We start from the raw sequence: 72,089 nt of genomic DNA, 5'->3' as shown, positions 1-72,089 counted from the left end.
CCTTTGTTCCCCCTGTGAAAGGTTTTTTTCGATTTTTTGGGAGTTTTTCCTGATCCGATGTGAGGTCAAAGGTCAGGGATGTCATATGTGTAGAGATTGTAAAAGCCCTCTGAGGAGAATTTTGTAATTTGTGATATTGGGCTGTACAAAATTAACAGAATTTAATTTCATTTAATAAAACCCTGATGAGTCATCAACCCGGCAGATACATCTATACGTAAGATTTCTTGGAAAGTATTGACTAAACTATTTCACTCGCACCTCTCCAAAAGTATCGCGTGTCTTCTTCATGTCGTCATAATCGATATCGGCATCGTTGATTGACACTTTTTTTGGCTTCCTCTTTTAATCTTTTTTTTCTTCTTCTTTCGTCGCACCTTTATTCCTCAGGAAGTTAGAGAAGAGGCGTCTTAGACAGACCACGAAGACGGTCGCTTTGTTTGACTTGTGACCCGTAACCCCCCCCCCCCTCCCCCCACACCTCTCTTTGCTTGTGATCTTTTTTTCTGCTTCTCCTTCTCTTTCTTTTCTTTCTTCCCTTTCCCCCCGCTTGTTATATTTCCCCTCCGCGTAAATATGTCACCTGGTTCCGCTGCAGCAGGATGTCAACTTAATGCAACTCCGGGGTTAAGAAAACACCATCTCCGCCCCGGCTGACTGATAGCCTGCCTCCAGCTCCACACACACACACACACACACACAAAAAAGTTTAGAAATTTGATCCACCTGTCATCTCGCCGGTGATTATGAATCTCTTCCTCCGGCCTGCCCATTCAGACGCAGTCTAGCTTGGCCTCGCCTCGGCGTGAGTTAAATGGATGAGAGAGCAGAGCCTTCAGATCACTTTGAGTGGGAGGAGAGAAAGAATCCAGCTCATCTTAATGTAAACACGCGGTGAGCCCACACAAATACACACCGCAGAGGGGAGGACTCAGGCTTTTATTTTTTTTTACTCTCGTAATCCCATCTAATTTTAGAGGAGTCATAACACGCTCAATTAAAAGCTTACGGATGATTAAAAAAATATATGATATCATTGCGGAAAAAAATCTCTTCATTTTCTGGAAAAATAAAAACACATTTTACCACTAAAGCTAAGATCTCGTCATCTTTCTTGGCCTTCTTCTTCTTCTTCTTCTTCCTCACCTTCTTCTTCTTTCTGCTTCTTCTTTTTCTTCTTCTTCTTTCTTTTCTTCTTTTCTTCTTCCTTTCTCCTTCTTCTTTTCTTCTTCTCCTTCTTCTTTCTTTTCTTCTTCTTTTCTCCTTCTCCTTCACCTTCTCCTTCTTCTCATTCACCTTCTTCTTCTTCTTCTCCTTCTTTTCTTCTTCTCCTTCTTCTTTCTTTTCTTCTTCTTTTCTCCTTCTCCTTCTTCTCCTTCACCTTCTTCTTCTTCTCATCCCCGGAAGACGTGAGCCACCGACACAAAAAGAGAGAATATACGTGTTTCTTTATCTCCAACCTCACGCTGAACTGCAGATGACCTTCTGAGTCAACTGCATTAGCTTTGGGGTGGTCAGACTAAGAGAGTGTGTGTGTGTGTGTGTGTGTGTAGAGGGGGAGAGAGAGAGGGGGATTTTTCATGCTCTCCATTACAGTTGTTTAGGCTAGAGGGGTTAACGCAATGAGGCTAAGTAAGTTTGAACTGTGAATCACATCAGCGGAGTTGTGCATTCACTTATGCACAGTTGCAAATGCCCAGTGCAGAGGTAATCCCATTACTACGCTGCTGAACAGCAGATACTAAGAGGGACGTTTCTTTTAAACAACCGCGATTATTAAGGGTCGTTTAGAGTGAGAGGAGGCAGCACAGTGGGCTTCGCTCATTCCTCCACCGACTCTCTCTCTCTGGGCTACTTTGGGGATTCACACTCGCAACCTTGCAGACATCAAAGACGAAGCTGCTTATAGGAAAATTCATCGTTTTTTTCTCTATATTTTAGAACAGCAATTTTCTCAACCGAGCCCCCACCTCCTGTTTTTTCTTCCTTTTTTTGTTTTTGTTCTCTTTTCCCAGATAGAGCCTGAGACTGATTTATTATAGATCTTCTGTGTTTTGATTGTTTTTGCGGAGAAGCAGGATGGAGAAGATGGGACTTCCAGCTGCTCTGGATGCTCGGGGAGTCCTGGGAGCCTTGGCCCGTCTGCCCCTTCCCCGACTGGCCCCAGCCAAGTGGGCATGCGCGGTGGTGGGCTCGCAGCGGGGGGTTGATGTGGGGCTGCAGGGGCTAAGCCAGAGAGGCCACAGATGCCTTAAATGCACTTGGCGTGATGGGATGAAGACGGGTTAGGAGCACGACTCGCGAGTATACATCAAAACAGTGTTTCGGTGACATGTGAGCAGGTGTCAAAACAATGAAAAAATACACTTGTGAGTTCCTGTGGCTCTAGAAATAGACATTTTCTCATTTAAATTCACTTCATTGTATTGCCTTTTTTAGCATGCCCAATTAATCTGGTGTTAAAAGGCACGCCTCTGAACCAGGATGATTAAAGTTAGCCTCGGCCAACAAACAAAGACGGCTTCCAACCCTACCCCTGTGATACCAGACCAGCAGAAGGCCCCCCCATTAGATAGTAATTTATGTGGAAGCTGTGGGACCCCCATATCATTATCAAGCAACAGCCCTGCCAGCTTTTTTCCTCCGTCGTGCCGCAGTCTGTTTGACTTTGAGGGAAATAAATCTTTATTTTTTTTCACGTTGGGAACGGGAAGTGCTTTGGTAATTTCAGGAGTAATTTATCTCCCCGATGCTTTACATCCTCATCATGGCTCTTTTTTGTTCTTCTTTTTTTTATATGTGCAACACTGATCCATCAAGTTTTGTGGTCATCGTTTTTAAACCGCAAACCTCAATCCCGCTCGCTCCCGTTCACTGGAGCTTACACACATGTGGTAATAATACATTTTCACGTGGCTTTGTATCAATCCGCACAAGTGAATGGACTTTACAAAGACATGCTGTACACTTAAATAGATCATACTAACACCCAGGGGCATCGTTAGGCCTATTTTATCGTTGAAAAAAAATAGCTGTAAGTTATTTTGTTAGAAAGTGTCTCCAGTGAGCGAGAGTGGGAACGAACGATTTCAAAATACAAGAAATAACTATCGACATCTCTCTATTTTTTGCATTAATATATATTATTATAATATTTTTTTCTACTGGATGGAATATTTATCTCAGTGATAGTGTCATAAAATATCACTCCGAAAAAATATTGCTACGGCACTCCCCTTAAGGCTTAGCCCCCCCTTTCTTTGAATCCGACAAACGCCCCTGCTAACACCTGTGCATTTATATACATTCACACAAACAAAAAATTCCTCAGCACGGAAGCTCAGAATAACTGTGATGGCGCCGACGCACAGCAGCTCCCACTGTGAGAGGCAGGAAAAATGTCGTCGATCAGGTGGGACGAGAGAGAGAGAGAGAGAGAGAGAAAGAAAAAAAATTCAAACTAGTCCCTTTAACTTTTTAAAGACTTTTCAGCATTTGTTCTGCACACTTACCTACGCAAACTCCAAGGGGCCACAGTGACTAGGGTCCCATTCCAGGCCCAGCGTGGAGCCGGAGAGCTCCTCAGCTGTAAAATGAGAGCGCCGGAGCGCAGTGTGAAAATGGATTAGCCTCGCTGAGATAAGGGGAGCCCTCAGCGAGCCATGCACGCCTTCAATGGGGGGAAAGAACTGCTGTACAAATTGTTTTTGGTACATTAAGTACCTGTTACTTTATTTCACAGATGGAAAACAATAACACAGGCTCCGGGGTTGGAACCACCGCTGCACTGAGGAATGTGAGAGGTTGGGCCCCACCTAGCGCCCTCTGAGTTTGCCCTCTTTTTTCCTTTTTTTTTTACCCCTTAATATGCAAAGTGATTTTTTCGTAAAGGACTTCTGCCTGAAAGAATTCAACAGATTGACACACACAACATATGATGATAAATGACAAAGTGCCCGGCCGGCAGCCAGGTTACTGAGGGAAATCATACAGAATATCCATGTTAATAAAAAAATAAAATATAAAAGGCGCAAGGTTCCCACTCAGCAAACAGGACAGGGATTTTTCATTAATGGGCCCGCTGCTGCACCAGGGCTCCCCAAATTAAATGAGTGTGTCAGATCCCGGATGATTTATACATTTGGACTGATCTAACAGCTCCGTGGAACAGCTATGACACCCTGACAAGCCAACAATGGATATGAAAAATGAGCCAATACCGCGGCACTAAATCTGAGACTTTCAAAGCTAAACGCACGCGTAGAAACGAAAACCTCTGACGTACTCGCGAGTGTAATGAAAATAAAGTGGGGGGAAAGCAAGAAGAAGAAGAAGAAAAAAATCCCCATAAGATTCTCCGCACAATTTTAGCCAAATCATTCAGTGTTTATATGACTGGAGTGATGGAGACAAATTGGTCGGGGCGGAGAGTGGCAGTACTTTGCCTTTCTGAGGTGTAGCCCATCGCTTCACAGCTAAATGAGATATCAGGCCTTTTGCTGAGCTTTGACTCAATAGGAAAATGTCAAATCCAGTTTGCGCTAAGCTGCTTTTCAAAAACACCTCAATTCTCCCTCCGTGTCTATCAAAATTGATAAAAGCACGCGTGCAATCGGCCGCGTGTTTCTTTTTTTCCGGCGGCTTCGTTCAAAATAATTTTAAAAAGCTGACAGCTCTGCAGCGAGCATACAGCGGTGGGCAAGAAGCTGTGTTTATAATTAGGTTGTGTGGAAGGCTAGTGGCCTTACTCACTTGTTAGATGAAGTGATAAAAACCAACATGATGGACTAAAGCATTTTTGCTTTTCTTCGCATTGTCCTTTTACCCTCTCATTCTCCGTCTGATGAAAAACTGCACTCGCTGTTCCTCAGAGCTCAGCAGATTTAGAGGAAACAATTACCAGTCTGGTGATCTCTGCTTCTCTCCAGTCCCGCCGATAAACACCCAGCGCCCTGAGGTATGGTCCGAAAATGATACAGTTTTAAAACGGGTTAAATTTCATTGTTTCCTTCCACCCCCCCCCACCCCCCCCCCTTCTCTCCCTCTGAGGTTCTTTTATTTTCGCAAAAAGTGTGAAAGCATTTTTTTTTTGTCGATGGGGGCAAAAAATAAAAGAGATGGAAACAATAAAGAATATGAAAGGCCCATCTTCACAGAACATTAGACATGGCAAAACAACCCCAAAGCTATGATCGGATATATCAAAAGTGACAAGTAAAAGTTGATTGCTGAGTGTGTATTGATTGAGCGATATTTCACCGGGAGAGCAAAGCCTCATCGTTGTCTTCACAGAGCGCCGAACGCCGCCGCACAGCCACATTTAATGGAGATGGCCGGCGTAAATACACAGACGTAATCAGTGTGCTACAGCTCGTAACTTTTATGACTATATACTCAAATAACAAGTAACATCAGGGAGATGTTTTATCGCTCAAAAGGACATCATATAAAATGATACAATACTTTTTTTTGGGGGGGGGGGGGGTCATAATGTAAAGTTTGCTTGAAGCGTTTACGCAGAACAATGCGTTTAAAGGACTTCCAGCTGTGTGTGCATCTTCACCCTTTACCCTGTTATCTGTGCTACAACAGCTTTGCTTGTGTGAGAATACGTATTAAGATGTTTTTTTATTTTTTTATTTGTTTCTTTTTACAATGCCATGGATGACATGACTGTAGCTGATAGCATGAAGCCCGATACCACCAGAACCAGTACTAAAATAAAGGCTCACCTCGGTAAATATCACTGTGTCTTTACAGTTCCTAGTAAAGCAAGAGGCTTATCAATCTGTTGTGTGTGTCAAGGACTCCTAAATTAAGACACATTAGGTCATGTCACAGACTCCCATTTAATCAGAACTCACCCCAGAGACCTCCATCTGAAAACATGTGGGCTGTTAGATATGATTAAGACTTTAGGAATTATATAGTTGAGTAGATAACCGAGGAGGAGGAGACACCCCACGACATTGAGATGAGGGGATTGATTCAACTCTCCTGCCCGTCCAGTGAATAGGAAGCCACGGCACGGCTAGCGGCAGGTTAGCTTAGCTTAGTGCTAACACTGGAGAACGCTAGCCCGCCGCCTCTTCATATCTTGTTTGTTAATCTGCAGAAACGCAAAGACAAATGTGCACCTGTGACGTGGGCTTCATGTCTGCAAACTTCCCAACATGTCAAACTATTTTGCATCATTCATATAGCATGTCTACGAATGAAAGAAATTCGAAAATAATGAATTGTAGAGTAAAGAATAAGAAGCTAATAGTGTTGACGCTCAGTTAAAATGGAGGACGAAGATAAAGGAGAATAGATTGAAGCTAGGTGAAGGGTTAAAAGGTCAAGCGGGGATCCATGGGTGATCAAAGTCAGAGACGGTGGAGGTGAGACACTGGGATGGCGGGAGATGGCGGAGACGGGCCCCGCGTACGCGGTTTTTTTTCAGATTCAGTTTTTTTCCGGGTGACATATGTCAGTTATGACGAGCGCGGCGTTTTCTATGATCATCTTCAATTTGTGTCTTCGCCCCCCCCCTCCACAAGTGAAAGGGAGAGAGACGGGGGCTGAAGAATGGGAGAGAGACGCTGACAGGGAGCGAAACACTCGAGCCGTGGAGAGAAGGCCAAGTGTACCGAAACACGGCGGCGGAGCCCGGGAGTGATTGAATGATCCCATTCTGGGCTCTTTGTTAGACACAAGGCAGCGATGTATGAAGATTGATACACAAGTGCTCGACTCGGTTTGCTGGATCATCAAACGGATTGATATTATACTCCAGCCAAGGATGAAGACAAAGTAAGTGTTATCATACTCAATACTGGGGCTTGTCAGAGGCGGGAAATCATCCAGTGTCACTGGTTATGGGAGCGTTTCGCAGACTGTCATGAGAATTTATCTGGGGGGGGGGGGGGGGGAAGGATGCAGAGATCTTCAAGTTTAAGATTGAATTACGGCGTCGCGCTTCGGACTTCATTTATTTGGCTACTATCATGTTTCGGTCCCCGCAGACGCTGTAAATCCCCCCGGTGCTCTTATCAAGCGGCCATTTGTTGTCCTTCAAATCACATTATTCGCCGGCGATATGGTTATTTAGATAGCGCGCTGCGCATTACAGCGGGTGATTTGTTTATCTGCCGTACGACATCGCCCCCGAGGTTTCCTTCACGCTCCTCGTCATTCCTCGGGACTCGGTGGAGGTGGATGCCTCTGTTTGGTGGTTGAGGGGCGCCCCGTGAAACATGTGCACACAACATGAAACGATGACGCAATGATGCGGGGTCAGAGCAGTTTTAATCATTGCAAATGCAAACACAAAGATTCACAAATGCGCTCAGAATCCATTGAAAGCGGAGTTTCAATGACTTACAATGACAACATGTCTCAAATATATTCGATTTACAAGATAACTGTTTCCAGGGATAAGCCACGCCCCTCTAAGTCGCGAATGAAGCGTATGTCGCTCATGTGATTGGTTGAAAATGAAGGCGACATCTGATTGGCTACAGATAGCCACGTCAGTGGAGTCTCAAAAACCCGAAAACAAATGCAGTGCGATCCACAAATAAACAAATTGTAATTTATTCACGTGTGCATTGGAATGTATTTGTGAATCGTTCTGCGTGCATTTGTAAGTGTAATTTATTTGTAAATCCTTCTGTGTGCATTTGTAAATCGAATGTATTTGTGAATTGTTCTCTGCACATTTGTGAATCTTTGTGTTTGCATTTGTGAGTCTCTCAACTCGTGAATGTGTTTTTTTTAATCACAGACCTATCTGTAGCCAATCAGATGTCGTCCTCATTCTCAACCAATCACATGAGCGTCACAAATGTGTCGCGATCCACAAGCAAATGCAGTGCGAGCCACAAATGAATACATATAAACACACAAACAAATAGACAAATCCACATGGAAATGCATAAATATATCTGTGATTTTTCTTTTAAATTCATATAAATAATAATTTAATCACATGTGCATTGGAATGTATTTGTGAATCGTTCTGCGTGCATTTGTTAATCGAATATATTTGTGAATTGTTCTCTGCACATTTATGAGTCTTTGTGTTTGCGTGTGTGAGTCTCTCTGTGTGCAATTGCAATTATTGAGACTGTTCTGACCCTATCCGATGACCTTACTGCACTGACTTCCAAACAAGGCTATTTGGATTAGACTGGATTTAATTTAAGAGCAGAAAGCTATAGCTTTTGTGATAATTACAGGTTTTGGCTGTTGTGACATGTTGAGACATGTAGCGAAAGTGAAAAATGACTTCAAACATGTTCCAACAAACAAAAGAATCAATTGAGCAGAAACAATCGAGCGAATGCGGTTTCAATTTGAGAGACCAAGGTCTTGTTTCTTTCATTCCACGACGGGTCCTTTTGTTTAGCATCCTTCGAAGTATGACATGAGTTCTGTAACTTTTTTAGATCCGGCACTTAAATCACCTGTCACATGACGCCACATCATTGCTCTACGTTTCTACAGGAGCCCGGAATGGACAAACAAACAGAGGCTCTTGGCCTTTAAGCAGTGTTGCCAGGTCCGCGGTTTTCCCGCGGAATCGGGCTACTTTTGAAGTGTTGCCGCGGGTTGAATTTTTTGTCCGCTGGTTCGGGTAGACCTATTTTGCATGCAAATTACATGAATATCTTTAAATAAAAATCCATATTTTAAATGAAATAATTTATTTATGCCCAAATCCTACCAAACTGACTCCAGATCAGCACGTACACACATGGACATGGGACACGCCCACATACACACACGCACCTAACGCTCTAAGGCACCTTCTACAAGTCAAACAGGTAAGCTGAAATTATTTTAATTCAGTAAATGCATAGCCTATTTACACATGTATGAACTATAAGTATATGATTACAATATAGTGAAGCAACATGATAAGGGGTTTCAGTTGAAATAAGGTATTGCATTAACTACAGTAAATGCATATGAAGTAAAAACAGTACATTCATGTTGTCCAGGCAGGGGGTTTTATTGGCCATTGGGCTGGTTTTGTCACACAGACCTGGCAACCCTGCCTTTAAGGTCATTCAGTTGACTGCAATCTGCAACCTCACCACTAGATGTCACTAAATGATACACACTTCTCCTTTAATTTACAATTAATTTACATGTGCCAAAGAACCAACTTACTGCTCATTAAATAATTAACTTGTCGTAGTTAAGTCAAGAAACGTTCCTATTACCTCATAAACTGGAGTTTAAAGGAGTGACAGCTGTGTTGAAATCCTTCATATTTCCATATCAACATGTTTAGTAACCTAAACTATACATGGATATGCAGTATGAATTATTATTATTACGGTGAATTATTGTTTGTTTTGTTTTGTGTAACTTCAAGTCATTTGTCCACGCTTTATATATAACATGAAAAAGAAATAACAACTTTAAATACATAAATACTTAATCAAGTAATACATTGAACATGTTATATCATATATAATGTACTTTAAGTATGAAATGTAAAGCGCATGCTAATTGTGCGGCTAACGAATGGCTGTTACATTAATGGCTGTTACATTAAATGTGTGTTATTACTGTTGCGTTAATGTGGAAGCAGCGGAGACGCCTCATTTGAACAACTGTTGGGTGGTTTAATCTGAAACTAAATATAAAAGCGTGACGACAGGGGGTTGCGTGTGAATTTGTCTCTCAGGTAAACGGGTTAGCAGCTAATGCTAAAACCACCGGAAGCTTCCTGATGCTGTTTTCTTAAGAGTTGGAGTCACGGGGCGATATGAGCGTTCTCCTCTCTCTCTCTCTCTCTCTCTCTCTCGGTTTTATGCCCACTGTAAAGCTGTCAGTTAGGCCTCTGCACACAGCGCCCTCGCCATGTCGCCATGGCTCTGTAAAACGCCATGTATGGGAAACACGGCGGGCCGCGAGCACTTATGGATATTTCTCTTTACATTCATCATTTTTTACATGTGCTCGCTGGAAGCCGCCGGGCTGTCAAAGAGAATTACTGCTTTTCATCTTCATATTGAAACCCCACGGGAGGCCGTCGTCCCGCTGCTCGCATTATATCACCTTCTTTTTTGTTATGGTATGAAGTAACAATAGCAGACACACACACACACACACACACACACACACACACCTATTCCAATGCTTGGGCCACGATATGCTTGCTATGATTTGGCCTTGTTAAGCTGTTGACCCTGAAGAGAGAGAATTACTTCTGTTGTGTGTGTGTGTGTGTGTGTGTGTGCCATATACGAATGTCTGGTGGTGATGGGAGCAGGAGGGTGGGGTGGGGTGGGGTAGGGTGGGGTGGAGGGGGTCACCAGCTTTGAGTTAAGGGCTCTATCAAGGGACAAACTTTCTCCGGCACCACAGAGCCACATGATCCATCTCCCTTTTTAGCTGGTGTCAGGACCATTTTATGTGATGATGATTTGATGGCCGGGCACCGGGCCTCCTCCTCCTCCTCCTCCTCCTCCTGCCTCTATCCCCCCCCCCCCCCCTCTCAGGATTGAGCTATGATAGTCAGAGCCGGGATGGCCCGGATCACTGAGCGGCTGCTGCTGGGCTCCGGCCATCAGAAAACAGTAATGTGTCCGTCAGCTGCGGGAGCACGCTGACAAATCCCCTTCCTGTTGAATTCACACACACACACACACACACACACACACACACACACACAGTGACATAACTGGAAGTTATTAATCTGCGGCTGAAATGAACACCAACACCCAAACAGGAGTTTTCAGTTACGTTGATGAGACCTCTGGTCAGCTGCAAATTGGGTGGAGCTATGACATCATTCAATTATCAAATATATAGATTAAGTTTATTAAGACAGACTCATACACTCAGTGGATTAGTGGAGTGTCCACCTTACTCAGGATAATCCAAATGAACTGTTTTTATTATTTTTTTATTACGTGGATATCGTCTTTTTTTATTTCTTTTATGTATTTCTTTTTATGCTGCAGTAAAAAAACAAAATGATGAGCAGGGTACAACATTTTGTAAATAATTTACATTAATGCTAATAATAATAATAATAATAATGTACCCTTTGATAAGCACTTCTTTAAGCACGCATGTATATACGTGCCCGAGAGGTCCCACCTATGTTCTAAGTGCCGGCAATAAACAAAATAATTTAACACATTGCCATTATGATCATAAATGTTGTAAATCTACAGTATTGTCCAATTACACGCGGCCCTTAAACAGTGGCGGTGTGTTAGCGGTGGGCCGCGTAATGGCGTCATAACTTACTGTTCCCCGTGCGACGGCCAGGGAGGCTGTGTTTAAATGAGACGGTTCGGCTACATTAGCTTCATAACACCATAATCCTTTCTCCATAAACCATTACATGCGCCGCAACATTTCTGATTTATGGGCGCGGGAGAATCAATGGGAAAAAATTAATGCTCGCAAAACGTCCCAGGGACAATATTGAGCAGATTTTAATTGTGATTCCGTTCAAGTGGCTGTTAGCCAGATGATGAATGGGAGATTACCTTCCAGTCGGCGGAGCGCCGCAGAGACTCTTTAATATGACAATTAAGTGTCTGTCCTTTGGATGTTATTGTATCTTTCTCTCTCTATCTCGTGGGCTTCACTGTCCTCCCTCCCTCCCTCCCTCCTCCCAACCACCCTTCTCCTCTTTCTATCTCTCTCTCTCTCTCTGTTCACATCACTTCATCTGTACAGTGCGGCTTTTTGCGCAGATTAAATTGAGACTCCAGTTTTCTCCATCTCAGAGCACTTACTTATGTTTTATGACACGCACTAAGTCAATTTTATGTTGTTATTGATCCCCCCCCCCCCCCGCGCCCCAACCCCCATCCTCTTATTACCCTCTTGCTTAAATCAACACAAACCATTTTTTTTGTTGCCTTTTGCTTACTGACTCTTCCCCACTTGTCTTGTGGTGACCCTAAATGTATGACCAGGTGTGTGTGTGTGTGTGTGTCAGTCACTGTAGAGGCTGATATAAAATGGAAAAAAGGCCTGTCCAGAAGTTGGCGGGTTCAACTCGGGAAGTGCCGCTCAAAAACCTGCATTTAAGCATTCAAATGCACATATATTTAAACACCTGATTAACATACGTTGAGTTAACTCCGCCTGACAGGGTGGAGCTTTTCATATTTTTAACTGAACGTGAATGACATCATTTGTTACGCCTTGTTTTGCGGTCGCCAGACGGTGAAAAATAAACCTCGGGAGGCACAGCAACGAATACTTTCATAGGAAATAACTGTTTTCATTTAGATGGGAGAGTGATTTTTTTGATCATTTCACCTCCATCTTTAAAAAGTGACGGAGCCTGTGGCACGAGGCGAGCAGTCGGGTTCATTTATTAAGTGTTTCTGCAAACGGAGCCACAACGACACCGAAGGCCGACATGTCCACTGACCGTGATAAAAAAACAGAGAGAAACAATCAGAATGAGAAACAAACATCAATAATGACACACACAAATTATGAAAAAGTACATATTTTTACTGGGGGAACTTTTTTTTTTACAGTAACTTTATTTACACATCCATTCCAGTTCACTCAGAACTAACCGGTAAGTGCAGGAGGGTGGGGGGGGGGTAGGTAAATGCAATAAGAGCTGGCTTGATCTCAATCAATGTGTGGCTGTCTGCTGGCGGGGGCCCAGGCGGCTCTGCAGCGCCCCCCCCCCCCCCCCCCAGTGTTGGCTCCATCAGGACTCCCTTAGCACAGAGCTAGGCGGCAGCATCAATGTGACCATTTAGAGGGAGATCTGTGCAGATGCAGGAGGAAGGTCAGGCCATTGTGCGCCCCCCCCCTCCCCCCTCCCCTCTCTCCCCCCGCCGTCCTCTCTCTCCTTTCACTTCCCCCTCTAGGACGCCGCCCACATCAAAGTTGGTATTGAGGCCCCCCCCCTCGATCGGAAATCCCGTTTTTTTTGGCAGGGGAGCGATGTGTGTGAGAGAAGAATGGAGGCCCTGACCCAACATGGCCGACGACATCGGCCCAGAGGGAGATTAATACCCAGAAGGCCTCTTGACACAAGCGTCTTATATCTGGAGGCTAAACTGTGTCTACACCTGACCGGAAAATGCATTTCCACACACAGAAACATGGAGGTGCCATCTGGAACCGAAAATGGTTCTTCAGAGTGATGCCATAGAAGAACCATTTCTGGTTCCACACAGAACCTTTCAAACCAGGGATCTTTAAGGAGCCATTCCCTTAAATACTTCTTTAAAGAACCTATAAAGGTGTCTCAAAGAACCTTAAAAATTGTTCTTTAAGGAACCATTTCTGGTTCCACAAAGAACCTTCCAAACCAGGGTTCTTTAAAGAACCATTTCCTGAAAGAGTTCTACAAAGAACCTATAAAGGTGTCTCAAACGGATATGATTCCTCAGTAGGTGATGGTTCTTCGTAGAACCACAAAGCCTTTTAAAGAACCATTTAAGAACCATTTTGTGTCTGTGTGCAGGATGAATTTTCCTCTTTTTTGTTCAATGTTAAATGAAAGTTTGCTGATGAACCGTTTCCCCTGAACGCCTCTTTGAGGTGCGCTCCGTGAGACTCGTGACGATTCACAACACGATCTTTTCAGGCAGTTGCATTCTATCTTTTTCTTTAACTTAAATTTTGTTTTTGGTCCCTTAGACTACGGGCCATCCTTAACAGTAGAAAAATAAAATAAAATAGCCTATTTCTTAATACTAATTTGGTGAGGATTGCTTTTCCGTGTGTTTGCCATATGAGAGGCCGCTCAGGCTCTCCAGTGTCTTTGGACGATGTGTGGAGAACCCTGTTCCAAATAAGCAGCAATTTATATTTATTCATGCATGAGCCATATTACAACACAACAAAACATGAATAGAATAAAACACAAAGACAAAAACCTAAATGCTTTCATTCAGTCACGTACAGCAGCGGGTCTGTTAGCTAGGCCAACGCACACTAAACACCAGAGTTAAAGATTTTATTTAGACTGTTGTTTCATTGTTGTGTGCGCTTTTGAAAAGGCATAAAAAAGAAAAAAAATGAATATCATGTGGCTTTACACCCTTAAAAAAGCATTTAAAGCAGAAGCACAAGCAACGTTCTTTTTTCATAGTTCTTAATTTAGAAGTTATATGTTGTCTAATTGTTCTTCATTGTTGTTGTTGTTAGCTGTTTTGCACTATATTAAATTATTACTTTATTACTACTACAATTACTTCATGTTGGAACGTACTTTTATATCTTCTGTGTGTTTTCACAAATGGAAGAAGTGACAATAAAGATGACTTTGAGGTTTGACTTTGACATATTGTGACGACATGTCCCTGACTCAGAACAATATAACTTATTAAACTTCAAAGTGACCACCTGCACTCTGCCAATAAGGACAAATATAATTCAAACATTTCCAATGTCTCTTGTGTACATTTACAGCCAGATTCAAGATGCTGAGTATATTCCCATCAAAGCAAACGACAGGTTCAAGGGAACCACGGTTTTCTAGCTTTCAACCCTCTGAAGAGGGAAGAGGAGACGACATCATCTGAAACCTGCAGCGGCGAGGAGGAAAGCGGGAGGAGGAGGAACAAGTGAGGAGAGGGGGAGGGAGGGAGGGAGGGAAGGAGGCAGATAGCGGCCCCGTACGACTTCTCCCCTCCGTCTCTCTCTCTCCCTCTGCCGTTTCAGCTCGTGTGGAAAAAAGCTTTTCCAAATTATGATGTGGATTGACGCGCAGCAGCTGTCCCCCTCTCCTGGGTCCTGTCCGTCACCTCGCCGGTCACCGCTGACAGCGCTATGATGGATTAGGAATTGTCATCCAGGACGCTTGTCACTTGTTTACAAGTCGGCCATCCCTCATCTCTCACCACGGGCCTTATAATCTGCAGGCCGACACTCCTCAAACCCAATCCCTCCCCCATCCCCCCTCCCCCCTCGACGCTGCCAGACACGCTATACAAGACAACACCATACATTACAACAGCTTTTTCTTTTTTTCTTCTTCTTTTTTTCTCTTTCTTCTTCCCCCCTAACCTTTCTTTCTCTCTCTCTCTCTCCATCTCTCTCTACATCCCTGGGCTGAACACAGTCAACACATTTAATGCATTAATATATGTGTTGTGTTCGCCAATCTCCCGGGGACCGGGGCGATGTCTTCTGCTGTCAACCTCTACCCCCCGAGAAGCGATACAAACATCCCGGTGGGAGAGGGGAGGGAGGCGCACATCCAACCTGCATTTGTGGTGTTTTTGAAGAATGGAGCTTTTAAGTAATATACAAGTGAAATATTTGGTTTTGGTACATGACAAAATTCAAATGGCACAGATGGTGCTCAAATTTCCTTTTTTAGAGACCTCGCCTAAATTCTCTTTCCCAAAAACTCTCTAAATATTGTTTTGCTTCACTTTTTCAAAGTCAAACTTTGCACAGAGACTGTTCACATGTTGTGCTATTATCTGGGTTAGGTTAAATCTTTTCTGTGCATCCTTCCAAAAGTTATTCATCCTCAAAGTGATTGTTTTTCATAGGCGAACCTGAAACTTCTATTTTTGCTGTGTTTCATCTTTATTTACTCTTAACCAGTAACATATATACTAATATGTACACGTCTAAACAAAAGCTCACATGTGTTGCCTTTATTATAACACCAACATTATTCAAATAGCTTGTGTGGTTGCAGAGATACACCTTTGTTTAGTTTGGGTATGTTATTTCGAGCAGAAACCTAAGAAATCAGGCAGTTTTCAAAAGGTTAAAACTCCGTTGCCCCACAACTATGGACGATAAATATTCTCCGTCAGTGGAACCTCGACTTTAGTGACGGTCAATAACAGTGTGTGTAAGCTGTGACCTTTGGTTGGTGAAAAGCAGAATCACATTAACTCTCGTTTGCCCCTCTTGAAATACTATTTTAAAGGTGGATTCACCTTTTTCAACTTCTACTTTTAGTGAGTGCAAAAAAAGATTATTATTTAATTGATTTATTGATTTGATGTAATTCAGTGAAAAGTCATATTCATCTTCAGCTTGATTTTTTCATATTGTTTCAATATAATATTATAGAAATTGTTTGTTGAACAAAAAAAGAATATATAGACATCACCTTGAGCCATTGGCACATTTAATAAAAATAAATAAAAATGTTAAAAACAGACACTGTACTTACATTACGTTTTGTTGTGACCTGACCAATAACTCTCATTTCCCCCTCTTGAAATACTATTTTAAGGTGTAATCACCTTTTTCGACGCCCATTTTTAGTGAGTTCAAAACAAAAAATTGAGTTAATTGATTTATTGATTGATTTCATCTAATGCATCAAGTGAAAGTGAAACGAAAAGGCTGTTTCCAACGTGTCATATTTAAATTCAGCTTGGTTTGTCTCATCATTTAAATGTAATGTTATGTATATTGTTTCGTTGAACACAACTTGAATACACAGACATCACCTTGACATTTAATTCAAATACATGAAAATGTGTGTGTTTTTGTGGACGAACAGACACACAGTGGAACCTCTACTCCAGTCATGTGATGGTCAGTAAAAGTCTGTGTAAGTTTGGTTGGTGAAAAGCAGAATCACATTAACTCTCATTTCCCCTCTAGAAATACTATTTTAAGGTGGATTAACCAACTACTACTTATTGAGTGCAAAAAAAAGACTATTAGTTAGTTGATTTATTGATTGATTTGATCAAACTTATCAATTGAAAGTGAAAAGAAACGTGTCATATTCAAATTCAGCTTGTTTTCTTTCATTTAAATGTAATATTATGGACATTGTTTTGTTGAAGAAAACATGAATATTTGGTCATCACCTGGAGCTATTGGCACATATAATTCAAATAAATAAAACACGTGTGTTTTGTGGACAGACGCTCGGCTTACTTTACGTTTTCTTGTGATCCGAACAGGTTTTCACAGCGTGAGACCATTTCCAGAAAGCTTTTCAGACCCAATGATGTCGAGTGCCTGCGTCTCAGAAACATGGAGGAAGGACTCCCCGCCGGGCGGACATTGATCTCTCTCTCTCTCTCTCTCTCTCTCTCTGCAGCATCTCTCAGTCTGGTGTGAGTTCATCCTCTTCAGGTGCCGTCCAAACTGGGAAGACGGGGAGCTAACCAGCCTGCCTCTCTGGCTCGGACTCGGCCCCGCCAGCTGTGATCCTGCGGAGAGGATGAGTGGATGCCATCCCCCCCGCACCGCCGAGGCCCTCCCCGTGCTCCCAGTGTGGCCCTTGAGAGAGGCCATAATCTTCTCCTATCTGCCTTAATGGTTCCCTCTGTGGATGCTGAGATGGCAGGCCTGGGAGCGTGCGGGGGGGGGACACACGGTGAAATCCTACACCGCGAGCATATTGTCATTAAATAAATAAAAAAAAATCTGAACGCTCCCTTTGCTCGTGGCATAACCGCCGCCGTGAGAGCGCTCATAATTGGCTCTGAAAACATGCGTAATTGCCTTCAGCTGGTCGTTCTTTTACAGTTGACATTGTCGAGGCGTCGGCGGGGCCGTTGGTGATTTGAATATGCGGCTTGTTTCCGCGACGGCGGTCGTAATTGAAAATATGGTACGTGTGAGTGGAAGATTACATTAAAGCTCCTCGATAATCACCTGACGGGGGAGTCGTTGAGGAGACAATCTGCCGCGGAGGGTTTTTTTTCCGGGGGAAGCGGGCCAGAGCGACCGGGCCGAGGGAAGGGGGAAGGGGGAGGGCGGGGAGATGGGCGGGGGACGGGGGGTAAAAGAAGAAGGCATCAGGCAGAATTAAAAGAAGAGAGACGAGAAGAAGAGAGAAGAAGAAGAAGAAGAAGAAGAAGAAGAAGAAGAGAGCCCCTCTTGGCTGGCTCTCTTACTCAGAGCAGTCCTGGATTGCCAGCCTGGCATTCCTGGGCCCTTTCTATCACCACATTCACCCCCCCCCCTTCCCTCCCTCCCCTCTCTCTCTTAGATGCTCAACCCCTCCGCTGCTTTAAGTAGACCACTTCCCCTTTAAGAGCTAACAGATGGCTGCCCATTGCTGTTACTTTTTATCCCTTTTTTTCTTTTTCATTCATATTTTTATTGCTTTTCCCCTCTTTTCGTGGTAACAGCGCAGCTCTCCAGCCCCACACGGCGCTCGGCGAGCTATTCGGAAAGAGTAGAGCGAGCTTTACGCTAACCGGTTACCCGAAAATGAAATAAAATGAAGCTACAGTGTAACTATGTCGCGAGCTAAGCTACAGCAACTTGGCAAAAGTAGTTCATGATATCCATTTTTTTTAGTTAGTCAATGCTCTTAATATAATTTTGTACAATATGATAAAATATAATATAATAAAACATACTATAATACAATATAATATAATATAATACAATATAATAAAACATACTATACTACAATGTAACACAATATAATACAATATAATATAATAAAAAATACTATACTATACTATAATACAATACAATACAATATAATAAAATATACTATAATAAAACACACTATAATAACATATAATAAAATATAATACAATAAAATATAATAAAATATACTATAATAAAACACACTATAATAAAATATAATACAATATAATACAATATAATATAATAAAAATACTATACTATAGTACAATACAATACAATATAATAAAATATAATACAATATAATAAAATATACTATAATACAATGTATTCCTATATAATATAAATGAGCTGCCTGAAGGGTGTTGGGAAGTTAAACAGGTTATACAATTCTATATTAGTTTCTTTACATGTGTGTTTTGGCCGAGCCGCCACGCTTACAGCTCAGAGAGCGAGGTGCTACATGTAGCTTGTGTGGACGCAGCCCTCACTAACTTAAAAACCTAAATAACCCCAAAAGTATTGGGTTCAGAAAGCGGCGCCGATAGCGCCGCAATACTGAGACATTTAATGAAACTGGTGACGTCGTTACTTTTAGGCCGAGAAGACTTCAAGGCTGAGAATCAGAGACTCTGTGCTGCTGGAGGTTTTCACTTCACCTGTCTGGTCCTGTCTGGCATCCTGGTCCTGACACCCCGTGATGCCGCCGGCATATCAGTGTTTTGATTTCTACTTTTGAACTTCCTCACACCATTTCTTTGAGACGGCCCTTTCACTTCCTCCCCCTAATAGACAGCAGGAAGGGAAGTGTTTATTTCACAACACACACACACACACACACACCATTAGGCACATTGCTGTACAACTGATAGAAAATGCACAAAAGAAAATAAATGATGCTCCCATTCATCCTCTCCTCCTCCTCCTCCTCCTCCTCCTCCGCCTCCTCCTCCTCTATGCACGCTGTGGTGTTGCTGAGGTAAAATACCGTGCAGGTGCCTCCTCTCTTTAATCTACTTCTCCCCTCACCATTATCTTATATTTGGGTATAAACACACAGACTGTGCAGCCCGATAATATGCAATTAAAAACAAAGATCATTAAAAAGTTATTGGTGTCTGCCTAATTACTATAACTTTACCCCCCTTATAATGAGCGTGCATGGGTATTGATTCGTAGCAAATCTCCCTTTCCTCCTGGAAAAAAAAGCAGGTAGTTACTTTGTGTTAAATCATTAATATAGTAATGATTTTTCCAGAACACTCTCAATTAAGACCGGAGCCGAAAATGACCCAGGGGAGTTGAAGCTCACGCTCTTAAAAGTGTGATGTTCCAAATATATCCCGACTTCACTCACCAGAGAATATGTGGAGGGCCGAGCCGTGTCTCTGAATCATTTAAAACGTAGCTGGTTGATTAGGATGTGTGTAAATGTGTTCCCGTGTTAAGGTCTGCACCTGTTAATGTAATACTGTATGTACCAATACACACTGCGTTGCATAAGCAAAAGTAATAAGCAGGCGATTTATAAATTGATGAATTGCTCTGGTTTGACCTCCAGTAGGTGAGAAAGAAAAAAGTCTGCCAGGATGAAGAATTGATTAAAAAAAAACAATAATCATGAAATAAAAGAAAGACAGTTAGATGTTTACTACGTCATCATCAAATGATTAAAAACGCATCACGGTACCCAAATCAAAATCCTATTACTTATATTAATTTACTGCATACAATAAAGTTATGTCATCACCACACAGTGAAATGTGTTCATAAAAAAATCGAAACAAATTCAATGACGGGACTTTTTATAATAAATCTTATAAACAGCCAATGGACTAATTATACGTTAGCCGTGAGCTAGCTAGCATCGGTTAGCGCCAATCCGTGTGAATTTCTCGTTTATATTTGATTTTGTGTAAATAATTTTTGATGCTCTGCAATAAATTAAACCTCATGGTGACATTGGAAGTCATCAGGATACAACGTCTAGGTGTAGATGTTTACTACGATTTCATCAAAAGGTTAAAAAAGCATCAAGGTACCCAAATAGAAACAATATTATTTTTCTTATATTAATTTACTGCATACAATAAAGTTATGTCAACCCCACACAGTCAAATGTCTTCATAAAAAAATCTAAACAAATTCAATGACGGGACTTTTTGTAATAAATCTCATAAACAGCCAACGGACCAATTCTACGTTAGCCGTGAGCTAGCTAGCATCGGTTAGCGCCAACCCGTGTGAATTTCTCGTCTATTCCTTGATGTTGTTTGAATAATTGTTGATGCTCTGCAATAAATGAAACCTCATGGTGACATGATAGTCTGTACAGGATGTGTTAGTTCTATGGTTATACGACATTTCATTGGATGCGTGAATTTGCCCTGCTAGAGGAAAAGACAGCGGGCAATTAAATGGAGATTGCTCCCGGGTCTCGGTGTAGACCTCCAGAACTAAATGGGCCCCTCTCTTCACGCAGTGGACGATAAGGTAAGACTGCAGATATGAGAGACTTCCTGTGTCTGTCATGGTTTTCAGGTTTTGCATCCATCAGCTTGCTGGCCTTTTGTCATTTAAATCCAGCTCCTCTGTGATCTCTGAACCCCCATCTCGCCCCCTCGCCCCTCACCCCCTCGCCCCTCGCCCCCTCGCCCACCTGACTCTCCTCAAAAATGCTCCGACAATTAAACCATTTGTCCGTCTATTATCCCAACACCTGCAAGAAAATCTGTCTCAATTTTCCCCTCTGCTTCTGATCCCGCCTCCTCTCCCGTCGTCTTCTTCTTCTTCTTCTTCTTCTGGCCCCACTGAGCCTCTGGTTTTGGCCCCCGAGCAGCTTCTGGCTCCTGGGCGCTGCCATCCCACCATCCATTGTGCCCATGCCAAGAGTCTGTGGCGGTTCACACCCATCCAGCACCGAATACTTGTCGTGACCCTAGCCTTTTCTTTTCTGTGCGCTCTTACGAGGCCCCTGTGCCAAACACACACACACACACACACACACACACACACACACACACACACACACACACACACACACACACACACACACACACACACACACACACACACACACACACACACACACACACACACACACACACACACACACAGGACTCAAGTAGGGATACACAAAAAACATCTCTCTCTCTCTCTCTCTCTCTCCATCCTTTCACTCGGAGCCATAATATTCACTTAGAAAGGACCAGGAGGGGTTGGAACAAAGAGGCCTTTGGGGTTGGGCAGTGATTCGTTATAGTCTCCCTAACCACCGTTTACAGCGGCTTTTCTTTTCAAATGCTTGACATTTTACTTCCTATTCCTTAGATTTTGGTCAGCGGGTACAGTGCGTCATCTTTGTTTGACTTCATCACACGTAAAGAGCTCATTTCCACTCGCCTTTAATGTCATCGCCTTGGAAACCAACAGGTTTTTGGCAACAACGCATTGAAAAGGGACCAATTTGTCAATGGAATGTGTGGAAGTGTCAATATAAATCTATCTTAACGCCTCCGGGGCCCCGTTTTAGGAGAGCATTTTTCATATACACATGAGATTTTTTGGGGTATTACTTTCTCACACTTTTGGGGGGGGGGGGGGCTTTTTCACGGCCAGCAACAGATAAGACAGACGAGTGAGGAGGGGGAGTGGGAAGAGAAGAAAGAGAGGGGATGGAGGGAGGGTAGTAGGATAAAGACTTTGCAGCTGTACGACGGTGTCACCGTGTCATCACAAAATATTTGAGTACCCCGCTGACCGGTGCAAAACATGTTGGGTTGAAAAGAAGATGTAATATACAGCATTTTGCATTTAATATACATTATATACAATTCAGTTTATAAACGTACACTTACATTTGATTTAATATTTATGAAATAACTATATTCAAAGGTTTTTTAATGGATGCTCATTATAGAAATATATTTAAAACTAATCTCACGTAGGCCTTCCCCCTAGATGACCTTCACGTACCCCCTAGATGGCCTTCACTTACCCCCAGGGGTAAATGTACTCCCAGGATGAGAACCACTGACTTAAACGTTACACATATAGCATATATATATATATATATATATATATATATATATATATATATATATATATATATATCACATCTATATATATATATGTATATATATATATATATATATATATATATCCACATCTATATATATATGTATATATATATGTATATATATATATATATCCACATATATATATATGTATATATATATATATATATATCCACATATATATATATATATATATATATATATATCCACATATATATATGTATATATGTGGATATATACAGTATATATATACATATATATATAGATGTGGATATATATATATGTATATATGTGGATATATACAATATATATATACATATATATATAGATGTGGATATATATATATATGTATATATATATACATATATATATCCACATCTATATATATATATATACATATATATATATATGTATATATATATATCCACATTTATATATATTTATATGTATATATATATATAAATATCAACGTTCATAGACAGCTCAGGATCTAGAGAGCCTCGCTTAAACCAACAGAGATCTTCACACTGGGGATGAGAGTCAAATGTTGGTTCGTGACCTCTAATGATTTTCTTTTTTCTCTCGAGTGTCCCGTGACATGAAATCGTGTTGAGCTCCCCTGCTGTACATACCGGCGATGAGTGTCAAAGCATGGCATTTATGTTCATGTGACATTATCAAATGACAGCACACCAATTATGAATCCTGACGAGCCGACGGCGGCAAAAAAAAAGAAGATTTTGCACTTTTGCTAACGCGGACATGACCTTTTACTCTCATCCATGCGTTCCTTTCCTGATGGACGTCAACCCCCGTGCCTCCCCTACTCCCCCCTCCTCTCTTTTTCATAGCTCCATCCTCTCTGCTTGCATCTCAAAGTAAATCCTGGACGCTCCGTCGTGAGAGAGAGAGAGCTTGTGAATGTTTGTTTTTCTTCTTCCCGCCGCCGTTATTTATCGGCCCCGCTGACAAGGCCATGAATTCCGGGGACAAAGTGAAACTCATATTGTTATCAAAAGCATAAAATTCCTATCACTTTAGGTGTCAGAGCCAGAGACAAGAAGATGAAACAGGTACTCATAAAGGCAGCAGGTGTCATAAATCAAGTGGGAGGGGCCCGGGCTCGGAGACGCTTGATTAAATAAAGGGGAATTAGGTATTTTTGCAAAAGCGGGAAATAACATTGATCTATGCCTCCCTGTCAGTTGCGAGGCTCGACACGATTGTGTATTGTTTATTTTTCTTGTGTGTTTATAGGATATCAATCTCCATCGGACTGAACGGTATGAGTGAGAGGAAAAGCCTCGGCCCCCTTTGGTTGCCGTGTGTACTGCAGCTGAGGAGCAACCGTCATCATATTATCTGGTATTGCCTCGTTGTCACAAACTACTGGAGAGGGACACACACACTACACACACACACACCGACCTACGACACAGGTTTGAGGATGAAATACATTTGAAAAGCAAGACCATGTATCTGGGATATTTACCTTAAACATTGTCAAAAAGGGACAAATATTTAATAAATGTACTTCTGATGGCAAAAAGACTGTCACCAGGAAATGGTTATCACAAGAAAGTTCTACTCTGCATACATGGATGGACATTTACAATTTGGAGAAGATGATCTGACTACAAACTATATCAGTTTTTGACATAACACCTCATAGACCTGATTTGATTGTCCTTTATTAATGAATCGAGACTAGATCACTAGTTATACATTTTTTTGTTTCATTCTGTCTCTTTTTTGTTGTTTATCCTAGGTTGTTTTACACTTCTCGCTAAAAATATGTATGTAACTAAAACGAGTATTGTCTAAAAATCTGCACAGGCAATGTCGATTGTCTGAAGGACATTTGTAAATGTCTAATTGATGCCTACTTTAAAAAAAATGTTTTCAAAAGAAAAAAGGAAGAACTAAGAGGAGACACATCGAGGAAAGGAGAGTTTGCCGTCTTCTTCTCGGCGATTGAAGCTCCGACCGTATCCCAGAGCTTTGTTTACCGGGACACATGTGAAATGAGCCAATAGGACGGCTGTGTTTAACCCTCAGCGCCATCGGCGTCAAGAGGCAATTTAAGGTCAGTCAGGGGTGAGACACTGCACTAGTTTACACCGGGGCGCAATCAGATTTCATTGCGTTTTACGGGAAATCACTTTCGGGAAATCATTTTCTATTTTTTCGACCGAGCGTCGGATATCTATATGGGAGAATAAGCTGTTCGGGGTGGGGGGGGGGGGGGGGGAATGCAATACATCTTCACACGTCACGCTACCGGAAAAAAAACTCTAAAGCAACAAACAGTGATTTGCTGTTGTAGCCGGTCCCGTTGTCAATGTGTGGACGCTCTGCTGAGTCGGGAGCAGGAGAATCTTCAGCATGGATCCAGGAAAACTTGATTTAGTATGAACTTCAAAAACCCAAATTTGTAATACTTTTGAAGGGGATCCAACTGCAACACTTTAAAACGTTGAAGGTCTTGGGGATTATCGCAGCATGTGCGAAATAAGTTGTGTAATGCCTTTTTATACCTGCAGAGGGAGTCGCGTGAAGTCCAATAAAGTGACGTCAAGTATAACCATATAATATAAGTTGCTTTCAGATGGTCTGGAAGACTTCTGGTTGGATAAAAGAGAAACCATCTGTGTGTGTGGAGTTGGAGAGGTGAGCTCGGGGCAATCGGCTCAAGGTCACAATTGAATCTCCGACTGAACGGTCGGCAGCCGTGTTGCATCGTGGGAAGTGTAGGCGGCCGTTGTTGGCGAGTTAAGAAGAATCCATGAGATGTCGTCTCTGGAGCTGCCGCATCACATTTTAAACCTCTTGTGTTTCGTCGTGCATATTCTGCGGAGCCTCCAAACAAGTGTCAGAATTAGAGTTTCCTTCTGAGATCTCCCTCCTTCACGGCTTCCCCGACCGCAGCATCCGGAACGCTCGACAGCTGCTGGAACGCAACAGACGACGTATCGTCCACGACACGTCGCTCTAAAAGAAACCTTGCATAGCACACACAGAAAAAGTATGGTTCTTAAACGGTTCCTTAAAAGGCTTGGTGGTTCTACGAAGAACCATCACCAACTGACACTTTTTCATTTGAGATACCTTTATAGGTTATATGAAGAACTCTTTAAGGAAATGGTTCCGCAAAGAACACTGGTTTGAAAGGTTCTTTGAGGAACCAGAAATGGTGCCTTAAAGAACCATTTTAAGGTTCTTTGAGATACCTTCATAGGGTCTTTGAAGAACTCTTTAAAGAAATGGTTCTTTGAAGAACCCTGGTTTGAAAGGTTCTTTGTGGAACCAGAAATGGTGCCTTAAAGAACCATTTTTAAGGTTCTTTGAGACACCTTTATAGGTTCTTTGAAGAACTCTTTAAGGAAATGTTTCTTTAAAGAAGCCTGGTTTGAAAGGTTCTTTGTGGAACCAGAAATGGTTATTCTATGACATCACTCTGAAGAACCATTTTCGCTTCCAGATGGCACCTTCATTTTTCGCATCCTCGTTTTTTTTGGGCTTGTTTTCTCCCTGAATGTATAATGCCAGTAACGTCCCCCCTCTATGATTCGGAGGTGTCTGCATGGCTGATAGGATCAGTGAACTCTTGAGAGTGGGGTGATGACCTCCCACCTCATCCATCACCCGCTGATGGACATGGGAAGCCGGTCCCTGACAGGTTTGGGGGGGGGGGGTTACAATCGGGTTTAAGGATAGGGCCGGAGAGGGATCTCGAGTACCTCAGCGTGGTGACTGGAAGAACAAGGATAGAAGACTGTGGCCAGGATTGAGGTCAGGGATATACGATGGGGGTATTAGATGGAGCACAGCGTGACTGGAGACATGTTTGTGTGGAGCACGAGGCTGGATTACCGGACTGTTTATGACCCAACGTGACAAATTAACCAAAACTAAAAATTAAAATCCCGGTGCAGCACACGTCCAAATGTATTTTTTGTACAGTTCCCTACGCAGATGATGAATCTGGTAATCAGGAGCGACGTCACTCCATTAGCCAAATCTCGCCGAGGTGTAATGAGTCTCGCAGGGCCACTTGTTTCTTACTCGAGGGCCGACGTCATCAATCTCCAGGAGCGGGCCGGAGTGAAGTCGACTCCTTCCGTCTGAAGGAGCACCCCCCCTCACCCCCCACCCCTCTCCCCCTCCCTCTGTTGATTTTCTAGCCCGGTGGAAGAACATTCGCAGAGAGAGAGAGAGAGAGAGCGTGTGCGGCCAGAGAGCGGGCGAGCGAGCGAGGGTGTGGTTGCACGCTGCGCAGACAATGAACACCAAAAAAACCTCCAGCTGACACAGCCGGTATCGAGTGAAACCACACTGTGAGGCAGGGGATGCAGCACACACACACACACACACACACACACGAGTGTGGTAAAGGGTTCAGTGACTTTTGACCCCGCGATCCGAACGCCTGTCAACACCGCACGCCGCCGTCGTTCCATGCGTGGCCGTGCGATCGTGTTTCCCTCCGTCTGACCTAAATGCAACAAAAAAAAGAAAGAAGTCTCGTCTAGACACTTCTGACTCTCTGCTGCTCGGATTCATGCACCTCGTGTCCAAAAGTTGGCTTTTTTTTCAGGAAGTTGAACGAGAGTCCTTCCCCTCCGCCGTCAGACGGAGGTTTCACTGTTTGTTCTCTCGTCGGTTTCCATTTCATTTCTATTTCGAAGCGTTGTCTTTTTTTTCCACCTGTGTCATTTTTGCCGTGACACAAATAAGGAGACTAATGCCTCGTCTCATTCAGTAAATAAGGATAAGCCTATAACCTGGAAAACAACCGATATTGACACAGATCCTGCACGTCATAATCCGATTCACTCTGATTCTGATTCTGTTGTTTCGGGACTTTTTTTTCTTCCTTTCATCCAAAACATCGACTGCATATGTCTTCATAATAATAACACGCGTGTGATCCGTTTGGTGTTGTGTTGTGCGACGGGGGTGTGTGTGTGTGTGTGTGTGTGTGTGTGGGGGGGTGGACGACACGCTGCCCTTGCTTGTCTTCTCTCGGTGGGATCGGGGCCCGTTATTTTGTGAGATGACGGGACGTTGCCAACCAATTGCATCACCGCTGCCTCCGCGGCCGAGGACAATGGGGCCACCATATGCCGAAGTAGGGGGGAGGGGGGGAAATGAATGGAGCTCATTTGTGTTGGCACCCTGAACACCCCCCCCCCCCCCCCCTCGACCAATGCCGGGGTCTCCGTGGCACCGAGGCCCCGACACAGAAGGACGAGCCCGCCCTCCGCCGCGCCGCCGTCCCGTGTGCGCCGACTCCGACCGCCGCCTCGTGTGCTGTATCATTTTGCGCACACACACATTTTTTTGAATGACAAATGGTGCATCACTCACGCTTTCATGTGAAAATTATGTGGTTTTTTTCGTAGATGATTTTAAACATTTCTGCTCTTAAAAGTAACCCCTGCAAGTTTGTGTTCATCAGTGTCTTTATTTTGTGTGTGTGTGTGTGTGTGTGTGTGTGTGTGTGTGTGTGTGCAGGCCTGGGATGATAGCAGATGATTAAGGAGTGGTTGCTCTGTTGACACGAGATACTAATGAGGATGAAATGAGAAGGTCAGGGCTCGTCTCCAGTAGGGGGGGGGGGGGGGGACACACACACCTCCCCCCTCCTCCTCCTCCCACCCACCGACACCTCCCTCTTCTCTCCCCGTAACCCCCTCCAAACCCTCTCTTTGGTCGCCTCCCCTCCTCAGGATGGACGGCTAATCCTCCTCTTAATCGGCACAGACCAGTACACTCACACACACACACACACACACACACACACACTGTGTTTAAATAGACACAAACACACACGTATACAGCGAGGCGCCTCTGATCGGCCACTCTGCATCTTCATAATGGAGGTAATTAGCATCTCAACGAAGCTACCTCAGCATTATGATTAGCGCCTCTTTTCTTTTGGAGCGCTCTCTGAAGCCGACACGCCGTCAGGCCGTGCTGCTCGACACCGCCAACGAACAATAAACATATGTGAGAGGATTTAACCGGTAGAGTTGTCTCATAATATTCATATGAAGAACATAATTTATTATACTTTTTTTTTTAAAGTTCCGTTTGCGGCCACTGGAGGCGTTGTTGCTTTTTTTAAAGCCCAAACCGGCTTGAGTGGCTTTACCCACGTGAACGCCACTGATGTCGATGGCCTGGGGAAAAAAAGCTCAAAAAATTCCATTTTAAAAGCCCAATACATATATAGAAAAAGAAGCATATGACACCAAGGAGTATTGTTCATATTAATTTTATTCAAAAGCCATGAGCATGTTCAAATTGTTGGGTTAATTGGATATTGTCCTCTCCAAAAGTTTTAATTGGTTTAATTTGTAAGATTGCTTGAGACATCCCGTCGGGGATTTAACAATATTGACCGTGGGCGCGGATTCAATACTCAACTTCTTTCTGAAAGACCTCCCAAAAAAAGAGGAAAATAGTCGATGACTAATGCAGCGATGGAGGAATGTAGAACCCAGACAAAGGAAGGACTGATGGGCGTCCAGCGATGCAGCAGAGCGACCTGTGTGAGCGCGGGGGGGGGGGGGGGGGTCTTATTAATGAAGGTGTGAGGGTCTCCATCAGCATTGTGAACCCTTGACCCCGACGAGGGGAAGGAAGTACTCGAGCCAGCTGCATGCCATTTTTCATCTCTCTGATAGACTTCAAAAAGGGTAGTGCGATGGAGGGGGGGGGGGGACAGCGGAAAGAGAGAGAGAGAGAGAGAAAGGAGGCGGGTCCAATATTAAAGAGAAGTTGGCCCCGTGAAGTGTGGCGAAGTGTCGGACCGAGGCCTCCTGAGCCGTGACCCCTGGGATTTTTAAAGAGTGTCCGGATCACCTCGTTAATCAAAGGGCTGATGCGTATCCCCCCCCCCCCCCCCCCCCCACACACACACACACACACACACGCACACACACACCTCAGCCAGGTACTTATTGCACTTTGTCATTTTTCACAGGAGGTTGACGGGAAGATAAAAGATAAAGATCCTCAGGTTGCCAACCAGTTCAAGAGCGGAAATGTTGGGGGGGGGGGTGAGGTGGGAGGGGCTTATGTTTGATGTGTGTGTGTGTGTTCACGTCGATGACAGGGGGAGACCGGGGTCAATATTGTTGTCCATATAAAGATTATGTTCTGCAACCCTTTCATGTTTATGATGCATTAGCCTAATGATGCATGATACCAGCGTCCATTAAAGAGGAACTCCATCGTCACGCTCCTAAACACGGAGACACGAGCGGGCGCACTTCATAAATAAAGGGATTTAAAACCCCGAAAAGTCAGAGGTGAATCTTGTAAAATGTGGATGTCGTGCTGTGCAAACTAGGAGAATAAATCAGAAGAACATTGAGAGGAGATGTGCCACCCGGAAGCCGCTGCTCCCACGGTGCGTGTCCCACGCCGCCGATAACAGCCAATCAGGAGAAGACAGCGGCGTACACGTGGTTTGAGGATGAAAAACTAAAAAAACAAATATGTGTGTGTGTGTGTGTGTGTGTGTGGAGAAAATGCTTATACGTTCTCAGCAGGTCCTTCTTTCAATCAGGGGGTTGTCGGTTCAATCCCCGCCCTAGTCGATGTGTCCTTGAGCAAGACACTTCACCCTGAGTTGCTCCCTGTGTCTACGGCAGGGGCATCAAACTCATGTTCACCGTGGGCCACATCAGCATCATGGCCGCCCTCTTAAAGGGCCGGACACACTTTATAAACTCCTCAGACATATTGTTAAATAACTCTCTTTGCGTTTGATTGTTGTTTATTTGAGTGTAGAAATATTGTACATAAGAAAATGTATCTTATATTACAACATAAATCCATTTAATTTGAAACCTTCAAAATAAAAGCACGGGAAATTTGTCTTAAATTTCTTGAAGAAAAGGGGATCACGTGTCTTTCAAGACGTCAGGGGCCGCATAAAATGATGCGGCGGGCCGGATTTGGCCCGCGGGCCTTGTGTTTGACACTTGTGGTCTACGGAGTATTAATGTAACATTTAAAGTGTCTTTATAAATTAAATGCATTATTAGTATTACAACTCACGTGCAAATTGGACTTGGTCGTGTTTTTCTTCGGCGTCCCGGGCATCTCCCATCCTCCTCTTCCTCCTGCAACGAGACAGCGGGTACCATTTATAGAGGAGCGTCAGGAGAGCATTTTTTGGGTTGTTGTTGCTGTTGTTGTTGTTGTTGTTGTATGCAATCAGCAATATTTGCTTCGCTTTAATCCAGGAAGTGACAAACTGTTACATCTATAGACCAATTATTTTACTTTTTTTTTTAAATAAATTAAATTAAAGATATTTTTGTGTACATCCACTTATCCAAAACTGAATAAATGTTCAAACGTGTCGTGCAAATTCAGTCCGGTGTGATCGCTCTAGCCCGCTCTGTTTGATCGAGAGCGAGAGAGAGAGAGAGAGAGAGAGAGGAAAAATGAGCCTGCCAGTGGTTAATTGAGCATACAGATTCCTAATGTGTCAGGCGGTGGCCTCGCAGATGAGGGATGGCACTTTTTTTCTCTTTTTTTCCCCGATGCATCTTCCTTTGTTTCCTCTTTGAGGCTAATGAAGTCGGCCTTCCAGTCGCCACCTGGGCCAGACACTCCGACACCAGAGACACTCCCCGCATCCCATTCACAAAGTCTAACGGCGACACACACACGCACACAGGCTGAAACACAATCGTACTGCGTACACACACACACACACACATATATCTGGACGCCTGACATCACACTCACACTCTGGGCTGATGTTTTACAGCGTATTCATTAACCGAAGCCGCCGCAGACCTTATTTGTTTTTACTGTCTCAAAAATAAACAGCAAGCATCCATTACCCAACCATTTTTTTTGGGGGGGGGGGGGATGGGGTTTGTTCCGTCTTTCTCTTTGCTCGTCTTTTTTCTTCTTTTTTCCCCCTCTTTCTTCCCCACATGCCTTCAGGTCACCCACTAATGAGCTTTGACGCGGCGGGAAAACGTGGAAGCGATTAGACGAAAGGCTCGGCTGTTTGAACAACGGGGCGATGATGATATTTTTCCTTATGATTACAACCATTTATATCGACGGAAATGAGGGAGGCGGCGGCGGCGGCCGAGACGTTGCGTATAGCTTCCCTCCGCTGTATCTCGATGGGGGCGGAGCTAGTGACTGACATCCACGGTTCGTCGGCGGCCTCGTAGCCCCTTCCTCATCCTTGTTCCTGCTTTAGCGAGGTGAGGCCCGAAACCTCCTCAGCTGGGAGGGAGGGACGGAGGGGGGGGGCAAGTAGTTCTGGTCACCCACCCAAACGTGTTCAAGGTGCTCCGCCACCATATGTTTGCTCATCGGGGAGCGGAGCGGGGGAAGGTTCTGGACCGGATGACCTTCACCCGGGGCGCGAGCAGCGAATACTCCAGGCTCCGCTCGCTTGGGTTGGTGCCAGGTGAGCGGCGGTGGAGCCGAGCCATCGCAGACATGCAACCCGGAGCCCGGAGAGCACGCCGAGGGTGGAGGAGTTAGAAGGTGGGGTCCAGTTCTGAGGAGAACTACGGGGTCAGATCAGTCTCAACAATTGCAAATGAACGTGAGAGACACTCACAAATGCAAACGCAAAGATTCACAAATGCACACGGAACAATGTACAAATAGATTCGACTCACAAATGCACGTAGAACCATTCGCAAAGACATTCCAACGCACACAGAAATAAATTAAAATGTATATAAATGTAAAAAAAGAAAAATCACAAGTATATTTCTGCAAAAATATATTTATAATAATAATAATGATAAACATAATAATATATTAATATTAATAATAATAATACATTTATATTAATAGTCAGAAAATATGTATATTATATAAATATATTATATATATTTTCTATAATATATATATATTTCAGGAAACTGTAGTGGGTCTCTGTGGTGGTCTAGACTGGTGTTTAGTGGGGCGGTAGATATTTCTAAAGCAGCAGAGTGTCACTAGAATTTCAATTGATGTTAAAATAAGACAAATAATGCACACATTTGTGTTGGATTTCTGTGAGTGAGCACGACTGCAGATCATTTGGTGCCATGCGTACGACATAGGTTCAACATGCCACCAGCATACACACTGACCAGATGTACACATGACATGAATGTATCTGTCCATCCTGGAGAGGGATCCTCCTCTGTTGCTCTCCTGAAGGGTTCTTCACTTTTTTTTTTCCCCCATGAAAGGTATTTTTCTATTTTTTAGGAGTTTTTCCTGATCCGATGTGAGGTCAAAGGTCAGGGATGTCGTATGTGTACAGATTGTAAAGCCCTGAGGAGAAATCCTAATTTGTGATACCCGGCTACATAAAATAAACTGAATTGAATTGAATTGTAACGGCCATGTCCGGTATTGAAAAGCTTTGAGGACATCGGTGCCACATCTCGGGGCTGTTGGGTAAAATGTGCCCGAAAACTTAAAAGATGCCCGGATTTGGTGTGTTGGTATTTTTAGCTGACTGAAAGAATGTTGGATTTTTTCCCCCCCTAAATGTTTTTTTTCTATTTCTTGGTAGTTTTTCCCTGATCCGATGTGAGGTCAAAGGTCAGGGGTGTCGTATGTGTACAGATTGTAAAGCCCTCTGAGGGCAAATTTGTAATTTGTGATATTGGGCTATATATAATGAACTGAATTTATTTGAATTGAATGATCTGACGGGCACGCTGTGCATTTACTGTAAATCTAAATTCACTCGTGTCAATTTTACGACAGCAGCGTGTCCAGCTGTAGCAACACTTCCCTGTTTTACTTCTCCTGGGTTGCAGGTCGTGGTTTTACAAGCACCCTGTGCCAGCCTTGTGATCGTTATCATCGACTTGTAGTTTCTTTTCATGCCCATTGAAGTATGCAGGAAGGGATATTTACACCTTGTCCTACATAACAGATCTGTGATACAAAATATACATCAGGACGATATGAGCGCCTGAAAACTGAGAGATGACAAAACCCATTTTAATGTCACACTTTTAGGTGTTTCCTTCGCTATAAATCCTTCTGTATGAAGTGTTTCTCTTTAAAAGCTGCGTTCAGCTCCATTTCATCGCGACCAAATGGAGTTCCCTCACATTATTTCAATTAATTGTTTAGTTTAGCAACAACCTTCCTGTTGAATTATTCCATCTGCATGGGTGCAAAATAAGCAACCGATTAAACCCAAAATGTCGGCACAGTGGAGGCAACAAGGGATCTTTATGGAGAGGACTGAAGGAGAACGCCATTACTCTCCAGATAATTTAAACATGTGTTGGCATTTATCTTGGTGGTCCATGTCCGAGCCCTAATGACAAACTCTTGTTATTAGTGGACTGAATCAATGCCAAAGGCATGCCCACCCAAAACATGTCCATCCCTTAATGTTCCCCCACTCTCTCATTTGGTATCGCAGAAAACACACACACACACACACACACACACTGGATGCTGAAGGTAGAGTAGAACTTCAAAGGAGGAACACAACACATATTGGACATGGTTTGTGTTTTGTGGATCCCTCCCTTTCTCTCTCTCTCTCTCTGTACCAGTCTGTCTCACCCTCGAACTTTATTTCCGTGGGAAGATTAAATATTTCTGCTTGAGAAAACCCTTTAAACTATGAAATGACTGTTGTCACTGACACACAGACACCCTCTGTACACACACACACACACACACCACGCTCCCCTGATTTTGGATGGATAGATGGTTGGGAAGAGGAGGAAGGGGGGGGGTGGAAATATATAATCTCCTGAAAAGAATGAGGCCCTCTGGGATTTTTCTCTCAAAGTGGCCCCTCTTTGCACCGGGGCTGGGGGGGGGGCAGTGCTGGTGGTGGTGGTGATGGTGGTGGGGGAACACGGGGCCACTCCACACTGTAACCTGAGCCAGAAGGGGGGGAGGGGGGGGGCAATCTGTCAAATAATTAGCTGTTGCCCGGCAGACAAAGGTTTTTATTTGTAGGAATTTTTTTTCGGCGCGGCGAGATTGAGTAATATGTCTGTGCATTGTGCGAGGGGGGGAGGGGGGAGGGAGGGGTGGGGGAGGGGTGGGGGGGGGGCATGGGAACATCATCTTCTTTACTGGTGGGCCATAAAAAGGACGGCTAAATGATAATGAGAAAAAAAAGGCTCCGGTAATTCAATTTCTCAAGTGTTGGTGTGTGTGTGTGTGTGTCCCCCCCCCCCCCCCTCCTCTCAGTTTGTTCCGTCCTCTTCTTTCTCTCCGCTCGGCTAATCGTGGAACTTCCACGTGGATGTTGAAGTGGAGGAACACGCGGAGCTACGCTTTCAACCTGCAAGTCGTTGAGAGGATTTAATAAAATAAACCCATTTAGAACAAAGTAACATACAAGCAGGCGCACAGAGAATCCTCACGGTTACTTTTTTATTATTAAACCTTTATTTAATCCCATTGAGATTAAAAATCTCTTTTTCGAGGGTGACCCGGACATAAAAAACACAGAACGAGTTCAAAGAAACTGAAAGTTAAGAGACGGCGACGCAACCGAGTTAATTCATATGTTTGACATGTTTGGGAAGAAGCCTCCATTTCTTTATATTTTATATTTAAAAGCAGTAAGAGGTAGAAGTTGTATTCAAATCCCTTTTGATGTTTGGCTGGTGTATTGATTGCGAAAAACATGCATGAATAGATAATCAGCCTCCAGAACACACCGGCTTCAGTTGTCTTTTTTGCACCGTGACCTCTGACCTCTGCGAGCAGCCAACCAGGAAGTGGATAGCGTAAAAAAAAAAAAGGGGGGGGGGGGGGAATTGATTGGTTTGTGAGTCTATAGATGATTGTTTATATCATTCCATACTGGAGGGTTTCGACCTCCGTTGACCCCGACGGCGGACCAATCCGCTGAGGGCGCCGCCGCCGAACCCCCACGTCCGTTTGCGAGCCGTGCTAATTAGCTCTGACGGGGGGGCCCGGCTCGGCATCGCGGCGTGTAAACCCAAGCCCCCCCCCCCCTCCCTCCCCCCGATTGAAGGAAGACCCCGGCTGCTCCGCTCCGTGCCCTCCACATCCTCCTCCTGCACCCAATGTCAAACACATTAAACTTAATGTACCAGCAAATCTTACTCAATTATTTGTATGCCGTTGAGGTGTGCGTGTGCGTGCGTGTGTGTATGTGTGTGTGTGTTTATATGCGCGCAGGCAGGTCTGCAGGCCCCTAAATGGTGTTCATATGTCAGTGTATGTTCAGCTGTCTGAGCATACTCAAGCATGCTGGTGTTTACATGTAAGAGGGTGTGTGTGTGCGTGTGTGTGTGTGTGTGTGTGTGTGTGGGGGGGGGGGGTCACTGGTATGTCCATGTGGGATGAGGGTTTTTACACATCCTGCGACGCATTGCAGAGGGATGAGGAAACTTTGCCTTTTTAAGTAAAATAATTGGATTATTGCATCCTGCGATGGCGCTAATTATAATGAAAGCAGGCTTACAATCTTCCAATTATTATTCCAAATGCCGACGATTCCGTTGCTGCTCTAATAAAGTGGAGCGCTGATGCAAAACAAAATGCCAGGACTCCATTTCCTGCCTGTGCCTTAGAGCTATTGCAGAGATGAGGGGCACATACACACACCCTCCAAATATCACCCCGCATAAAAGATAAGTCAATGAATAAAACACACGTGTGAGCCCGGAACGGAGACGGATCCCAAAATGAGACGAGCCGAGATGCAGGACGATATTATTTCTCTTTCCACAGTTCTCCACCGTGTCACCGTGGTTACCGTGGTTACCGGCCGTCAAAAACCGTCACGACTCACTCACTCTGGCCTCTGACCAATCATTGGATCACAACTCCTCCCACTCTCTCCATGCTCCCTGAGACAGAGACACACACACACACACACACACAATGATCTTGTGCACGCGCACATGCGCACACACACACACACACACACACAGAAACAGAGACACACACAGACACTTATAGACACACACAAGCATGCAAGCACGCAGAGACACACAGACACACTGGCACACACACAGAGACACACAGACACACACACACACACAGAGACAGAGACACACACACGCATCCACGCATGCACAAACGCACAGACACACACACACACTGACACACACACAGAAATAGAGACACACACAAACGCACAGACACACACAGAGACAGAGACACACACACACACACATACACACAGAGACACACACAGACACACACACACACAATGATCTTGTGCACGCAAGCGCACACAGAGACAGACACACACAGACACACAGAGACAGACACACACAGACACACAAAGAGAGACAGACACACACACACACACACACAGAAACACACACAGACACACACACACACAATGATCTTGTGCACGCAAGCGCACACAGAGTCAGACACACAGAGTCAAACACAGAGAGTCAGACACACACACACACAGAGACATAGACACACACACACACAATGATCTTGTGCACGCAAGCGCACACAGAGTCAGACACACAGAGTCAAACACAGAGAGTCAGACACAGAGTCACACACAGAGACATAGACACACACACACACAATGATCTTGTGCACGCAAGCGCACACAGAGACAGACACACACAGAGAGACAGACACACACAGACACACACAGAGAGACAGACACACACACACACACAGAGACAGAGACACACACAGACACACACACACAATGATCTTGTGCACGCAAGCGCATACAGAGAAACAGACACACACAGACACACACAGACACACACAGAGAGACAGACACACACAGACGCACGCATGCATGCACACCCAGAGACACACACAGACACAAACACATACACACACTCACACACACACACACATAAACACAGACACACACTCACACTCTCTGTCGCTCTGGATCGAGTGACAGAGTTTCATCGGTATAGGATCAGAGGATTTCATGTCTTAGCATGAGACGCTCGTGTGAAAAGCTGAAGGTTTTCACAACCTGGGATCCCCCAGCGCACCGACCTGTGTTCTTCTCCTCCTGTTCTTCCCTCTCTCTCTCTCTCTCTCTCTCTCTCTCTCTCTCTCTCTCTCTCTCTCCCTCTGTTGATTTAGCTGAGTGGCCGCCTGACACAACATTGGCGAACTCCTCAAGGAGCCAACCCGGTTGCAGAGTTATTCTATGGCCGGCCTCGGAGGGGAACACAAAAAGGATGTATTTTCATTAAGCATAAACCCAGTGGGGGGGGGGGGCTTCAGTATTACTATCACCACGTGGAGGCGGAGATAGTGACAGAAGGAGGGAGAAACAGTCGTAATGGCTTGAGGTAACACTGGTTTATGTCGTGGCGATTCATAATCTTATTTTGGCTTCTATGGAAACATATTAGACTTCAATTGCCACGGGGGGGGGGGGGGGGGGTATTTTTTTGCCTTGAGGTCAAAGGTCAGGGAGGTCGTATGCGTGCAGACTGTAAAGCCCTTTGAGGAGAATTCGTAGTTTGTGATATTGGGCTGTACAAAATAAACTGGATTGAAATTGAACACACGTACAGTTACCACTCGACCGCCATTCACACGTCTGGGGTATATGACTTGACTTGTGTGTGTGTGTGTGTGTGTGTGTGGCGCGTCCCGCTGCCATCAAACAGACTCTAATAACAGGTGAAGGGTTAGAGTGGACCCCCCCCCCCCCACCGATACACCAACACACACACACAGCAGAGGTTAACCCGTGCAACTAAAATGAGAGAAATAAAGAAATAAAGGCGTGACGTGGAGAACCTGAGGAGAATCCTGAACGCCACGTTGCCCGGGAGGAAGAGATGGATTGCTCGAATTCTCCACCAATCACCAAACAACACATCGGCTGCAGCATTGATTGATGAAGTATTTAAGTCGTCAATCTCACATTACCTGCCTCTCCCCCCGCCCCCCCCACCCCACCACCAACATGGCTGCGGAATGGCTGCAGGTCGGCTGAACCCTGACCGAGAGGACAACGTTGAGCTCTGGGGATCAGAATGCAGTTGGAGATGAATAAATCTGAATACAGAAAACACGAATGAAGCGTTTTGAGTCGGCGGCCTCTCCATCGCTTCAAACCCGGAGCGTCTTCTCCCATGGAAGCCTCCGTTTACCCAACCCGCTCACCGGGGCCTTCGCACCGCCGTGTCACACAGGCCCTATAGCGAAGATAACTCAGCCCAGTGTTATTGATTACAAATCATGATTAACAATAATCATATTGATAAAAATGGGAACGCTGGCCCTCACCTCTGACCTTATTTGAAAGACCTTTTTGTACTCTACGATGTATTCAATATCATAATCACGCTTGAGTACACTTGGTTCGAAGAAAAAAAACAAAAGCGGGGGCTGGGGAGATGTGTGTGTGTGTGTGGGGGGGGCAATCAATGTGGCCCTGCTCATAAGCCGGAGAGAGAGAGAAAAACATCACACCTGCAGATATTGTGTTGACAGCCGGGTCGCAGAGCAAACACAGAGCGGTGCTGAAGAGGCCCATCGATCGGCCGGTTAACCTCTCCTCCTGCACCAGTACAGCAGGAAATCCCTCGGAGGGAAGAGACCCCCACCCCCATCCCCCCCCACCACCACCACCCCACTTCTTGGCCATTGCTTCCACTAATATGATACCCCCCCCCCCCCGAAGGTTCTCCACAGACCTCGTTTCTAATCAAGAGTGGTTGGTGGGATCATCCTGTCTCTGCAAATTAATGACTTCACTTTTTTTCTCCTCCTTTTCTCTGTGGTTTCATTCCATCGATTTGTTTTATTAGCCCATTGATCTCCGAGCGCCCCTCCCCTAGGCCCCGACCCCCTCCCCCCCACCGCCCCCCTCCGACTTCCTCTCCGCTTATCAATATCAGAGCTTCTTCTTTTTGATGACGAGGAGAGAGAGAAAAAAACATGTCGGAGGAGAGGATGCGTCCCGATTGGTCGAGAGAGCGACTCTTGTTATCGAGCGTGATCGTAGATTTTGAGACTTTGTGAGCATAAAAATACAATTTAAACCACCTAGTTCCCTGTTTTTGTTATTGTATTTTAAATTGGTTGACACACATACAGTTGATAATAAAGATGTTGTACTAAGTAGGAAAACCTCTCTGTGGGTCCCAAATATGAATATTCAGGTTAAAGTAATCTGTTTTTATTACTTAAATGCAACGTTCATGGTCTAAGTCACTTAGACGTTCATCTGGTCAGGGCTCGGTGGTCTTATTAACAGCCATATCTAACTCTCTGCCCTATAATTCCCTTTGAGATGCGAACAAAAGGATAGGAAGTGCTTTACTCCGACGAGTCAGACTTCACTTCACAGGAGGAATTACAGCTTTTCATTTTCCGTCACTGGAGCGTTTTAGTGAGGTGCCCCACGAGCATAACGATGTTCTTTCTCTCTTGTTTTATGACCATGCACAAAGAGTTGATTCACAGTAATTACATGTGAAAAACACAAATGCCGATGTGTCTGTGTGTGTGTGTGTATGTGTGCTTGCTGAGAGACAGACGCACAAACACACACACACTGGATGTGAAAGAAATATACTGAAGAAATATACTGAAATACACTGAAAGAAATACACTGAAAGAAATATATTGAAAGAAATATACTGAAATATACTGAAAGAAATACACAGGAAGAAATACATTGAAAGAAATACACTGAAATATACTGAAAGAAATATACTGAAAGAAATACACTGAAAGAAATACTCTGAAAGAAATACTCTGAAAGAAATATATTGAAAGAAATACACTAAAAGAAATATACTGAAAGAAATATACTGAAAGAAATATACTAAAAGAAATACACTGAAAAAAATACACCGAAAGAAATACTCTGAAAGAAATATATTGAAAGAAATACACTCAAAGAAATATACTGAAAGAAATATACTGAACGAGATATACTGAAATATACTGAAAGAAATATACTGAAAGAACCATACTGAAATTAATACACTAAAAGAAATATACTCAGATAAATATACTGAAATAAATACACTTAAAGAAATATACTGAAAGAAGCACAGGGATTGGAGCCGCAGCAGACGCTTAAGGGGCTTGGAGCAGTGAAACGAAAACCCAATCCAGAGAAGAATGGACATCCCGATGTGTGGTCAGGACAGTGTCCATCAATGCTTCTGTCTGGATCCATTACAACACACACAGTTTGCATTCTCAGTTACACATTTGTTCTCTCGTAGCCACTGCGGTATTATTTCTGTCCTCCCTGAGCCATCACAGGGACACGTGGCGTCTAAGAAAACAAGCCGAAGTAAAACCGGAAGCCATAAAACACCGCTCACCTCCTCCCTCCTCCCTCCTCCAGTCCAGAGGACGTCACTCATTAGCCTGCATTTGGGAATACATGCAGAATGACATCAGGCTGTCAATCTAAAGGAAGCCTCATAAAGGTGTAGCACGGGGAAAAAAGTGAATCCCTCGAGGTGTTCAAGAGACTTTGACATTTCGAGATTTCAATTACGTGCGGGTGGAGGAGGCGATAGTCGTGTGAATGAGTATCCACCTACTGCCTCCGAAGGACTGTAGGTTTGAGATGAGACGAGAGACTACCAACACCCCCCCCCCCCCCCCCCACACCCACCAAACTGCATGTTTATCCAGCTTGTGGGAATTCCAGTTCCTCGGGATGTATCTGGAGTCGTCACCACTGGCGACGTTCCCGCCCCGCCCCCGCCGGGCTCTATCAACTCACATCCCACACACAGATCGCCCATGACTCACCTTCCCCTTCCCTACGCCAGTGTTTTATTATTCATAAACAACAAGGTGAATCTTCGCTAAACTATGCACGCGGAAAAAAAACGCAAATGCGTAAGCCGGAGTTTATGGCGTAGCCGCTCGGTCATCGGACGGTGTTTTAAAGGGGCCCTCCGCTGATTTGACTCAATAAGTCGAGTTGACTCGTGTGAAGTCGTTCCACTCGTCTTGTAAAAACAGTTCTCCGGACGGGGGCTGTGCAAAGCAAACGACGAGGTCTTTATCTCGCCGCGGGCGAAAGAATAGACGACTAAAATGTGAGGTTTGAAAGAAGCAGTGGGCATCTAGGGAAAGGCACCATCACGTTGCATTGTGGGAAATGTAGAAGCAGCTGTTTTTTGTACCTTTAGCAATACTATGTTAAAAAATTATTTGATTAAAATTCCAGTCTGCATCTCTGTCATAATCGTGGCAAAGATATCTATAACATATTGATTTATATAGATATATATGCACTTTTCCTGTACACATTGACCTGAACAGACCTTACCTTCCCTCATCTTGATCCCATTATCTGTTATTTACAAACCTGGCATTCAGCTCATAAAGATGTATCCCTGAGATTTAAAAAAGTGTTTAGCACATAAACAGGTAGGTACGTTAAGTTTTTCGGGTTCGTGTTTAGCCGGCGCTCCATCCCCACATCTCTGTCCTGTCTTTACATTAATCCTTTCAGGGCTTCTGGCAGCAGTTTCCTGCTCTTTCATCTGCTCCCTTGTGGTAGGACTATTAGCAGCAGCCTGGATACCTGCAAATGTTTGGGAGGCAGCAGCTGGCTCCGGACGCTCAGTGCCTGCACTGGCCCAGAGGGGCTGCTGGGACCTGGGAATGCTGGCACCAAATACCGATGGGTAATTAGAGCTTCATTCAAGAACAAATGTGGCAAGCATTAGACACGAGGCTCTTTCCGGTTCAATTCATATCTCCATTCTGGCTTCCTTCCCCTATAACAACCACCATCTTCACTTTCCCCCCGATTTTATGTTTGTCCAGTCCCTGTTTAGTGTTTGTTTGTTTGTTTGTTTGTTTGTTTGTTTTAGATGTGATAAAAGTGGAGTCTAACAGAGAGATTTTAAAAAAGCAGACAATCAGTAATGAGTAATTTTGGGAATGGAAAGCCCATTAGTCTGAATAGAAATGACATGTGGGAAAAAAGCGGATTATTCCAAACAGCAATTTGACGGCACTTACCTTTTTTATTTTTTTAAATTAAAATTAACACGAGTAAAAACATTGCCACATTTTAGATATGACAATGCTCTTTTAATGATTATCAGAAAATGGAAATTTAGATGTTCTGCATTGAAAAAAAGGAATAAATAAATCACGAGTGGAAGTATCCGAGCCGTGTTCATAAAAAAAAAGCTGAAGTACAGAATAACGGCCGCCCTGTATTAAACATTCATGAGAAGGTTTAATTTCTATAGTTCTGGCCACTGTGAGAAACATGACAGCGGCTGTTTCTCATGTAAGAGGAAAACTATAAGCGGCCGGTCGAGTTGTGCGGTGAAAGGTGACATAACCCATAATTCCACTCCAACCACAAAGTTCTTTCATCAGACGTTCCTCTCTGACACTGCGAGGCTGCTTCACAGAACACAAAGCAGAAGTATGGAAGCCCAGAGTGTCCAGCGCTGAATACACATATATACATACGACATCAAAGCTCAAATGGACGGAGTCTCTGTTTGCCGTGTGTGCACTGAATGCACCACGTGACCCACGAATCATTTATATTTTGTGATATTGACTGGAAATTACAAACATCATAGCCAACAGCAATAGGACCATATGCAGCCAGTTGCAGGCTTTAATGCACAAATAAATATACTAAATGGTTAAAACGTGTGTGTTTAAAGAAAAAGAAGATATTTGTTAAGTTGTTTGAATGAATACAAGAGATCAAGCAATAGGCTATTCCACATTTTGAATTGTACTACAATACTTATTCAATAACAAGATTTGCATTAATACATGTTCCACATATTAATGAACAACTAAATTGTGAAATAAGAGAAATTATTAACGCTGAGCTTATTATATTTGAACTGATTCTTTTTACAACTCATTGCTTACTATATATTTAACTTATGTGTTAATTTTTTTCATGATATCTTCTTTTTTTAAACTTAATATTAGACTATTTTGGGCATGGACGTGGATTAAAAAAAGAGCTACAATTCTACTAATGATATTGAAACATATTTAAATCCCTTATTAATTCACAGGTAAGTTGAATAGGCTGACAGGCGGCTCTCGGCTGGCCAGTGAATGGAATCAGGAGCTGCTTTTAGCGGGCGGGGGGGAAAAAACCACTGGGTCCAAATTAGCATAAACAGGAAGACAAAAGAAAAAAAACGGGAGAAGAGCGGAAACAGAAAATAGTGCTGTCAACAAGACCCCCCGGTGAGGAATTTCAATGTCATATATCTAATTATCCCTGTCAGATGGAGAGAAGTGACAAAAAAAAAGCAGTCTTTGTTCTCTCTCTTTATCTCCCGCATCTCTCTCAATTAATTTCAGCATACAAATATGACTAATTGTCTCTGTGCGGCTCCGCAAACACATAAATAATCATTTCGGGCCCCGTGATGGAGGGTGGGTGGGATGCTCACGCATCAATTTATGATATTTGAACACAATGGATTGTGCATAATTCAGGTGATCGCGTCAGCGGGCCGATGCAACCTCTCCGTCGGCGTCGCCCTCTGCCCACACTGCCTCTATACTTTCCCTCTTTTGTACACCGGAGCGTTTGCGGCCTCCCGTTCCTGTCATTGGGATTGTTTCTTTGTTTAAAATGATATTAGCATCATAATCAGACAGAGAGAAAGAGGCAGCAGTGATGACTGATTTATGCGTGGCTTGTGTGGAGAGACCGACAACACCAGTCACCATGTAACGCTTCATTCAAATCAGACATGCGTATTGTAAACAACCCCATGGAAGGCTTATTGTTTTGGGGTTGATTGCCTGTTTTGTGTTTGCCTTATTGGTTTTGATGTATGCTTTTTTATATTGTGTTGTACGAAGATTGTATAGAGGCTATACATGGGGTCAGATCAGTCTCACTAATTGCAAATGTACACCGAGAGACTCACAAATGCAAACACACAGATTCACAAATACACGCAGAACGATTCACAAATACATTCCAATGCACGCGTGAATAAATGACGATTTATATGAATTTAAAAGAAAAATCACAAATATATTCATGCATTTCTATGTGGATTTGTCTATTTGTTTGTGTGTTTGTATGTATTTATTTGTGGCTCGCACTGCATTTGTTTGTGGATCGCGACACATTTGATATGATATGATATACCTTTATTCTGTGGGACGAATAAAGGTATATCATATCATATCATTTGTGACGCTCATGTGATTGGTTGAAAATGAGGGCGACATCAGATTGGCTACAAATAGGTCTATGATTTAAAAAACGCATTAACGAGAAAATCCGTGCATAAATGTTTAATAAATAAATACATTTTAATTTATTTACATGTGCATTGGGATGTATTAGTGAATCGTTCTGTGTGCATCATTGAGACTGATCTGACCCCATAGCAACATGTACTTCCTCTCTAATCGATAAATCAGACTTTTATTTTGAAAAGGTACAACAAATCGTAGTTTTGTTTTAACGTTTGAATGCGAACTTGACGGTACGGCTACGGGTCTTTGTTGCGGACGGATGTTGATTTATACATTTAAGAAAGTTTAATAGTTTTAATGGACCCGTATGAGGAGAAAGCTCTGTACGGTGGTGATAGTTTACCAGTTTAATTAATGTATTGTTACCCAAAGGAAGGAAATAAAGGTGTAATTTCACCAGCAGTAACTTTCATGCCACTTCAGATATACGCGGATCCGTTACACGTATGTTTAAGTTAAATATTTATTGTCAATTCAAATAAAATATAGTCGAAGGAAACTCCTTTTCTTTCTCTAATGAAAGGTCTGTTGAGAGGACAACGTGGCGGGGTCCAGTTAGCAATGTCCCATTAGCAATGTCCCGTTAGCAACGTCCCATTAGCAACGTCCCGTTAGCAACATCCAATTAGCAACGTCCCGTTAGCACGCCTTGGGATCCCCAAGAATGAGCTGGAACATGTAGCAGGTGAGAGGAAAGTCTGGGCCAGCCTGCTGGGTCTGCTGCCCCCTCGGCCCGACCCCGGAATAACGGATGGAAATGGATGGATGTGCTAGCTAGCTTTAACAGACGATTAATAATTATCTCAATAACCTCATCTCGCCGACAATTGAACTTCAAAGGATTGGTTTATTTTTATATATGTTGGTAGTAAAAGGCGTTGACAACATAACGTTCTATTGGCTGAAGGGATTAAGCGTCATGTTAGCCGTCCAATAGAAAGCCAGAGAAAAAGAGCCGTGGTCAAGCTTATGTGGCGAGACCAACAACACTAGTCACCATCTAGTGCTGCATTTTTAATCAGACACGCGTATATAAGTTTATTTATTCTTTTCAATTAATTTGCTAACTAGCTCGAAAAAATTATCTAATAATTATCTCAATAACTTCATTTCGCCGACAATTGAACTACAAAGGATTGGTTTATTTTTTATATATGTTGATAGTAAAAGGCGTTGACAACATAACGTCCTATTGGCTCGAGGGTTTAAGCGTCATGTTAGCCGTCCAATCGAAAGCCAGAGAAAAGAGAGCCGTGGTCTGTGTCAATAATCAATTCTGCCCAAATAATAATTGACCTGCTGGCCCACAGATAGCTAACACAGGAACGCTACATGCTAACTCAACCATAAGCTCCAGATGGACCGCTCACACATCTTACTACAGCGGCGGATTAGTAAATAATATATTTTAGTGCTCTTTGGGACTTTGCATAAATGTTCGCGGAACTAAGTACCGTAACTGTTGCTGGGGCGACGGTTGATGTCGTGAGACAACGGTGTTGAGGCCATACATTACTCCCGTGGTTTTTTACGGGCTCCGGATTTTACATGGGAGTCTCTCTGAATTGTGTTAATTTACAATTTAAAAACATGCACCGTGTAGATGTGACTTCACGGTGTTAACCCTCTGGGGTCTGGGGTTATTTTCTCTTCAATTCACCTCTTAAAGAGGCACTTGCATATGACATATATCCATGGGTTTTGCTTAAAAAATTGTAGAACAATCTCAGCTCTCTATACACTAAGGCACAATTGTCCTAAGACTTGCAGCTCCAGACAGGAAGTTGGTGAGATCAGGGGCGGAGAAGCCAACGGACCGCTATGAAGGAACTAAATCCTCATTAAAAAAAAGTTGACTAAATATGAGGTTATAAAACTACTTTTTTATAATGTAACTTTACTTTGTGGTGCAAAAAAGAGTAAGATTAATTAATGACTAATACGTTACAAGTAGTTTCTTGCCACTCAGGAAGTACTCAATAAGAATGAGGTCAGTGTGTAGTTTAGATGATTTTATGAATGTGATTTAATGATTAATTAATATAGTACTTTCCCATCTGTAACTCAGCATTTCCTTCTCTAAAGTAACTCAACGGTGCGCTATGGAGGAACTAATAATCAATAAAAACCTTGACTAAATATGAGGTTATAAAACTATTTTTATATAATGTACCACTTTACTTTGTGGTGCACAAAAGAGTAACATTAATTAATGAGTAACACGTTACTAGTAGTTTCTTGCCACTCAGGAAGTACTCAATAAGAATGAGGTCAGTGTGTAGTTTAGATGATTTTATGAATGTGATTTAATGATTAATTAACATAGTACTTTCCCATCTGCAACTAAGCATTACCTTCTCATTAAAAACCTTGACTAAATATGAGGTTATAAAACTACTTTTATATAATGTACCACTTTACTTTGTAGTGTACACAAGAGTACAATCCAATAATGAGTAACACGTTACGAGTAGATTCTTGCCACTCATTAAGAATGAGGTCAGTGTGTAGTATAGATGATTTTATGAATGTGATTTAATGATTAATTAATATAGTGCTTTCCCGTCTGTAACTCAGCATTACCTTCTCGAAAGTCCTCCATTCTGAGATATTATTTGTATTACATAACTAACTTAGTTATTCATTTTCCGGTCGTTACCGATTGGTTCCTCATTTGTTTTCTTAGTCGTTATACTCAAAAGTTTGCGTGCAGTAATTCAAAGTGTTATCGCTCTTTTTTTTAAACTTAGAAACACTTAAAATCAAAGTGAATGTGTTTACCCTTCAATACAAATGTGAGTATTGCACTCTCGTCTGCATTTAACTCACATCAAAGGTTGGTGACAGCGATTGTATCATTAATTGGTGTCCCATTCACTGCGAGAGACCTTGTCTTGTCCCTGCGTCTCCAAAAAATAAAATAAAATAAATACAAAAAATCTAATGTGGAGCAAGGCCATACATATGCACTCATGCTGAAAAGATGTTTCTTTAATTAATTTTTTTATAAATTATTTGACACTGACTTAAAGAGCCCTTGAAAGGATAGTGCTAAAGTGATGACACTTTGTTATCCAATCAAATCCATTAAAAAAAAAAGATGAAGAAGATGAAGAAGAAGAAGAACAACAACAACAACAACAACAACATCCGAAACAAGATGAGCCCGACATCCAAAAGTCGTCTATACAAAGCTGCAGCACTCCCGGCCATAAAACATACTCATTCACTCGCTGCAGGGAGGAGGAGGAGGAGGAGGAGGAGGGTATTGTTACATTTCATTAGACACATTCCTTCTCTGTGGACTCTTGACCAGTGTTGCCATGTCATTATAAGTGACCACATTTCATATCAACCCCCTCTCTCTCTCTCTCTCTCTCTCTCTCTCTCTTCTCTCTCTCTCTCTCTCTCTCCATGTTCTCTTTGGTGGCATTACTGTGTTCCTGGGTATTGAATATATTGAATACAACTTAGAAAAGACTCGCTATCAACCACGGAACAGGCGACACGTCTGCCCGGCCGTCCGTCCTATCGGCTGTTTTCCAATTCATTGACTTCGGCCTAATAATGTTCAGACTCACGTCTTAAAGTCAAAACTTGAGAGCATCTGTTGTGTGAAGTGTTTACATTGTGTGAATACGGTTGTGTGATATCCTCCACTTGCAAATTCACGGTCTTTTTCAAAACAAATGTTGCTCTTCACAGTAAACTCAGTTAGGTTAGTTTAAATAACTCAAAGTTCAGTGTTTTGTGTCTGAGAATGAAACCAGACTGTTAGGGTATTACTTATGGTATTACTCATGGTATTACTTATGGTATTACTCATGGTATTACTCATGGTATTACTCATGGTATTACTCATGGTATTACTCATGGTATTACTTATGGAATTACTCATGGTATTACTCGTGGTATTACTCATCATGGTATTACCTTTGTTATTACTTATGGCATCACTCATGGTATTACTCATGGTATTACTTATGGTATTACTCGTGGTATTACTTTTGGTATTACTCGTGGTATTACTCATGGTATTATTCATCATGGTATTACTCATGGTATTACTTATGGTATTACTTATGTATGTAATGCTAATATAACTAGGCCAAGCTTCATTGATATTCACAGAATAAAGGATAACAGACATTAGTAGCAAGACAACTGTTATTCCGCTGTTAATCTGTATAAACTTCAATTATGAAGGTGAGACAAAAGATTTGAGAATATTTTCCATAAAAAATTTGCAAATACCATTTTGTAGTTGTGCTTTGCTTTATAATGGCTCCATGGTCACCCCGCCCTACTGAGGTTTAACTCATCTAACAAACGGCCTCCGGGGTCTCTCTTCCTGTGATACATATGTGTGGCACTAATCCCAGAGCATGCAAAAAACAAACTGTAATTGACACCTGTTGTCACCAGGAGATGGCATTCAGTTGGCGAGAGGCTGCATCGTTTTCATCAAAATGAAAACCCCGTCGGTCAAATTCCGGCCGGACAATGTGCCACAGAACTTTCCATACCTACAGTCATTTGCATTTTTCCATCAACAGTCAAGTGTTTGCAACAAAAAAAAGACGACAACAAAAGGAGGGAAAAAATGATTTGCATTTGGTGTATAAATAGTACCGGGGGCAAGGGCTGTTAAGTTTTGAAATTAACATGTAAACAGTTGGAAAAGTCTGCCCCCCCCCCCCCCACTCCCCATCTCCATCTCCTTAACCCCCCCCCCCATCCCCCCCTACCCCTGGTTCCCTTTTAGCGGCGTGATAAATATACATAAAGCCTCACACAAAGACCGCCTTGTTCCTTTAAATGGGCTCTATTATTTTTAATGGAGACATATATTTCCAGGATTATATCAGCATTCAGTTGCAAATTTTTGGAGTTTTAATACTCCAGTTGGGGCAGTCTATGAATACAAGTATCATTTGAATGCAGGGGAACACCTGGTGCTGAGGGGCTGGGCGGCGAGGGGGGCTCGGAGCTGACCCGGTGTCAGTGCCAAGGCTTCACTGGTTCCCAGCCCTCCCATTCAGACGCTCACCGCCTCCTCGGCCATCTCTCTGATACTGTAGCCTGCATATATATATATATATATATATATGCACACGGAACATAACGTTATGCTGAAGGGAAGTGGCGTGGAGGAGACGGCGTAGTTTGGAGTTTTAAAATCAGCAACCTGTATCATTAAAAGAGTACTAAAACATCTTAAAATGTAAAAATATATATATATAATAAAGATGTGCGAGTCTTGGAATACAAATACAATTCTACATGGCAGCTAAATAATACTTATTTTGACAGGATTTATGCAAATTTTCACTCTTTAACAATACAGTTTAGCTGAGGAAACACGTGTAAACAGGTGAATAGAGTTAAACATATTTCATCCGCTCTCTGGAATTATTCTTGGCCAGCTGCGATTGGTTAACACTGTCACTTCATTACAGTAAGCAAGAACAACAACACAACTATGGAGGCTTTCTTTTTTCTTTTCTTTTTTCCACATTGCTTACTTGGCTGCGTGACAACGGAGAGGGGTTGGGGAAGGTGGAGGGAATGAGTAGTACTATTTGGAGGAGGAGGAAAAGGAGGAGGAGAGAGGAAGGGGTACACAGGGTCTATTCGTATGCGCCCCACATCCACTTCACACACAATCAGGCCTGTATTGCATTTTGCAAATTTATACCCAGGATGTTGGTTCAGAGTGTTTCCCCTGAAGAGAAAAGAAAAAGAGAAGAGAAAAAATAGAGAAGGATTTTTTTTTTCAAGTAAGTGTCTGCTTTCATGAGCAAGAGTGATTGAGGCACACAAACAAACCTTTGTTTCCTTGCTCACAGATGTAAGGCCCCGGCTCTGATTTACGCCCCACCCCAGGACACATTTTTTTATACTTTGAGACTAACACTGTATGAAAAAAAGACATCGTAAAAACATTTGAAAAAAAGAACAAATATAATATATACACGTGAATTAATTAAAAGGAAAATGTATCTTGCTGTTACACCTGCACAAATGGAAAAATAAAAAATAAATTCAGAATAATATATACTGAGTGACATACAACCACTAGCCCCAATAGTTTCTGATTTAATACAAAATATATGCAATGCAGTTCAGGAATTTACACATATATTGTATTAAATATTGAATAAATAACTTATTTCAGGATTTAAATGCTCATTTTATAAGTATACCCCCTCGTACCCCTTGGAGTGCCTTAGCCATCGGGGGTACACGTACCCCCATTTGAGAACCACTGCACTAGTCAATCAAACCAGTCTCTCTTCATCCTCAACATATTTGCACGACACAATGTTTGCAGTTACTGGAGAGCTGCACTAAATCTGTAGCCAGGCACAAAGAGTCAAAGTCAAAGCAAGACACAATGAGGCTGAGGGACACTGACTCGCCCTTGGCCCTTCTGAGCTGGGAGACACTGGCTGGTGTGAGCATGGAGGCCTTCAGTGGGTCTTTAGTTATCCGGAACCAGATTACACACCTGTCAAAGTGACTTGTTTTAGTCCTATTAAGGTGTAAGAAAGGACTCGGTTGTTTTATATATTGTATTCTCTGACAGTGCACAGCGTCTTTTGGGGTCTGAAGTATACAAGGATGTATTTGTTGTGGTATGCAGGTGGCATTTAGTCCGACTATGTGTCACCGACCGGAGGCATTCATGCAGACGAAGCTTCCTCTACGTTAGCTGACTGTCACGGTGACGTGGCGGCACGGTGCTCGGGGGAGGGGGGGGGGGTGGTCACAGTCAATGTGGGGCGGAGCTTAATGTGACACCAGGAGGGTTTCCATGACAGCAACTGTGAGAACGAGGAACGCGTCCAGCGAGCGGCCGATGACGAGGATAATCCTTTTGTTTGCCGAGAGATCAATCCGATCATTCGGAATCAAATCAGCACGGTTGTGCCAGCGATTAGCGCGGAAGACGTGAACCTGACCACGTAGCACTGGATTGCTACGTGCGGCGCATGCGGCCATTTTGCAAACACCACATACAAAACAGAGGGATTCAAGTGAGGTTAACCCTACATTCATTGCAGTTAGCAAGCAATGGTAACTTCTGATGAGACCTTTTTAATTGAAATTCTGATACCTCCATATGCACTGCACTGTAAAGAATCTTGGCGTTATCTTTGATCGGGACTTGTCCTTTAACTCCCACGTAAAGCAAATCTCAAGGACTGCATTCTTTCATCTACGTAATATTTCAAAAATCAGGCACATCTTGTCTCAAAAAGATGCAGAAAAATTGGTTCACGCGTTCGTTACTTCGAGACTGGATTACTGCAACTCCTTATTATCAGGCTGCTCTAATAAATCTCTTAGGTCCCTCCAGTTGATCCAGAATGCTGCAGCTCGTGTTCTCACTAAAACTAAGAAAAGAGATCACATCACTCCTGCACTAGCTGCTCTGCACTGGCTCCCAGTAAAATCAAGAATCACTTTTAAAATTATTCTCTTAACCTACAAAGCCTTGATTGGTGATGCTCCATCATATCTTAAGGAGCTTGTAGTACCATATTGCCCCACTAGAGAGCTACGCTCACTAAATGCGGGACTACTTGTAGTTCCTAGAGTCTTAAAAAGTAGAATGGGAGCCAGAGCCTTTAGTTATCAAGCTCCTCTTTTATGGAACCAGCTTCCACCTTCAGTCCGGGAGGCAGACACAGTCACCTCGTTTAAGAGTAGACTTAAGACCTTCCTCTTTGACAGAGCTTATAGTTAGGGCTGAATCAGGTTTGCCCTGGTCCAGCCCCTTGATATGCTGCTATAGGCTTATAGCTGCCGGGGGACATTTTAGGATGCACTGAGTACCTATCTCCTCTTTTTTCTCTCCTTAAGGATGAATTTTCATCTCTCAATCACACGTTACTAACTCTGCTTTCTCCCCGGAGTCCTTTTGACTTCACGTCTCATGGGGTCATCGGACCCTATGAGACGGCATAGATCCTATCTGCCTGATGGATCATCGAGGTCTGGGTCTTGGAATTCCTGCTCCTGACTGCGCCACTGTCCTGTTGAGACTCCGCCCACTCCTCCTCCCCACCGCCATCTGCCTGATGGATCGTGGAGGTCTCCATCGTGGAATATGCCTACTATGAACTATTCATACACTCTGTCATATTCATTGAATGTATTTTAACTCTAAATCTGTCCTTCTGTACACATTACATCTATTGCATCTGTCCATCCTGGAGAGGGATCCTCCTCTGTTGCTCTCCTGCAGGTTTATTCCCTTTTTTTCCCCCTGAAGGGTTATTTGGGAGTTTTTCCTGGTCCGATGTTCGGTTTTGGGGCAGGGATGTCTATGTGTACAGATTGTAAAGCACTCCGAGACAAATTTGTAATTTGTGAAATTGGGCTACAAATAAACTGAATTGAATTGAATAAGCAAGCGAGGCCATCAGCAAGAAGATGGGCCATTTCTATATGACAGATAAGTTCCACCAGCTGGGAGCCGACTGACGCCACGCTGCTGGGGGCCCAGGCTGTATTGCTGGGACCCTCCGAAGGGCAGAACCAGAACCAGAAAACGACTATCAGACCCGACTGCAGTCAAATGACGGGTTTTCTGAAGGAACTCTTGGAAACAACGACCCTTTGACCACAGGGATCGCCAACATCGACCCAAAATGAAAGTTCCTTGTAGTAGGTGTAAGTAATATGTTTTCCATAAAGTTTCTGTGAGGAACTGTAACGGATGATGAGAACATTTCAATTATAATACTGATACCTCTATATGCACTGCATGAGTAAGCGAGACCATGAGCAAGAAGATGGGCCATTTCTGATGGGACCCTCCAAAGGCCAGAGCCAGAACCAGAAAACGACTGTCAGACCCGACTGCCGTCAAATGACGGGTTTTCTGAAGGAACTCTTGGAAACAACGACCCTTTGACCACAGGGACCGCCAACATCGACCAAAAATGAAAGTTCCTTGTAGTAGCTCTCAGTAACCGGTCGACACGAAGTACACAGCAGAGTTTGGCAAATCACTCGTCAATATTTTTCAGAAAAAGTGCACCGTACTATTTATTTTCCACTCAAAATATGTGTGAGTCTGAGGTCCTGCACTGGATTTGCATCTAAAAAAAAAAAGAACGCATTTTGACGACGAACACATCGGGTCAATGCACTTTATTTGCCGAGCTGAGAACACAGTCGAGTCGGCAGGCTGCTGACATCTTGTTTACGTCAGTCCCAATTAATAATTAGTTTAATGATTTGAGCGCTTGACAACGCGGGCGGGAAAAAAAATGCACACGCAGTGCTGTTTGCATAAATCTGCCATTTCAGCTCCGGGTTGAGGGGGAACAGAGGGATAGAGGTGGGGGAATTATAGGACTCAGATGTGTGTGATTGGCGGTTCCCTCGGCTCCCAGGGTTAGAGAGTTCAGAGAAAAGCCGATTACTGCTCTCCCTCAGGTCAAGCCTTCATAAATAAACAAGGGGAGAGCCAGAGGCACCGTGTTTTAGTATGATTAGCATATCATACAGCCTATCGACAAGGCACTTATCATATTACAGCGCGGCCGTCCTCTGAGCACACGGAGGTTACATGTACAGGGCTGCTGAGCATACATCTCTGTTCATTAGAAGGGTCCCCGGGGGAGAGAATAAATCATATCAGCACGTGGTTATGGCAGCGCAGGCGTTTGACTCTGTCGCAGAGCGCATGTTAACCAGGGCCTTTAATAACTCGGAGAGGAGCTGACAGTTGGAAATGAGAGACCAGTGGAAATGATGGGGAGGTTTGATAGAGGGAGAGAGGGGTGTACGAAGAGGTAGAGCCATGGGACTTTGAGAATATCTGGACCACCTTTCTGACACGTTAGGCCCTCGTTGGGCCAGGTAGACATTAAGCCACACATTCAATGAATATGACATTCAGTATTCATATTCATTGAATGTGTTGTAACTCTGTGATGCTTCCTTCTGGTCACATGACATCTATTCAGTTCATCCTGGAGAGGGATCCTCCTCTGTTGCTCTCCTGAAGGTTTCTTCACTTTTTTTCTATTTTTTGGGAGTTTTTCCTGATCCGATGTGAGAGGTCAAAGGTCAGGGATGTCGTATGTGTACAGATTGTAAAGCCCGCTGAGGCAAATTAGTAATGTGTGATATTGGGCTGTACAAAATAAACTGAATTGAATTGAGAATTACAAATAATCCTGTCATGGCAAACTGAGAAATCGGGAGGTGCCAGTTCCCGTACTTTGAGCTACGGAAGTGCATTTTAGTCATCCTCGCTCTGGCATCTCTCCATACATACATTTAAAGTTAAATGTGTCAAATTACACATATGAAATGTGGCCTCTGCATTGAACCAGGGATCGAACAGAAGACCCCAACACATTAAAGTATGTACAACGGATCCTGGATATGAGTGTATTTTGGTTCCGTGTGAAGTAAATCTCTCCCCTAGAGGTATAACCAAGAATGCTTTCGTCTGCTTCTTCTCGATGGTTAGGCGAGGGTCAGGGTTAGAATCATGGGCTCAAGGTTAAAGGTTAAAGGTCAGGAGTTAGAGTCTTGCTGGAGACTAAAAATACACAGCAGACTCTGAACTGCCCGTTGAATGAGAAGTTTTTTTACGTTCGGCCTTGGCTTTTAGTTTCACTCTTGGACCGGCCGTTGATCCCGATCCTGGCTCCCGACCAACAACAGGAATCTTCTTTGGATGATGAACTTAACCCAGGAGGAATTATGAGTGTGTCTTTAAAGCCGTGTCCCCGATGGAGTGGAAGTGTCTCCGCGACTCTCAAGACACGCTGCTGAGATTCCAATTTGGGCATTGGCGTTTCTCCTCAGCGACACAGACTCAACTCACCGACCAGGGGCCACAATTAGCAGCTAGCCACTCTGAGCATGGAGAAAGAGCAAATGACATCCGCACCGAAGCCCTCCTAAGCCAGGGGGAGCCTCAGCGCTCTCCTCCCTCCAGTCGAGCGTGGCCTCTTTAGGTGGTCCAAACACCGAGGGAGGGATGGCATATTTTGACTGGTATCAGGAGTGTTTAGTCTCCCTCCACGGGGGGGGGGGGAATGGGGGGGGAGGGGATGACCAGCCAGGCCGGGGCATATAGTAGGCCATGAGGAAAACACGGAATATTGGTTTGGGTGTCTTTCGTGTCTCGGCTTCACGGTGGTGGCACAAAGCCGGGATCAGTCTGAGTGCCATGTCACCTGGATAATCACATCCACCACTGGCATGGATCTTATGCCCAAGAGGGGGGGGGGGGAGGGGCGGCAGACATCAGGAGCATTTAGTTTCACACTTAATGTTTTCCACAAAAAAAAGTCGGGTCCCAAATGGGCGTGAAGTCTGGAGTTTTTCCATCCTCTCCTTTTTCTTAAAGTACAAACAGTGCAACAGTAGTAGCAGCTCGATAGCACCTAGTAGCACCGAGCAGCACCAAGTAGCACCGAGTAGCACCTAGCAGCACCTAGTAGCACCGATCAGCACCAAGTAGCACCTAGTAGCACCTAGCAGCGCCTAGTACCACCTAGTAGCACCTAGTAGCGCCTAGTAGCACCTAGCAGCACCTAGTAGCACCTAGTAGCACCTAGTAGCGCCTAGTAGCACCTAGTAGCACCTAGCAGCACCTAGTAGCACCTAGTAGCGCCTAGTAGCGCCTAGTAGCACCTAGTAGCACCTAGTAGCGCCTAGTAGCACCTAGTAGCACCTAGCAGCACCTAGTAGCACCTAGTAGCACCTAGCAGCACCTAGTAGCACCTAGTAGCACCTAGCAGCACCTAGTAGCACCGAGTAGCACCTAGCAGCACCTAGTAGCACCTAGTAGCACCTAGCAGCACCTAGTAGCACCTAGTAGCACCTAGCAGCACCTAGTAGCACCGAGTAGCACCTAGTAGCACCGAGTAGCACCTAGCAGCACCTAGTAGCACCTAGCAGCACCTAGTAGCACCTAGTAGCACCTAGCAGCACCTAGCAGCACCTAGCAGCACCTAGTAGCACCTAGCAGCACCTAGCAGCACCTAGTAGAACCTAGTAGCACCTAGCAGCACCTAGCAGCACCTAGTAGCACCTAGCAGCACCTAGTAGCACCTCGCGACTGTTTGGGAATTCCAACGTGTAACATCGCTCCCTGAATACTGACCCATATATTTTTAGGAATCACCGGGCTACATTTCCGTATTGCGTGTACGCGTGTGAACGTGTGCGTTCACGTTTTCCTAAGTGATGCCAACCCCCCTCCCCCCAACCCCCCCCCCCACCCCCCCTCTCGCCCTATACCCCAATGCAAATTAGAACTTCACACACGTTTTTTGCGTGCAAGCTGCCGGGCGCTCTCTGATTTCACACGGCCAATTAAGGCCCTCTTGGCAGTTGTGTGAACAGTTTCATTAGAGGAGATAATATTGCAAAGTGAAATGATAAGCAATCATTATGATTAATGCCCAGACATTACATTGCTCGTTAATGAGGTGTAAATGATCTCATTATTTTTTTTGAAAGAGTACAGATTAGATTAAAGTGGAGTGGACAGCGCTCCTCGGTGTTCAGACAAGTTAGTGTTAATTAGGCCCAATCTCCAGGAGCAAATGAGCCGCAACCCTTTGGTAAACAATTAAGCTCCCATCGCCCCGGGCGAGATGGACAGGGATAGGCGACTGAATGGATAGATCGCTGGAGAGATGGATGTTGAGGGGGGGGGGGGGGAATCTGAATCTAATTCATTGTTCCGTAGCCACGCAAAATTAGGCAAATCATCTTTTCTTCTGGTGCAGTGGAATTAAGCAAATATTAGAGGTCGATTTTTGGGCTTTCATTAAAAAAAACTGATTATCATCCAGTAAGTGATGATTCGATGCAGTTCAGCTACTTGGTACTTACAAAAATATCTATCTTGTGAACGTCACCACGACAAATGTTCCCTTGTCTCTCATTTCAAGTTATTCCGGGACATCAAACAGTGAGGCCGACATGCTGTTTGATGACACGCTGCATTGTTTCCTGTGACCCCCCCCCCCCCCCATGTGCATAGGTAGGCAATTTCATACCACCTAGACTAACAATAATAACTAACATATATTGATTGAATGTGTTTTAGCTGTTATGTTTCCTTCTGGTCACATGACATCTATTTTTCTGTCCATCCTGGAGAGGGGTCCTCCTCTGTTGCTCTCCTGAAGGTTTCTTCCATTTTTTCCCTGTGAAGGTTTGTTTGGGAGTTTTTCCTGATCCGATGTGAGGTCAAAGGTCAGGGATGTCTATGTGGACAGATTGTAAAGCCCTCTGAGACAAATTTGTAATTTGGGAGAATGGGCTATACGAAATAAACTGAATTGAATTGAATATAGAGTTGTAGATACATTCAATGGGGATTGCTGACGAACAATTACCGACGATTCATTCAATTCAATTTTTCCTTTTGAGTGGGGCGTTTAAGTGTAGATATGAAGCATTGACACAAGTTATCAGCAGCCTTGTTATAGACATATTCATATTGGTAAAAGGCCTTTCATCTAATCATTTGACACAATAGTGGATTCACAGAGGGATGTTGTTCAGACTCGAAGGCTTCGCAGCTGCTCTCAAGGTAACAAAGTGCTCTTAATGACTTTTGGGAAGATAAAGGTGAAAAAGTGAGATTTCAGCGAGTTTACGGCTATTGACGTCAAATATATTCCATCGCATCTTTATTGATTCAAACAATAAAAACTTTTTCCTCCTCATTTTAATTAATCGGCGATGAAATTCATTCATTCAACCAGACAACACGTATCCTTGTGCTCTAATTAAACGACGCCGTGCGTCATTGTAAGTCAACAATAATGGTTGTTTTAGTTTGAAAAGCTGTCACGAGTGAGACGTTTTAAGAGAGTGAAGAATTATTTTTCTTCCTCTTAAACGTTGAAATTAATTAATTACATTTTCCTTGAACGGGAGCACTTTTTTTCCACGAGGACACCAAGTCTCAAAGGTTTTCAACGAGCTTCCTGTATCTCATCTAAAGAGCAGCCGGCGTGGGAAACGTCCGCCTCCGACAACATTGATTCCACCGTCCTCTCCCTTTGTCTGGGAAGATATGCTCAGATTATGAAGAGAAAAGGCGACGCTGTAATCCCTCTGCCATAGGAGTTATGTTTTAGAGACATCTGGCCCTTATCGGTGATTGATAACGCTTAACTCAAAAACATATAGAAGCATTAGGAACATCAATATTTTGCCGCCGACTGAAGGTGACCCCTGGTTCCCGTGTGTTTGCGGTGTGTGTGCGCGGCGCCTGGGCTTTGATGGTAAATTTGTAAGGGTGGTTATGTGGGGAGGCTATTATGGATTTGCTATCTTGGCCTGAAGTGTTTGTGGCTGATTATGTGATTAAATCAATAATAATTTCTGTTTGGGCTCCTTTGCCCCTCCGCTTCATCTTCTTTTTTTCCCTGTGTAGTTGAGCGGATCGGCGGGTGGGGACTATAGTGTACACACAAATGCAAACACACACACACAGGACCATATATGACGCGCGGCAGAACAACTGTGCAGCAGATGGCGTTCAGGGGACATTCAGGGCGCCAAAAAAAAAAAAGTTGACGGAAAGGAATTTATCAATCTGAATGAGACATATGGAAATGAGAAAGAATCTTAATGTTTCAACATGTTGTAAAAAGGGACTGTGGGTCAGCAGTTAGCAGCTCTGCCTTTCAATCAGGGGGTTGGAGGTTCAATTCCCACCCTAGTCCATGTGTCCTTGAGCAAGACACTTAACCCTGAGGTCCTCCTGTGTAGCTATGTAACATGTTTTTAAGTTCTTTTGGATAAAAGCGTCAGCTAAATGACATGTAATGTACATCTTTTGTTTCATCCAGGGAGGGTATGAAAGCATCTTTAACCTTTTCAGCACCAAGCTTTTTTTCGGCCTCTGCTCAGAAAGTGGCATTCCCAAACTAAAAAGGTTGTATCTCTGCAACCACTAGGGCTATTTTAATCATTTTTACATTTTTACCTTTTTAAAAATGAAATTTTTTTTTGTTCACATGTGTACATATCAGTCTATATGTGACTGGGTAAGAGTAAATGAAGATGGCACAGAGAGAAAGGTGCAACTGTGGGTCTGTGGGTAGCAGGTCCGTCTTTCATTTAGGGGGTTGGAGGTGCAATCCCCGCCCTAGTCGATGTGTCCTTGAGCAAGGCACTTAACCCTGAATTGCTCCCTGTAGCTGCGTGTATGATTGTAACAGGAAGTAAGTCGCTTTGGATAAAAGTGTCAGCTAAATGACATGTAATGTAATGTAAAGAAAAAATATGCAAATTTCAGGTCCAAATTGGAAAAAAAGAACTTCCAGGATGAAGATATGTTTGGAATGAGGCAGTTGAAAGGTTTAAAACTCTCACAAATCATATTCAAATATGTTCAAACATTCTCCCTGCAAAATTTGAATTTGAAAAAGTGAAGCAGAACAAAAAACTACAACTTGTACCTCGTATGACTCGAGTTATGCCCGACGCCTCGGCTGCGTGTTCGGACGCGTCCTCCGCGCCTTCGGCCGCGGCGTGGTGCCGGCCGCTCCTCAGCAGACCGCGGTCGCTCCCCGCTCCGGTTCTGCCGGGGTTTGTTGTTATGTCTAGACTGCAGGAAATGCAACATTACATTTGTTTACAACCAACAGGAACTAGAACCAGAAGCTGTTACGTGATTAAAGAGTGCTACCCAGCCAGTGTGTGTGTGTGTGTGTGTGTGTGTGGCTCAACCCCCTGGGTTTGGCAACGATCGACTTGATATAGGCAAACCGAAATGGAGAAGGAGAGCAGGACTACTGTCCGTAGCGGTTAGACGAACGGATGGCATTGAACGCAGCGCTCCTGACAGTGAGTTAGGATGAGCACACGTGTGTGTGTGCGTGCTCGTGTCCGTTTTGTTGCGTGTGCGTTGTATCCATGTTGGGCTTTTATTTGAGCACGTGACTATGCATAGTGTGCGTCGACTGGGTCTGTGGCTGCGAGCGCGCGCGTGTGTGTGTGTGTGTCTGATTGTGTGTGGTTAACTCACAATCCCTCAGCACCCTCTTAAATCTATACCCAATAAAAATCAGCGCCGTCTCGAAAAACAAAACCCAAGGAAACATCTGTAAAACATCGATTCTGCAGATTGCAAAGCAACCCGCATGGCTAATGAGAAAAGAAATCATTTTTGATTAATTAACCTAAAAATTGGAGAATCTAAGCTGCCACCGGGGAGATGACAAGCGCTGCAGGCCTGATCGCACCGGAGGGAGGTCACACCGTGGAGCTCGGGGAGGGGAGGGGGGAGAGGGGAAAGGGGAGGGGCCTGTGGTTGAAGCATGGCACCCATTACTGAGCCAACATCACCGAGAGCCTTTGTGCCCATTTATTCATGAGGGGACACAAATGTTGGTTATCTTTAAGCGTAGAGCGTCATTGCTTTTACAGAACTGGGCTGGTTTCATTTGGGTGTTTTAACCCTCCTGTTACCTTTAGGGTCAATTTGACCCCATTCAATGTTTAATGTCGGTGTTCTTTGGGGTCAATTTGACCCCAGGCTGTTTTTCACTGTGTCAAACATATAAGAAATATCAACTTTTTTATTTATTTAAAGGGCTATTTAGGTAGTCAACAAACAAACATAAAGTACCTCACACTTAAACTTGGGAAACAATATTAATTCTAATAATTTTCTGGAGGTTTTAATTGCTGGGGTCAAATTGACCCCGAGGGTAAAATATGTCAGTTAATATAAAGATAACAGGAGGATTAAGGAGGTGGTTCCAAATGACTATGGGGTAAGATCAGTCTCAATAATGAGGGCGACATCTGATTGGCTACAGATAGGTCTATGTTGGAGAAAAAACCGCATTTGTGAAGGAGCCACTGCAGGAGAGTCTCGAAAAACCCGAAAACAAATGTGTAGCGATCCACAAACAAACAAATGGTAATTTATTCACGTGTGCATTGGAATGTATTTGTAAATCTTTGTGTTTGCATTTATGAGTTTAATTTATTTGTAAATCCTTCTGCGTGCATTTGTAAATCGAATGTATTTGTGAATTGTTCTGTGTGCATTTGTGAATCTTTGTGTTTGTAATTATTGAGACTGATCCGACCCATAAACTACTGCTCGCACACCTTTTATATGAACTGGTTGGAGTTATTTCTGCAGAAATGCAGCAGAGTTATGTTCCGAGACCCCAACACGCCGTCAGCATCTGAACTGCTTGGTCACGTTGTTATGGTTGAAGATGTTCAACGCCGTGAGCCGTCAATATGCTTCCATTCAGCTTCGTTGTGTTTGTCAATTCAGTTTATTTTATGAAGCTCAATATCACACATGTATGAAACTCCCCTCAGAGGGCTTTACAATCTGTACACATGAGACATCCCTGACCTTTGACCTCTCACATCGGATCAGAACAACTCCCAAGAAATAGAACAAATCCTTTCAGGGGTTCGTGTGTGAAGGCAAATGATAACAACATGATCTCCGTGGACCGGCAGAACGACAACCGTCTGCTGACCTTTTGAAATGAAGCCATTTTTTCAATTAGTTGCCTTATGTCTGTGGATTATGAGCAAATTGAGGAAAGAGTCAAATGTTATCTGCTTTCCGACAGTATTTATTGTTTCACGACACCTGACGTTTAAGTGAGGAAATATATATATATATATATATATTTATTTCTTTCTTTGCTGATGTAAACATGACTTATTGTTAACCCCCTTTTCTAAATATCGGATTATTGAATTGCTGAAACGACCAGACATGAGAACAGTTTCTGTACACACACACACACACACACACACACACACACACACAAACTATACCGGAGTGGAGTATAAACACTGCACCTGTGCAGAAAACTGCACATAAGCTCTCAAGACATGCACAATGACCCACTTCTGTCAAAGTTATTATCCGTACACCATCCATAACATGTTCACTCAGACATTTTATTATTTCTCCAACATGTTCCTGTAATATTGTACGACTCAGTGCCTCTTCATGTAAAAACCCAGTGAGAGAACACAGAGGGAAGTGTCAATAAGTTTGAAGTTTGGTTTTAACCAATCAAATGACACAAATAGAAAGGCACACACACACACACACACACACGCACGCAAACACATGTAATCTGAACAAAAAGAGCTCTATTCTGCTCATACACACATCAGACAGAAGACAGAAGTAAGCAAACACACACACACACACACACACACAGGGGAAAGGGGGGGTGGGGCCAGTTTTCTGCACTCACAACACAGCTGGTTCTCCAAGGTCAGTAAGAAACGTCTCGTGTTTATTTGTCCGTGTGTTTTATTTGCTTTCTAATACAGCCGAGGCTCCGATTTGACAGATCTCCTCGAAGAGCATCGGAGCGCCTCGACGTCTAAAGAGCGTGGGAAATTTCCACTCACCCGAAGAGGTTTATCTCTCTCCCCTTCTTCTTCTTTTTTTCTCTCATTCTTTGAGTTTTTCATAGTTCACTATGCAGGAAAGCGTAATAGTCGCGCCCTAGCAAGCTCTCTGGGGTGATGCGGTAACAGCCTCTCGGCCTGCCGTGGCGAGACAGTAGGCCATTGTGAAGCTGCGTCGCAGCGATGGATTTACGGCCATGGTCCCGGGTTCCCAGAATGCAATGCCACTCTGTCATCATCAATCTGCTGCATCTGACCCAAGAAGAAGAGGAGGTAGAAGAAACAGTGCAGGAAAGTAGCGCAGAGCGACGCTGCTTTATGAGTGATGTCATTCTCATCAGCGGCCTGCCTGCCACGGGGGGAATGTGTGGAACACAAAGCGTTTACCCACACAGGCTGGTGCATCCACGTCAGACATCATCATCCACCGGCTCCAGATTGCACAATTAACAAGAGGCTGGTTGGGAGCCAAATATGGCCGTTGTAGCAGATGAATACACCTTTTGATGCCAAAGCTTTCGCAAAACATTTAATCTTCATTAAGCCATAAAATACGAAAAGCCCGTTTAGCACGCTCATATTCCCTCTGAGTATAAAGCTTTAAGATAAATAACTCCGCTAACTCTGCTAAAGACAGAGATGCTGAGTGAGACGCCGCTCTTCTTCTTTCTCTAAATCATCTTATTTTAAGTTTTTACAAGTTACACATTACCAGACAACAACAAAACAACAACAAATGAATATAAATGACATAACAACATAACAAACTAACTATACGAACAATCAGCACGGACATAAATAGAAGATAAATCATCATAAATTCACCACAAATAATGTTTTTTAATGTTGTTAAGCATGGATATTGATGCATTACCAGTTTACACTAACTATTTAATTTTATTGACATATCTTTGCATATTATTTTCTCCATGTTTATCCTTTTTACTTATTTGCGACACGTGTTTCAAGAAAAAATTCCACTTATTGAGCCCCACAGGAAATAAGATTTAATATATATATATATATATATACAGTATATAACTAAATAAATAAACTGAATCATCATCCTTCACATTTAACCTATTTATATCATTTTTACCACTATTTTATTTTCAATTCATCCATGCTATTTGTCGAAAGCTCTTCTTCTTCTTCTTCTTCTTCTTCTTCTTCTTCTTCTTCTTCTTCTTCTTCTTCTTCTTCTTCTTCTTCTTCTATCTCCCGACACTAGTAAACCTTTCAGAGGCGATTCTCACGATGATCTACATGTGAAGAAATTGCGCCTCGCAAATCAGCTTCATAAAGGACGTCTGAGTCTTTTTTGGAAGAAAAAAATAAAATAATGAAAGAGAAAGAAACCTAAATCGTCCCCGATTAATGTGCTCTCAAACCCCCCTCCCCCTTTCCCCCCGTAGCCATGGTGACCAGGGCAGTTTGCCATTTAGAGGACCTGACATGAAAAGTAGTGTTTTCTCTCCCTCAGTTCAAAACAGTTAAAAGTCTTGAAGGTTTTCTTTTCTTTTTTTTTGTCTGCACTCTTGTTTCAAAGCAGAAAAACAAAACAATATTATCTGAAGTTGTTGTATAACATGATAATCTATTAAATAAAGCAATGATTCCCTCCTGTCGCATTTGCAGAGCACACTCATCTCTGGATACTTTAAACCAAAAAGTTTGAGCACAAAATAAAGAACATCGCAGTCACATGAATCATAACTTCTGGTAAATGAAAGACGTCAGTATTGGATTCGACGTCGTTAATTCTTCTGACATTCACATAAAGATAAGGCAGATGGCATTCTGAAAAACAACTCTTAAAAATATTTTTGGGAATATAGTGATTTTTGTTTTTTTGAGAATGAGTCAAGGTTTTAGGGGAACATTCATAAAAGTGGATACAATGAGACGCTTTTCACTAAAGTGTGTTGCCATTGTATTGCCATGCAAAGGGAAAGAATATATATATATATAATATATAAATATATAAATATATAAATATATATATTTATATATATGTTTATATGTATATTTAATATATTTACATATATATATTTATATATGAATATATATATATATATTTATATATATATATATATAATTTTTTTTAAACCTTATTTCCGGGGCTCAATAAGTGGACATTTTCTTGAAAAACGTGTCACAAATAAGAGTTGAAAACAAGCAAAGATGTGCCAATAAAATTAAATAGTTAGTGTAAACTGGTAATATATCAATATCCATGCTTAACAAAATAAAAAAACATTATTTGGGGTGAATTCAGTCAAAATAAGAGCAGTAGTATTTTCTTTTACACAGCCAATAAAACTGAATATGGATAACAAATGCATGCTTTCATGGAAATAGGAAAACATATACAGCCACTAAAGTAGGGCATACTTTTATACGTATATAAAATAGAACGGAGAAGGAAATTAAGGAATGTAGAGGCCGACGTAAATGAGAAGTATGGACGTAAAAAAGCGAAGAGAAGAACTCACCTGCTATGGCCGAGCTTCCTCTTGATGCCTCCGACCCGTCAGCCGCCTTCTTTAATTTACTGTCAATAACGCTGCAGTGGAAACCCGGCCGGCGTGATGGATGGAGACGTTTTACATGGACCGCCGTCTCAAAGCCCCAATTCTTGAAAGTAGAAGAGGTAAAAGAAAATAAAGTCAATAAAAAAGAAGCAATTTTTTTAAATCACCGTTACACGTCTTTGAAAAACTGCTGTTTGCATTTTATGTTTTTTTTACGCTTTGAGCCCCTTTGAGTTCATTTATGAGGCATCAACATTCTCCCAAAGTAATTAGTGACCACACTCAAGAGGAGATGTAAATGCTGTTTGTTTTGTGCTGTATGCTGCAAAATTCCTTCGTTGGGGGGAAAACAGTTAAATTAAAGATCAATCTTAAAAAACTTGAGCATTTAAGTGCTAAATCCAACTTTCTTTACGGATGATAAATGAAGGAGGAAAGGTGCAAATAAAAAGCTATTCATTCATAAATGGGAACAAGAACTGACGAAAGTCAAAAGTCCTTTTTTGTGTGTGTAGAAGACACAATTACTTACTAACTAGACTGACATTTTCCATGAGAGAAGGCAGTTGGAGAAGTTTGATTAACCTCCATTACAGCGAAGAACTTCTTGTTCTCGGGTTGTTTTCGGAGACAAAAGGTCTCAAAGGATGCCACCAAGTTAAATGAAAGGAAACAGTGGAGAGCATTGATTTAAAAGACAGTATTTCAAACTGCACCCCGGAGTACAGGCCAGGACCCTCACACCGATGACACTAATTCTTCAGGGAAATTCATGTTAGTTGGTGTCTAGACATTTTATTGCTGGGCCAAAGCACCGGGATGGTTATCTCTCCGACTGCTGCCTACTTAGAGGCTTTCAAGTTCTGGCAAATCGACATATGTCAATCACACATGCCTGCTTTCTCAATTAGGTTTATTTGTTTGACTAGAAAATAGAGCATCATAAGATATCTATCAACTTACAGTGACATTATTGTATATTAGCGATGGACAACTCCTGCAATGGGTCATTTTGATGCTCGTTATAACTGCATAGTTTAGAGATCTCACATTCCTGGATCAGAATTTTAGTTTTTTTGTCCAGACTCAAAAGATTAAAGAGGGATACAGGTGTAAAAGTTTAACATTATTGTGAGGGAACACACATATGAAGCTGATATAGGTTAAACAATGTCACCATTTGGTTTGTTTTAGGAGAGAAAACATCGTCATTAAAATCACTCACTACCAACCTCATTTTTCACATACACAGTTACTATACTGAGTATAAAATAACTTCTCATTGGCTTCTAGTTTTACGTTAAACACCAAAAGAATGTCTCTTATTTCAAGACATGTAATTTACTTATTACTTTATTATTTAAATTGTTACATGAAATATTTCCTGGCCTGCTATTTTATTTTATTGTATTGTATAGATTGTAAACATGCTATCATTCCAACAAATATCTCCCTGGGGACGAATACAATATATATATATATATATATATATACATATAGATTTATATATATATATATATATATATATTTATATTTATATATATATATATAAGAGAAAATGGAAAGGTGAAAGTCGCAAAAAAACTATCACAAAAAAAAAAGTACCATTAGGTTTCGGCAACAAAGTTGTATTGAAAGGTAAAACTATTTAAACATTAGGTTTAGTAAAAAATAGAAAAGTCATAAAGTTTCGGCAAAAAACTCATTTGTTTTGATTTAGAAAATTCAAATGTATGGTTTTCAGTAAGAGAAGTAAGTTAGTTACATGAAAACCTCTTTGAAAGAACTACATGTATTATGTCATTTCCTAATTAGCTGCTGTGATTTGATCTTTGACCTTTGACTTCACACACAAGACAAACAGTAGTTTCAAAACATGTTTTTCAAAATACACATTATTTAAAAGAAATTCAAAGATTACAGAAAACTCAAAACAACGAATTTCCAGAAGTACGGTAAACAACAACAACAACCTCTTAACAGCTCCTCATATTATGGTGGGAGGCTCCTTATTAGGTTCAGGCAACACAACCACATTGTTTGTTTTAGGAAAGAAAATATAAATATCCTAGTTTGGGTAAATCAATTTTGAGGGTGGGGGGGGATGTTGCAGGATTCAGGAGAACATTACTATATCACAGAAACTCTTTTCTGAGGATGAGATCTCACTGACAGATGTGAAATGACTATGCACAATGAGGTGGTCGTGGCATGGAAGGTGTAACAATGACCTGATTACTTCCTCGTGTTCAGGCAACTTGGAAAAGAAAACATCCGTACGTGTTTTAAAACTTTTTAACTTTACTTATCACATGTAAATGTCATTTAAAATTGCTCAGGGAAGACTTGTTGGATACTACATTACGTTACCTATAACTTATCAAGAAACCTCATTTCAAATAAATCAACTCTGACTTTTCTTTTTTAAATGACAAATATATATATATATATATATATATATCTTAAATGAAAGTGTTTCAAGATAAAATTGAAAGAGTGCATCCCCCCCCCCCCCCACACAGGAAACAATGTTACATTACTTTAAGGCAACACAACTTCTTTGTTAAAAAACATGGGTAAGAAAATAAAGATATTTGCTCTTCAACTTGTCATCTAACATATATACACTATTTTAAAGCATCAATTTTGGTTAAAAGAACTACATTTTTATAACCTAAAATAACTCCATCTTAACTTCCCACCGGGTAAACTACGCAGAGTTCATCCCGTGTTTTCTAAAGTATTTACATGTACATTTCATGGGCTTATATTTATTTAAGCGATATTTAAAAGGCAAAAATGACCATATTTGACGTTGTTGTGACCCCAGAACCAACATATAGCAGAAAGGAAGACAAATAACTATACATTTAAAAAAACATTTTAATACAAAATGCTGTTTTTGTGCTTTAACATAAAACAAAGCCACCTCATTTAGGGAGCTATCAATTATTAGATTCACTCAAAGTATTCATACATCCGATGAGTTGTACCAGCGTTGGCTTTCTGGTTCAAAGCAAAGACATTAATGAAAGAAAAAGTCAAGGAATGTTGCTCTAAACAGAGAAACTACCTCACTAAATGCATTCGCCACCATTTAATTTGTATATACAAAGATGCAGACTTCATAACAGACGTAGCGACACACACACACACACACACACACACACACTCATACAAACACTCAAGTTGATTAGCAGGGCTCCCTGTGAGTGTGTGTCACGTTTTAGTGGAAAATTACAGCTCTTTCAACAATTCCTCGGTTGGAATCCCATTCTAAAGTGGATTTTATCTGCAAATCACAATTATTTTGTTCATGCTCTGTTTTAATGGGCATACCCCGCTGGGCTGAAGAAGACACTTCTCTATTCATAAATGTATTACCGCTGGGGAATCATTAACTTATTGTTAGCGGCGCGACTGATGGCTTATTGACATGACAACATTCAAAAGCAACACTTTTTTGTTGTCTTTGAGCCATACATCCATATCACTGAAAACAATGTCATCCACCCCCGCATGCTCAGTGTGTTTGAGCTGAGTGAAGACGTCTCCGTGGCCAGGGGGAGGAGGAGGAGGAGGAGGAGGAGAGAACACACTGCCACAGTGAAGGGTAGAGGCTGGGTGTTGGGAGGTTTTCTTTATCAAGAGCAGTGATAAAAAGAAAAGCGGCAGATGTCACCGTCAATGGGACGACGGGAGTGTGAGTTGATGTCACGCGGGAATCAATGTTTGCTGAAAATGACTTTTGTTTGAGGAGAATAGCGATAAAAGCTTTAAATAGTGGCACATTACCACGTGTGTATTGTCAGAGGAATGATTGTATATTACACACAGAAAAATATTGTTCTTAAATGGTTCTTTAAAAGGCTTTGTGGTTCTATGAAGAACCATCACCTTAAGAACCATGATCCGTTTGAGGCACCATCATAGGTTCTTTGAAGAACTCTTTAAGTATATGGTTCCTTAGAGAACCCTGGTTTGAAAGGTTCTAGATATCTATCTATCTATCCATCTATCTATCTATCTATATATCTATATCTATCTATCTACCTATCTATATATCTATCTCTATCTATCCATCTATCTATCTCTCTACCTATCTATCTATCTATCTACGTATCTATCTATATATCTATTTCTATCTATCTATATTTCTATTTCTATCTATCTATATTTCTATTTCTATCTATCTATATATCTATATCTATCTATCTATTTGTCGATCTCTATCTATCCATCTATCTATCTATCTATCTATCTACCTATCTATTTATCTATCTCTATCTATCCATCTATCTATCTACCTATCTATAGATCTATCTCTATCTATCCATCTATCTATCTATATCTACGTATCTATCTATATATCTATCCATCCATCCATCCATCTATCTATCTATCTGTATGTATATCCATCCATCCATTCATCCATCCATCAATCCATCTATCTACTGTATATATCTCTATCTCTATATCTATCTATCCATCCATCCATCCATCCATCCATCTATCTATCTATCTATCTATCTATATACTGTATATATCTATCTATCGATATATATATATATATATCTATCTATCCATCTCTATCTATCTCTATATCTATCTATATATCTATATCTCTATATCAATCTATCTCTATATCTATCGATCTACATATCTCTATCGATTTATCTATCTCTATATCTATCTCTCTATATCTATCTCTATCTATCTACGTATTTTAAAGTAACTTCATGTTTCAGTGTCACATTGGACTTTACTGATGAAGGTCACATAGTGGTCAAACAGAGGCACTACACGGCCGTGTGAGCATCAGCCGTCTCATATTTACGGCGGGGCCTGCAGGAGAGTCAAATAGAGTCGGCCCGTTTGCACAGATGGTGGCCATCCTCGGTCAACATTCAAATAATAAAAAAAGAAGGGGGGAATGAGTGTCTCCCTCTGTGTCCAGCTATTCCCCGTGAATGCAGACGCAGATAAAAGGAGGGGGTGTAAAAGTGTTTAAGTAGGGCACGAGTTGTAAAGGAGAAAGAAAGAAAGAAAAAAAGCAGCAGAACCTCTATTCACTGCTTGTGCAATCCTTTCTGCCTTGTTGAACTTTATTAAATTCTGTCGTTCCCCCTCTCTCTCTCTCTTCCCGTCTGGCTCTCTTTGTGAGCTCCTTCTCACGTCACACAGATTCTTTACAAATGTGTTGTGGAGGGGGGGGTCCAGGCCGAGAGGTAGTCGGCGATCGCCACACAGAGAGCAGATCCTCGCTGTCACACATCTGGAACGGAGACTTTTAAAATGCTCTTTGTTGAGAATACGTCTGGGTTCCTGTGCCCTGAGTTCAGGCTGCAGGTCGACGCGTCGCAGTGTGAGCGCGTTGGTTCGGACTGTTTCTCATCCCAAAATACATTTAACAGTGGTAAACAGATGGGCACACACAGACCACCATGTGCTTTTGACATTTTTAATTAAACTTTTTTTTATTTAACCAGGTGAAACTCATTGAGATTAAAAATCTCTTTTTCGAGGGGTGACCCGGAAAAGACAAGCAGCGACATCTGAAACACGTAGTTACACACAGAAAACATAAGAAACACATAAAAACACAGACCAAGTTAAAAGAAACTAAAAGTTAAGAGACAAGTGACATAACAGATTAATTTAAGAAAGTTTGAGGAACCTGGCTCCATTTCTTTGATTTACTTTTATTTAAAAGCAGTTAGTGATCTCAGTTCTTTGAGTTTTAAATTAAATTATTGAGCATCAGGAGGTCCTGTGGACGCAAAAAGTATATTTTTCCGACACTTTTCTGCATGATGAGGAAATGATAGTGAAGAAAAACGTGACGCCTCGCAGTAGTTCATCCCTTTCCTGGTCAGTGGTATCACCTGTGGGATTTAATTAAATGAAAATAAATGTGTGTTTGCACTTCTTCCACGTGAACACTCAATGCCATAACAAAAAATGGTGTCCGACCCCACATCACACATGTCAGGTATTATTAATTTCAGAGTAAGAAATAACTACTGAAATATGAATACATAATTCAGAGTATAGGCCTCCAAAGGGCTCGATGGGGACGGCTGAGCCGACGGCTAACAGCTAACTGGGCATCGCACAGAAATCACATTGTCACAAGGAATGTGTCTTCCAAGTATTTTTACATTTTTTTAAATTGACAACATATCTTTTATTTTTTAGCCATAAACATTCACCTTTGCAATATGATGCATTTTTATATGAAGCAAATATAGCACAATTTCTACCATTTTACCACAACAAGTGTGTTTGTTGCCTAAACCCAACCACACTGACAACTGAGGATGTGAAACCTACCTCACCAGTGAACCCCACCTCACAGCTACATCACCAGGCAGCAAATATGTATATATATATATTCATATATATATATATATATATATATATATATATATATTCATATATAAATATATATATATAAATATATGTATTATATTTATAAATAAATACATATATATATGTATAATATATATATATATATAAA

At 42.5% G+C, this 72,089-nt stretch overlaps 1 long non-coding RNA gene across 1 annotated transcript; it reads right to left on the bottom strand.

The window, feature by feature from the left end:
- Positions 1-18,718: 18,718 nt before the first annotated feature.
- Positions 18,719-65,642, bottom strand: LOC130213162 (uncharacterized). Its single transcript, XR_008835456.1, has 3 exons — positions 65,531-65,642; positions 30,462-30,526; positions 18,719-19,097 (listed from the first exon to the last, which is right to left on the bottom strand). It is a non-coding gene; the product is annotated as an uncharacterized LOC130213162 (long non-coding RNA).
- Positions 65,643-72,089: the final 6,447 nt, after the last annotated feature.

This window comes from Pseudoliparis swirei, chromosome 22, assembly GCF_029220125.1.
Source record: "Pseudoliparis swirei isolate HS2019 ecotype Mariana Trench chromosome 22, NWPU_hadal_v1, whole genome shotgun sequence".
NCBI lineage: Eukaryota > Metazoa > Chordata > Actinopteri > Perciformes > Liparidae > Pseudoliparis > Pseudoliparis swirei.
The sequence above is the reverse complement of the archived record's forward strand: the minus strand, read 5'-3'. Positions and strand labels throughout refer to the sequence as shown.